The following is a 71,694-nucleotide window of genomic DNA, read 5'->3' as shown; positions in this document are numbered from 1 at the left end:
GAGGAGGAGGAGTGTGGGAAGCCAGGGTGTGGCACGTCAGCCCAAGATGGCGCCCGGGCGCATGCGATGTTGTCAGTATCACACGCCTCATGCATGGTCTGTGATGTAATGCCTCGTGGTTAGGCCAGTACGCCTATGAGGTACCTTCTAGGGAGCATGGGATGGACATGGGCGGAATGGGATTGGTGGATATTTTGAGAACAGGCTTGGCATGGTATATAAGGAAACTGCTGCGGGGAATAAAGAGGAAGTAGCTTTATCAGCAAGTCGGCGTTCGTGTGTTTCTTCCCTAGGCTCTGCTGGTCAGAGCCTTAGGGTCATGACAGAGGAGGAGGTCCATCACTCTTTTTTTTTCCTTTCTTTTATCTTCCCTTCTCTTTTCTTTTTTCTCTGGTACTGAGGATTGAATGCAGGGGCATTCTATCACAGAGCCTTAGGGTCGTGACAGAGGAGGGAAGAAAAAAAGGAGAAGAGGAGGAGGGAGAGGAGAAGAAAATTGAGGAAAGGAGAAGACAGAGGATACAGATATAGTTCCCAATACCACACCACCCTTGGTCCACCTCCTTCGGCTATAGCCCTCTGAACCTGGCTTCATTGTTCTGTGCGTGTGTGTGTGTGTGTGTGTGTGCGCGCGCGCGTGCGCGCACTCACTCAGGTGCATCTAAGTTTCTGCACTCTTTAGATACCTTTAAGTTAAATATCATTACTTTTATATTTTCAACTTTAGAACTATTATTATTTCAGGGGAAAACATGTCTTCTACTCATGAATGTTTTATTGTTTTCTCCCTGGAGTTTCTAAATAGTCCAACATTTTAATAAATTGCTTTTTAATTGTGGATTTTATTTTTATGTTCCAAATAAATTAAAAGTCAAATGCAGAGTTCATTTATTTGTCTTTGGATCTTTCCTTTCATTTTAAAATTCTGACATCTGAGGAAATATTTGTTCTATCTTTGTGAAAAAGTTAAAATAATAATTTAAAACATTATAAAGCTCCAATTTAATACATGTAAATATATTCTGCCACTCATGGTGGCTGTGCTTCAAAAAGGAACAGACTGTTGAGTGGCTACCAGATGATCAGGTCTTTTTCTACAACTATTAAGAAGGTGACAAGTGCCTGTTGTGGTGGTACATGCTTGCAGTCCCAGTACTTGGGCGGCTGAGACAAGAGGATCACAGGCTCAAGGATAGCCTCAGCAAGTAGTGAAACTTTCATCAACCTAGTGAGACCCTGTTTCAAAATAAAACAAAACAAAACAGGGCTGGAGGTGTAGCTCAGAGGTAAAACACCCCTGGGCTTAATCCCCAGTGCCACACACACACAAAAGAAGGGGACAAGCATTTGTCTAGAGTCCCTGATGCCTCTCTTTCTCACATTCTTCATTCAACCCATCAGTCATTCTTTAGAATTTGTCATTTAAACACAGGCTCTGTCCTCTTGCTCCTTCCCATTGCCCTTGCCAGCACCTAGTTCAACTCCCTTTCATCCTTTATCTATACAATGAGAACCTTCTACAGGCTTTCTAGCTTCACCTCATGGCAGCGGATTCTCCGGGCAGCAGCCAGCCTATCTTTTGATAACTTAGAGGACGTCAATTCCAGATCAGGACCCATTACATCCAGAATAACATCCATACTCCTCACATGGCCAAGAAGGCTGACAATGTGCCTGCTGGTCCCTTCTAGTACTACACCATGTTCTTGACTTGCCTTCCTTGAGCCACCCAGGCTAGATAGAGCCACCTCAGGGCCTTGCTGGTTCCTCTGCCCTCCTCAGGCTGCCTCCAGAAGGCCACAGAGGCTGTTTCCTCTTACCTCTCAGGTTGAAGCTTCTTCACAAGGCTGCAGTGGTCCATCACTCTTTTTTTTTTTTTTCCTTTCTTTTATCTTCCCTTCTCTTTTCTTTTTTCTTTGGTACTGAGGATTGAATGCAGGGGCATTCTACCACTGAGCTACACCTTTGGTCCTTTTTATTTTGAAACGGCCTCAACTAAGGTGCTGAGGCTGGTCTGAAACCTGTGGCCCTCCTCACCTGGCCCATCACTCTTTCTACACTGCCACCCCACACCCATTCCTACATATTTTCCACTTCTGTACACTAGGATTCTCTGCAGAGCACCTAATCTGAAAATTTTATGTGTCTCTCTTCCACAGGAAGACAAAGTTTCATGAAAGCAGAAACTTTTTTCTTATCATTGTTGATTCTCCAGCCCGAGATGCTGCCTATCACATAGTATGCTTTTATAAATCTCTTTGAATTTTTCTACTTCTGAATGCAGTATTTTTCTCCATGAGAAACCTTATGAACCCTGTTACCAAAATGAAAAATCTGCTGTGTATACTGAAAAGATAAGGATGAAAGTCTAAAAACGAGATAGTACAACAGGAACAAAATTAGAAAGAATTCTTAGAGATCCCAATCATTTCAGGTTGCATTCGACATAGTACCATATCAATTATGGTACCCAACAACTGTCAGTAACTCCCTGCTCTCTGTAGGTCCCTCTCAAATCTTTTGCAAGAGTTAGTCACTTGAGGGTGCAGTGCCTTAAAGGATAAAGAAAGGACTAGGAGTGCCAGTTCTTTAGCAGACAACAGAAGCCAGAAATACAGGCCTTCTTAAAATTTCACTCCCATGTCTGAACATATGGAATTGGCTTTGTCTCCTCTGCAGTCATGGCCTTTAATACTGCTTTACACACTGAAATCAGAAGCGGACACCTGGTGAGTGCAGCGGCAAGAACTCTGTACTTGAGTCCAGAAGCAAGTGAGGCCTTCAAGTTCTGAACACTCAGTCTCCTTGTGACTTCAGTCAGGTTTCTTATGAACTCATTTACTCATCTATAAAAAGGAGATAAGGTGCTTCCTTCACAGGTTATCATAGGGTGTCTTTGAGGTGTGGTGGAGACTACCCTGCCCAGTGCTTGCCTGAAAGCCTGTGGAGCCCGCCAGTTCCCTCCTGCCCTTCAAACTACATCACAGCTCCTTTCCTTTCATCCACCTAGCACTCACAATAACCTGGCATGCCACAGGTGCTTTTCGAACAACAGTATGTAAGCTTTTAAGCTTTGTTTTTTGAGCCTCACATAATGAAATGAGTTGTCTAATCAGCCAGAGATGAAGTTTTCTCTGGCTATCAAAAGCCTTAGTTTTGAAGATGTGGCCTTCACTACATTTTATTCTCAGTGCATCACTAAAATGACAAGCTGCTTTCCTCAGAATGTATCAGGAATTCTGTTTCTTAGCAACACCCCTCCCACAGGCAATAAAAGACAGAACATAATTCCCTTTGGGCATTAGGAATCTGCTCATAGTACTGAAAATGTGGCCAATTTTCTCTTAGATGAAGAATTAGAATTCAATTCTCCACCTTTGAAAGACAATACAATTGAGAGCCTTCAGAGCAAAGCTTTTGAAAAAAAGCCTAACACATTTCACATTCCAGGGATTGTTCTTTCAAGGATTACTTTTAAAGATATTACAGAATTTTAAGGCATTCAGTTTCATGCCCTTGCTTGTCATGTTTCAAGATTAAGAATGAAGGTTTTCTAATTCTAAGCTCTTTCCTCCTACTACCTACTCAGTTCATCTTTCAAGAAAGTATTTCAACTTGTTTTTAATACCAGCTGTACTCTTTATAATTCAGATTTCAGAAAATAAAAATTTTATATTTTTGATCAAGTATAAAATAAGTTCATTGCAGATATAAAGCTCACTTAAAGGTTAAAATCCAAATAAATCTAAGATTAAAAATATTTTAATTATCCATTTTTCTCACCAAATAATAAGTTACTCATTTATTAAGACATTTTTATTTGCCAGGTGCTCTACTTACTCTTAAAATGACTTAGTCCTCACAAAAATCTTTTGAGATAAATATTAATACTAACCCTCAAATTAGAGCTTAGAAAGATTAATTAATTAGCTCAAGGTTGCACAGTTAGTAGAGACCCATGCAATTAAGTATATATTATCTTTATTCTGTGATACTTTAATTTCTTCCTAATTTTTCTTTTGTGTGTGTTTGACTTATCACTGCCTTTAACCTTATTTGTTGAGTCCAACTGAATGAATAAACAAAATCACACGTAACTTTACATTTCCAGAAAACGTGATGTTCAGTAGTTGCTCAAGGGAACTTAAACACATCCAAAATTAATAACCTTTTAACAATTTTATTGTATGTTGCAAAGGTATGTTGAATAAATTCAATGCACCAAAAAAAAAAAAAAAAAAAAAAGCCAATGAATGAGCTTTGAGCTATTTTCTGCACAAAAGCCAAACAGTTTTTTCGGCTGTTTGATAATCAGGGCAACGGGACTGCACCTTATCTTGATCTGCAATTCTGCCATGCCCTCTGGGTAACTAGGAGACCAGCAAGCAAAACAAATGCTGTCATGATTATTTAAAGTATGTTCCCATCTGATAGATCTAATTTTTTCTTAGACATCTGACACTCAAATGGCTTGCATTTTCTATGACTAAAAAGTCTTGCCATCATAATTTAATAAGGCACTCCTTAACATTAACATAAGCCCTCCAGCAAATATACTATTTGTTATGCTCAACAAAATGATGGATAAATATATGAAAAAATTAAGTACACAGTAGAGTTTGAAAGAAAACTCTTCAAGCTTCAGAAATGAAAAGAGAAACTCAAAGCTAGACTGTACATTAGCTGAGGACCAACATCTGTGGGGAAACATGTCCATCAGGCTAGGGGCAGGGGGCCAGCACCTGCAGGAGACATCTCCCTGAGTCTGTTAGACAAGGAGTCAGAACTGAAATCCATGCATAATGTCAGGGACTTGAAGAAACTATTCATTAGAAGCCTTAGGCTTCTAGTCCAGGGTAGCAGCAGGGAACCATTTTCTGCCCATTACACTGGGGTGGTTAAAAACAAAATGCTCCCATGAATAACTGAAACTTCAAGCCTGTACTTTGCATAAAATCCAAATTAATTCCGCCCTTTTCATATAAGATACTTCAGCTGCTGGGCGTGGTGGCACATGCTTGTAATCTGCTTGGGAGGCGGAGACAGGAGGATTGCGCAGGTTCGGAGCCAGCCTCACTGGTTTGAGACCCTGTTTCCAAATAAAAAAATATAAAATAGGTCTGAGAGTGTAGCCCAGAGGTAGAAGGGCTTCCAGGAACTCCAGTACTATCGAAAAAAAAAACTTAAGTTGAAAATTTAATATAAAAAAACTAATTCTGGAACCCCTGGGGCCCTGGTTCCTCTATAGAGATATTCCCAAAGCTCTGGATATGGGTTTTCACCAGAATAAATAACAACTGCTGAACACAGCTACAAATGTAAAATGACAACTGACAAGAGGAAAGGAGCCAACTTGGAATGAGCAGTTTCACTAAAGGGATTAGTATCCTAAGAACTTGAAATAGAACAACTAAAGGGGTTGGTGAAGTGAGGGTATTTAAAGCAATAGATTTGTAGGAACTGAAAAAGAAAAAAGAATAACTAAATTGAAAAAAAATAGAACTTTAGAAATAAAAATATAGAGCCGGGCATGGTGGTACATGCTTACAATCCCAGTACTTGGGAGGCCGAGATAGGAGGGTTCATGGTCAGCCTCAGCTCCGTAGTGAGGTATTCTGCAACTTAATGAGAACCTGTTTCAAAATAAAGAATAAAAATTAGGCCTGGGGATAGCCAGGTATGGTGGCACCTGCTCGTCATCCCAGCGCTTGGGAGGCTGAGACAGGATGATCGCACAGGTTCAAAGCCAGCTTCAGCTACTTACTGAGGCTGTCAGTAACTGAGACCCTGTTTCCAAATAAAGCATAAAATAGGTCTGGGAGTATAGCCTGGAGGTAGAAAGCCTCTGGGTTCCATAGCACAGATAACAACAAATGAAGTATAGTACACCTTAGAGATTTAGAGTATCTTGAGGGCATACTAAAACTTTGCATTAGCAGGTTAAGTTCCAGCAGTCTGTCCTCCCCACAATATTCTTACCTGTCTATAAAGTAGTAGTTGGGGCCTAACAAAAAGCCAATCCATTCATACAACACACCATGAGGTGTTACAAGGGGTACTAGCAATTCTCATGCTTTAGCCTTCAGCATTAAGGTGTTTCATTATTTAAATATGCACAATTAGCCAGGTGTGGTGATGCACGCTTGTAATCCCAGTACTTGGGAGGCTGAGACAAGAGGATGGCTGTTTGAGGACAGCCTCTGCTACTTAGTGAGGCCCTCCACTATTTAGTGAGATCCTGTTTCAAATACTAAAAAGTAGGGCTGGGAGTGTAGCTCGGAGGTAAAATGCCCCTGGGTTCAATCTCCAGTGCCAGAAAAACAAAAGCAAAAAGCACAATTAAAAGAAATATTCTTCCCTAACCTCTTTCCTACTCTTCAAGATACTTAAGTGGCACTTTATTTTTAAAGCCTTACTTATTAATGCCAGAAACACAAATTTCATCAACTGAAAATTTTTGTCTTGGTAATCACTACTTCTAGATTTTTCTTTAAAAAGGCTAGAAAATCAGTAAAAGTGGTAAAAAGATGCTCATTAGATTTTTTTTTTGAAAATCAGCTCAGGAAAAACAATTTTAAATGCAACAAATTTCTACTTCAACTAATGCATTTCTTATTTCCTGGTTTTTGCTGAAGGTGAGCTGCAGCTGGCTCAGAATCTTTTATCTTCCAGACGACACTTGCTTAAATGCTTGTAGAGCCTATTTAAAAACTCCAAAGAAGGCTCAGGAGCCAGGAATGGGGGCACACACCTGTAATTCCATTTGGGAGACTGAGATAGGAGGATTGAAAGTTTGAGAACAGCCTCAGCAACTTAGTGAGACCCTGTTTCAAAAAACTAGAAAGGGCTGTGGTGTAGTTTGGAGGCAGAATACCTGTGTGTTCAATCTCCAGTAACTCCAAAAATTATTTGCAAAGATCAAAGAAAAATCATGGAATTTGAGTGTATTATGACAATTAACTTTATATTTTAATACTATCTTCCAAAAAGAACAGGGCTCTAAAGAAATGGCACTTTATTATTTTACAGTTAGAATTACACATATCAAGCATATTAGGTAAGTCAACTATAATGATATAATCATATGAAGCCGTAACTTTATGACAAAATAATATTTACAGTAATTCCAGTATTTGGGAGGCTGATGCAGGCAAATTGCCTCAGCAACTTAAGGAAATTCCCAGAAACCTAGCAAGATTGTTTCAAAACAAAAAATAGAAACGGCTGGGGTATATGTAGCTCAGAGATAAAACATCTCTGGGTTCAATCCTCAGTAACATAAAAACAAAACCACCACCACCAAACCAAACCAAAGAGCCTTTAACAATAAACATGCAATAAGGTTAAAATGGCACCCAGGATACCAATTATTTCTTTTAAGTCCCTAAGTCACAAATTTCTCAACAAAGACCATTCTATCCCATAGTACAGATATGAAAAAGATGAAGTATAGTATGCTTTAGAGATTTAGAATATTTTGGGGGCATACTAAGACTTTTGTGGTTCAGATCCTTAAAAGCATTCTTTTCCTCATAAATTTGGCAAGATTTCTTTGAAATATGGGTGACAGTGGTGGGAACAAATATGGATGAATGTTTAAAAGGATGCTATTAAAAAAGGATGACAAAGCCTATACCTGTCATAAATAAGGTGATGTCAATGACTCCCAAAACTGTGCATTTCAATTCATGTTTAGAATTAAGAAATTATAGCCAACACATCTTCTGAATCAATTATAACTTTTTAATTAGGATACTCAGGCATAAGGCAAGAAAAGACTAAGCAGATTTTATAATTTTAAACTGATAGAAATATATTAAAATATATAAAACCTAACTATATATGTGTCTAATACCAAACCTATTAAAAATAATTTTAAAATAATTAAAATAATTAGAATAAAAAATTTTAAAAAATACATTTCGCCGGGCGTGGTGGCGCACACTTGTAATCTATGCACTTGGGAGGCAGAGACAGGAGTATCGCGCAGGTTCGAAGCCAGCCGCGCTGGCTTAATAGACCCTGTTTCCACATAAAAAAGTATAAAATAGGTCTGGGAGTGTAGCCCGGAGGTAGAAGCGCTTCCAGGAACCCCAGTACCACCCCCCCAAAAAAAATACATTTCACCAGCCTTCTTTTTGTTTCTATGTCCTTTCCTAAAATAAAAATTGAAACAAACTATATTTATCACATTTTTTACACAAAAGTATTAATAAAATGCTTTTTCTTAAATTCTATTATCTTAAAAAAAAAAAGTCCAGGAGTTACTATCATACGCTTTGAGACAACACCTATCAAGTATTGAGTTAATAAAAACACACTTAAATTTGGTGCAAATTTACTTTTATTAAACCATACAATGAATGCTGTGGCATTTCATTTTCCATTGTGTGACAATTTATTGGCTGGCATCTGAATACAGTACTTCTTTTGAAAAATACACAATGGTAACTAACAAAAGGGAGAGAAACTAGTTTAGTGATACACAAGGGCAAAAAAGAAAAAAAGAAAAAGGATGTTTTAAGCAATAGTGTTGCTGTTACAGTGTATGAGTATCTTTATCATTAATTCTTAGAAAATTAATTATAAGATTTACTATACCTGTAAATTCATCTAGGATTTTTTCTGGGCAATAATAATTTAAAGAGCTACTTTTCCAAATAAACAATTTTCCAAATTCGGTTAATGGGGGTCTCTAAAATACTAGATTAAGGTAGTCACTTTACAATTGAATGCTCACTTAATTTCAAAATCATAAAGGTCATCACATTAGCATTGCTTCTCTGGGCAGATGCTTGTCAGATTTAAGGGTAAGAAAACTTTTAAAATCTCTAATCCATTTGTCTTTAGAAAGACTGGTAACTGAGTAAAATGACCTTTTGCAGAAATGATCAAACAGCATGACATCTACAATTTGAGAAGTCCCCAACACAGCATTTTTGTGGAAATGTAATCATTAAAACTTAAACAATTCCAAAACTTAAAACAATTGCAGCTAACATCACCATGCTATTGTTTAGTCTGAGTCAAATGAGTACAATTAGCTCATTAAGTACTAAATTTGTTTATCTGTGGTTAAAAAATAGCACAAATATAAGAATTGTATTTTATTTAGTTTCACAATTTTCAGAATACTTTCTGACAAAGGCCTTAACAGTATCTGAGGTCATGTTTATGAAAAACTTCCTCCAAAATAAAATCATGGACAATTTTGAGTTATTAAACTAATCGATTTTTTAAAAGCTCCCACCACAGGTACTTGTGCAAAGGATAGAGAAGGGAAAATTGTATTCTAATTGAAATAAGGCATTGCAGTTATCAAGGCTGAGAACTAGTTCTAAGTTATCTATTTTTAGTGGTGGAAAAATGCTATTTAAAGAAATCCTTATTTTATTCTGGAGTTGCACAATTCAAGTTTATCTTTAAAGCAGTGTTAGATGTGCCTTGCTCTAAGAATATGTGAGCCCCACCCCAGTACCCCCTAAAAAGGGGAAATATAAATCACTTAAAAACCCAAATGCCATCTTTCACTCCTAAACTGAGATCAACTAATGTTGATTTACTATACTGGAAAATTTTTCTTTTTAAAAAAGCAGCTCATGCATATAATCTTATACCACAAAGTTAGAAGCAGATGCTTTCAAAATATTTATGTTTGGTATTTCTAGAATATCTGTCTAAATCACAAATTATTCTTAGCATGTATATGGCAGCTGAAATGTTTCATTAAATTTGTCCATACTAGTAAGATAGTAAAACCTTATCATCAAAGGTTTGGAGAACGCCTAACAATACTAAATCCATTTTCTCCAAAGTGAAGTTAAATTTAACAACCAGTAAACCAAGTAAGAATCTTTTTTAAAATATCAAACCTCAATTATGTAATCAACTCTAATTTCTTTTATTTACTATTCTTCATTACAAGTTTTTACTGAATAAAGATGAAGATAAACTTAATGTGACTGTTTGCAATGATGACTCTTTAAATAGTATTACATCAGTCTTCAGAATAAAACATCAACCCAAAATTCAAGAGAGTGACCCCAGTTTATTTAAACTCACATGTAAATTTAATTTTTCTCAAATCAAAAGAGCTTGTTATTCAGAATAATTTCATTTAAGACATTTGCAGGGCAAATATGCCATCATAAATCTTATTCTGAATAAAAACAAAGTGCTGAATGATAATTACCTGAATCTTTTTTTAGTACTTTTCACTTATTTAAGTTAAAAGAGCCCTTTTTGTGGCATAAGCAAATCTCAAAGAATGAAAAAAAAAAAAAAAAAAACAGAAGGGGAGGATATGGGAGGAAGAAAGGGAGGGAAGGAAGGAAGGCTGAGTTAACTTTCAGTAAGGGAATAGGAAGCACTGCATCTTTTTGTGTTTAACTAGGGTGACAAATAACTGAGAACAAAGTAATTCATGCAAGTTATCTTTAAAGGTATACATAAGCTTGAAGAAAGAAAGAACACTATTACTGACCTTGATACTACAGCAGTAAATAGCGTATTAAAATACCTTAATTGTTCTAGATGTCTAGATCTGGCTTGACAAGCATCATGCCACTGACATGCTTTAGCTCCTTTTCTAACTAAAAATGATTTGCAGGTCAATGACTGAATATTCCAAAGTGACTTGTTAAGCTGTGTGATAAAACTTTGAAGTTAAATTTAAGCAAATTGTCAACACCTAATCACACCATCGGCACAAGCAGGACAACGCTGGAGCAGCATGAAAGGTGGGTCACTTTAGAGTCTTTCTTTTACTGCATGATATTATTAAGATGATAGACCTAAATTTCAACTGGGTTAATGAGTTAGAATAGATTTGTTTCCCAAATTTAGCACACAAAAATTTTGGTGGATTAGAGAAAGAAACCTCAGACATGAAGGAAAGGAAGGAAAAAAAAACAAAAAAGTTTAAGCTGGATAGCTAACCTGTACCTCTAGAGACTGCCATGCTACAAGAGTACTTTCATAAAATGAACCTTGTAACAAACTTAAGAAAACAGTGTTTTGAGTTGAAGTTGACCAACTGCTGCATAGAAAATATGCTAACATACAACAGTCAAGTTTAAGCCTGTGCATAGAGAAGATAAAGCACTTATGGTAGCTGCAAATGGTAACAAGTCCATAAGGTTTGTACTTTGTATGACCTAGAGTGGGTCCATAAGAGGGAAAACTGTAGTAGAAATGGCTAGGAAAAAATAAAGTGGAAATGGGGAGAAGCGTAGAGAAGCAGCAGGAAAAAGCCTTCAACTGTATAAAATTTGCAAACCAATAAAGTATAAAGACACAACTGAAAAAGTTAACTGTCCCAACACCCAAGAGCAAACAAAACCAGAATGGATTAAGCCTTTGGTGGACAATTTTAGAAATTTGAATATGACAATACATTTCTCAATAATTCACAAACAATATATTATATAGTATATTTATATTAAATACTGAGAAAATGATTCTGTAACTTTGATGCTTATAATGCTTTAGCCAATGAGAGCACAATGATATCAAGCTAAATGAATGCTGGTGTTAACACAACAGTGCTCATATGAAACAACTGTTAACATTTCGTGCTTCAACAGTGTTAAAATAGTCAAATTATCATCTGTGAAGTGAAACAAAGGTCTCTAGCTTCTCTGGGATGTGCCCTTTATAATATATTCTATGATTCACGATGACACGAGCAGCCAGACACTGCAATGTGGTATGATTTATGGGCTGGATCAAATTTCTAGCTATTTCCTTCTCATCCAGCAAGTCACTGGCAGTTTGTTTGTGCAAGTTTGTGGCATCAAAATGTGCACCTGATTTAATAAGAAGATTCATAATATCGGGATGGTTGTTCAGAGCAGCGATATGTAGGGGGCTGTTGTCATCGGAGTCTCTGACGTTCACATCAGCACCACATTCTATCAGTATCGCAGTAACTTGCAGAGATGGAAATTTACAAACAGGGTATCTCCCCACACATGTAGTATTCTTGTCCACAGCCAGATGAAGAGGGCTGAAGTTATTCTTTCCCCTTGGATGCAGCTTAAGAAACCTGTAGATAGTCTGCTTTTTGAAGTGGTCCTGTTCTAGAGTACAAGGAACTTTTTCTAACAAGCAAATTAAGTGCAAAATGATGGAAAGAGCCTTATTTAATTGTAATGGGTCAGCTGGACATTGAGTTTGTTTGATAGCTCGCTCTATTTCAAGGACGCTTTTGCACAGTATGCCCATAAGATCATCAAATGTAACAGTAGTACCCAGTAGGCCTTTAGCCCTATCCTGTAGCATAAAGGAGAAGAGTTCTGCAAAAGAAAGTAAACTGCTGGCAGTCATTGGGCTTAAGGGGTCCAAATTGTTCTGCTGCATATCCAAAGCATACTTCCATAGGTTGATGCATCGCTTGAAATTTCCAGAGTCTGCATAAACAGCGCCTCTGTATCTAATATAGTAAGAGGTATCAGGATGAGAAGGACCAAGAATACGTTCTCTAATTAATAATGCCTGCATCCTCATCTCATCAGGATCAGCAATAAGACCTTCTAGCTCTTCTGCACTATTTACCTCCTTGGCATAATCGTAAGCCATTATTAGTGTCTGTGGTACTGGTTTACTAATTATGTTAGTTCTATCACTGTACCTCATGTTCATTGCCTTTTTCCAGTATTTCAAAGCCCCAAGGAGATCTCTTTTTTTGTCTACAAATGTAGCTCCCAGAAGCTCTAGTGCATTGATACGTTCTGTCTTGCTGGTCTGTGCATGGTGTGTCAGAAAATCCACAATATTTGTGTGACCCGTCACACTTGCTGAGAGAAGGGGAGTCATTCCATAACCATCCTTTTCCATCTTGGCACAATACATAAGAAGCATCTTCATGATGTCCAAACTTCCAGATTCTGCACAATCATGCAAGGCAGTATTACCTTAAAGAGAGGATAACAAAAAGAAACAATTTGAGAGATGAGGATATAATGTACTACACATATGTACTTTAGAACTAAAGAAAAGAAGGCAACTCTAAGCTGTCTCTAAGTAACAGATACTTTAATTAGATTATGAAGGAGAAAACAATTATCCTCAGTACTTAAAACTAGAGTCTGATATACATACAGCAGCAGCTGAAGAAAATACTTGTTAACTATTGAAAACTTGATCCATGGTTTCTTGGTCTTTTTCATTTTAATGTTTTCACTATTGTATTCTATGTAATGTAATACAATGTAATGTATTCTATGACTAAAAACAGATGAAATAGAATTAACCAGTTATTCTTAGTTTTTATGAGTCACTTAATTTTCTGTATCAAATTTCACATTTGCAAATAATGAACCTATTTATTTATTTATTTATTTATTTATTTATTTATTTAGTGGTACTGGGATGGAACCCAGAGGCATTCTACCTCCAAGCTACTCTCCCAGCCCTATTTTTTATTCTTTATTTGAAACAGTATCTCAGAGTTGCAAAGGCCTCACTAAGTACCTGAGGCTATCTGCAAACTGATCCTCCTGTCTTTCAAATGCCGGTACCAGCACGCCCGGCTAGCTGAAATTCTTTATTAAAAAAAGATCCCATAAGAAAAATAAGTCCACTAAAATCTGAAAAATATGTGGGTGGTTCAGTATGAACTTTAAAAGGAGACATCTGAAGTGTCCTTTCATAATAGATTATTTCCATTGTAATTTAATTTTTAAACATTCTTTTTAGATGTACGAAATGTTCTAACTCTGTCCCATTCTTCCCACACATAAATTAAAACTGACAACAGGCACTGGCATGTTGGGGAAAGCCTGGATGAAGTATATTAAGACATTATAAACATCAGGCATTTTTAGCTAAATAAGTTTAATGATAAACATTTTCCTAATTATCAGAGGAAAAATTATCATTCAGACCTTTGATATTTACATAGAATCTTTACAGAAAATTTCAACAGTGAGTCACTTTAGCCTTGTCTGTATAAAAGAATTAACATAACAGGCAGAGACTTCCATTATTAGACTTACTTGCAAGGCTGGCTGGCATCTGAGAACTTGTAAACAGTTCTCTGCACTGATATAAAACTTTCACTAAATGATAAAGGTGGCTCACTACATCCTCTGTACCCATAATGCATGTTTAAAACTTGGTTTCCTTCCACAGCCTGAAATTTTGAGTGTTAGGCAAAGGTTGCCTATATGACCAGCCCTCAATAAAAGCCCAGTGGCTAAGTCTGTCATGGGTATCCCATGAGACTTCATGTGTGTTCTCATGGATGAGGAAGTATATGCTTCTTGTGACCCTTCTGAGAGGGAGAGTATAAGAAAGCCTATATACATAACCAAATTGTGATAATCCTACATATGAGTACAATTGTACAGCAAGTCACCTCCAAATATAAGAGATGGTCTGGGGGACCCCAGATATACAACATGCATACCAAGAAGTGGTTTAAACCTGAATACTTCAAATAACAAACCCACTTTTTATTTAAATTAGAAAAAAATTATACATTAGGACTTATCTTTTCATAAGTTTATCCTGTTTAGTCTACCATGATATCCACAAGAACTACTTAATTATTCTGGATTTGTTTATTTTTACCCAAAATTTCAACAAATTATTCTGGATTTGTTTATTCTTACCCAAAATTTCAACAATCAAAATGAAATAATTTCTGATAAAATGTTTTAATAATGTGGAAAGTAACCAAGCATTAAAAACTGACTAGTCCCTTGTTTAAAACAATTTATATAAAATATGACTACCACACCAAATAAAATTTTAAAACTATTTTGGGTTGAGAATCCCTACTATTTCCATGTTTCCAAGACATAGACAATATAAATAAAAAAAAATCTTAACAACAACAAAAAAAGGCTTAGTTGGCATTCTTCTCTATTTAGCATAACATAAAATAATGAGGAAGAATGCAGCAAGTCAGGGTTTTTTGTTTTTTGATTGTTTGTTTGTGTTTGATGGTACTGGGTATGGAACCCAGGGGCCTTCTACCTCTGGGCTACACTCCCAGACCTATTTTTTAAATATTTTATTTGGAAACAGGGTCTCACTTAGTTGCTGCGAGCCTTACTAAGTAGCTGAGGCTGGCTTTAAACCTGCACGATCCTCCTGTCTCAGCCTCCCAAGCAGATATGTGTGGGGGATTACAAGCATGTGTCACCACGCCTGGCTAAAGGTCAGTATTTATTTATTTATTTATTTATTTATTTATTTATTTATTTAGGTGGTACTGGGGTTCCTGGAAAGCCTTATACCTCTGGGCTACACTCCCAGACCTATTTTATATTTTTTATTTGGAAACAGGATCTCTTAAGCCAGCGAGGCTGGCTTCGAACCAGAGTGATCCTCCTGTCTCTGCCTCCCAAGCACGAGGATTACAAACGTGCACACCACACCCGGCTAAAAGTCAGTTTTTAAATTAACAAAATTTCTGTATTCCTGAATTTATTTAAAAAATGCAGAATCTTCAAATGTATACTTTGAATACGATATCATATAGAAAAATAATGTGACTAAAAAAAAGAGTGAGGAAGACTTTTACAGCCAGTAACGGTAAGGTAAACACTCTCCAATTAAGAACAAGATGAAAAAATGTAGCTTTAAGATTTTCACTGGTATAATTTAAGAGACAACAGAGGACAATACAGAGGGGAAGAAAACTATGAATTAAAAACAGACAAGCCATCACAGGAAATGAAATAGAAATTAATAAAATAACTCAGGATCACCAGTACATATAATCAAAATGTTGCAATATAAATACTACTTAGAGGAAGATGTTATAATAGGACTCAAATCACTTTTTACATTTATTTATGTAATGGTTGGTAAATCCAATCAAAAATAATAAAGCCGGGTGTGGTGGTGCATGCTTGTAATCCCAGCATTTGGAAGGCAAAGCTCAGCTACTTAGTGAGGCTCTTTGCAACTCAATGAGACCCTGTTTCAAAATAAAGAATAAAAAAAATAGGGCTGGGGGTGTAGTTTGGAGGTAGAATGCCCCTCGATTCCATCCCCAGTACCGCCAAAAACAAAACAAATCAAAACAGAAAACAAGAAGCCAGAACACACACACACACACACACACACACACACACACACACACACACACACGAAATAAAAAGCTGACAGAAAAGCCCATCAAGGCATCTGTTAATAAAGTTATCAACACAGATATTTAAATTAACTATGCTTAGCATGTTCAAAATTTTTTGAGAATTCAACAAAAAACTAGAAATTACAGAGTATAATCAAATGAACATCTAAAACTGAAAAACCCAATGGTGGCTTTAAAAGTGGATCATACACAGATGAATACAGAACTAATAAAATAGATAAGTCAGATAAAAATGTATAAAAAATAACGTATGAAAAAGCAGAAGGCTCTAAGAGACGAGGAAACAATTCCCAAAACATCAATATACTTAAAACTAGAATTCTACGGTAAGAAAAGAGACCAAAAATAATAGTTTAAGATGATAAAGTCTACAAATTCTTTTAGTTGATTAAAGATTATAATAGAAATTTAATAAAAGGTTTTACAAACACTAAGATAGATAATAAAAAGAAAAACACACTGAGGTACACCACAGCAAGTGTTGAAAACTAAGGTGATCAAAATATCATATTTTTTACCAGAGAATGGGGGAAATTGCTTGGAAAAGAACAACTAGACCATTAGATCAACAGCAAAGTTCTCATCAAGAACAACAGAAGCCAGGAGACATGGGATGATACTTAAAAGCTGCCAACTTGTAATTCTATACCCACATCATGAAAATTTGTTAAATAAGACCTGTGAGTTATAAAGAAATCTGGTGTGTGTGTGTGTGTGTGTGTGTGTGTGTGTGTGTATGTTACTGGGGGTGGAACCCAGGGGGGCTTTCTACCTCTGGGCTATACTTCCAGACCTATTTTATATTTTATTTGGAAACAGGGTCTAAGCTGCTGAGAGCCTCACTAAGTAGCTGAGGCTGGCTTTGAACCTGTGCAATCCTCCTGTCTCAGCCTCCCAAGTGTGAGGATTACAACTGTGGTCCACCACGCCCGGCCAGAAATCTGTAGTAGCATGGTTATGTGAAATAAAGCTTAGTCTTGGTTGCAAGGATACACGTGGGATATGCTATGAGATACGGATTTTAAATAACAGAAATGTTTCCCTGCCTACCTCGTTTCCCATTGTTTCTGATATGAACAATTCTCTGAATCTAACACAGGGAGTGGCAAAGGCCAGTGTTTTAGGATTTGCAGGTCATACAAGTTCTGTTGTAACCACTGAAACTCTGCCAAGTACAATGAAAGAATCCATACATAATATGTTAAACAAAGACCATGCCCAGCCATTCGAACTTTTTTTTAAACTACTAAAAAGAAAATGTAAAAAGCACTCAGGTGTTTTTCTAAATGAAGATGGTCCTGGGTCAGTGTGCCAACACCTGCTATAACCACCCAATGACATTATCAATACCTCCCTCTCACACACATTCTGTTTTAGCTTTACATGTTTCTCCCAGTGCCACTTCATTTCCACTTCCATGCCTCTGCACTTGATTTTACTATAATGCAACTTTTTCTTAACCTTTTCTTCCTTCAAGTTCCTAGAAATTTCAGCTACTCAAAGAGGCCTTCCTAGTTATATCAATCTGTCATTTTGAAAATGCCTGGTGAATAAATGTACCTTTCACCATGGTAGATATTCAATATTAAAATATACTATTGTAGCATTATAAATACCTTACAGCTTCACAAACAAGGTTCCTACCTAAACTGTGTGTTCCTGAAATGTAATACCTTTTATTATGTTTCTTTTATATCCTGAAAGCAAGTAGCACACTGCTAAAGCTAAGATAGATTCTAAATTTTTAACTCAATACCACAAAAAGTTACTAAAACTTAGCTTCTGAGTACAAAGTAAGTTCAAAACCAAAATCAGAAGTCGTTAATTAACAAGTATATATGTATAACCAGTATATTCCATTCCCTGGAAGGACATAAAGATAAGTTTTTAAGTTACAGCCTGGAGCATTTAAAGTTTGGGGAAAAGAGGCTTAAAATAAAGAAAAGCATAATTTAAAGTGACTGTAATTTTGTCATTTTTCCAACCCTTGTTATATATTATATACTTCTTTTATTTATCTTTTTGTGTGGTACTGGGGATTGAACCCAGGGGTGCTGTACCAGTGAGCTTCATCCCCAGCCCTTTCTAGCATTTTTAGTATTCTTTTTAGCAATGATGTTACATTTTACATTTATATATGGTATTTGTATTCCTAGATAAAGAAAATGTCTCAATGTCTGTTTACAAACTTTACTTTCTTTAATGGTATATCTATGTTTTAGTTTCTGGCGTTAATCTGACTTTCTATATATAAACACTTAATACGATAGCCAGGTGTCTGTTATATTTACTGTAAATATTTTGCTCTATCAGTTGTTTCATTCAAGAGTGTTAGATATTAGATACACTCTTATGTACTAAATATAATTTCCTTGTGAAAACTATTAACACCTAAATATAAAAAATGAGTTATAGCTGGGCAAGTTGGCGCACATTTGTAATCCCCACGCTTGAGAGACTGAGACAGGAGGATTGCACAGGTTTGAAGCCTGCCTCAGCTACTTAGTGAGGCTCTCAGCAACTTAGTGATACCATGTTTCCAAATAAAAAAATATAAAATAGGTCTGGGAGTATAGCCTGGAGGTAGAAAGCCCCTGGGTCCCACCCTCAGTACCTCCAAAAATAAATAAATAAATAGATATTGAGTTACTATATTTTTGTGACTGGTTTATGTCACAAGGAATTAGGACATTTAACTTCTGCTAAGTAACATCACTAATTTATTGGTACATATTGGTACATATACAACAAATGCTAAAGATACAGTACAGGCATTTCCCCTACATTTTAAACCCCTTAAAAAGTTCCCATAATACAGTAATTGCTCTTCCAGATTGATTTTCATCACCACATCATTATCCCTATTATATCTTCTTTTTGTATTCTTAAAGGATGATACAGAAAAATTGAACACAAAGTTCAAATATGTACACAATGGAATTTTGCTCAGCCATAAGGGAGAACAAAATTATAGCATTTACAGTGAAATATCACACAAAAAAATAAGAAATCAAGCCGGGCGTGGTGGCACACGCTTGTAATCCCAGCATTTGCTTGTAATCCCAGCATTCATTTGGGAGGCTGAGACAGGAGGATTGTGGTTCGAGGACAGCCTCAGCAACTTAGTGAGGCACTCTGCAACTCAGTGAGACCCAGTTTCAAAATAAAGAATAAAAAATAGGGCAAGGGGTGTAGCTCGAAGGTTGAATGACCCTGGGTTCCATCCCCAGACCCGCAAAAAAAAAAAAAAAAAAAAAGAAAGAAATCAGATGCTTTTCTTAATGTGCAAAATATTAGGGAGAAATAGGTAACAGGAGGAACTCTACATGAAGAAGGGATCCTAGGATCCTAGGGAGGAGCAATGAAGGTGACATATCTGAGGAGATAAGAGGGAGGATAAGGGAAACTCTTTAAAGCACATGATGTACTTAAACATATCAAAGTCAATCAGGAAGCCAAGCATGGGTAGGTGGGAGGGAAGGGAAGGAGCTAAAGAGTTTGGGTAGGGGCTGATTGGGTGATGTGTGCATGTTTTTCTCCACAAGTTTTTTTTCCCCATTGAGATGTATGACTACAATCCACCAATAAAAATTACTTATTTGGACTTCCGGGAAGATGGCAACCGAGAAAAGCGGGGCTTAAGAGCCCTGCTAACAACCAATCTCCATTACCACAAAATCAGCGCCTTTCATAGCCAGAAAACACCATCACCAGAGAAACAAAAAAATCACCAGGCTCCAGAGAGAAAGCGGACTGAGAAGAGCTCAGAGCCACACAGGAGATACACCGGCCTCACGCCCGAGGATGCGGCAGCAGCGCCATACTGCCGGCGGCAGCGGCAAATTCACCGGACGGCTACAGCAAGCCGAGGTGAGCCGCTGCGGAACAGAGAGGCGGGATTTCTCGCCGCAGGTAAAATCTAAAGCTCCCAGTGGCTGAGCTCAGCACACGCTGCAGGGATTCAGAGTGGAAATCAAAACCAAGAAGAAATAAGCCAGCCTCACGGCCGAGGGCGTGGCAGCGGCGCCATATTGCCACCGGCGACAGCAGCAGAGAATTCACTGAGTCCAGTACAGCTACATCTGCGTACTCAAGAACAGTGAGTCAAATTGCGGGCCACAGAGGAGAAATCCCAGTACTGTACTCCCTGAGACTTGACCCAGTGGGGGAGTGGTGGTGGCAGAGACATCACACCATAGGAGAATGCCCAACCTGGCACCCCCCACAGTCTAAAGCATCCTCTATCGACTCTCTGGGTCGGAGACTCTGTGATACAACCCAGTAAAGGAGTAGTGGGGTCTGAGATACTATAGACTCGAGATCCAGAACACATTAAGTGAAGTCATAGTGACCCAAGGGAAGAACCCAGAGAAGGCACAAACTTCCAAAATCATAGGAAAGAGGAATAATACTAGAGCAATGAATGCCCACAACCCCACAACATCAGAACCCAATAAAACAGAAAATCAGAGATTTCTAGAAGATCAAATCAGGAAAATAACTGTAGAAATAATAGAGGTGCTTCGAAAAGAACTCAGAGAGAGCCAAAAAGAGATAAAGGATGCAATTAATGAAGTAAAGGCCTCAATTCAAAGCACGAACAACCGATTAGACCACATGGAGAACAGAATCTCGCTCTTAGAAGATGATCATTTCAAAAATGAACGCATAGTTTCTAATCTAGGAAAAAATATCCGACAGCAGGAATCTGATATTGAAGAAATATAGGCCCATTTTAAGAGAGCTAACCTAAGAATAATTGGAATAGAGGAGGGAAAAGAAAGTGAAACCAAAGGGATCAACAATCTCTTCAAGGAAGTAATAGCAGAAAATTTTCCAAACATAGAGCAAGAGGTTGATACACAGGTCCAGGAAACTTATAGAACTCCCTTTAGACAGGATCAGAGAAGAGGTTACCCACGCCACATAATTGTCAAAATGACCAATGTGGAAGCCAAGCAGAGAATCTTAAAGGCAACAAAAACAAAGGGCCAAGTGACATTCAGAGGCAAACCAATTAGAATCACTCCAGACTTCCCAAACCAAGTCATGAGAGCCAGAAGGGCTTGGAGTAACATATTCCAAACTCTGAAAGAAAACAACTTCCAGCCAAAAATTTCCTACCCAGCAAAACTTTCTATCAAATTAGATGGGGAAATAAGAAGCTTTCATGACAAATTGAAACTGAAGGAATTTATGTCTTCAAAACCAGCACTAGAGAAAATACTCAAAGAGATCAACTACAAAGAAGAAATAGGTAACACACACCAGAACCAGAGAAATAAGATTTTCCATCCAACAGACAACTAAGATTGGTTATCTGTGGAGATTCATTATTTATGTTAGTCTTTTACCTATCTCTAAATGGTATTGTTTGCCTTTATTGTTAATTTTTAGGATGTCTAGTTGGAATATTAATATACTTTCAGATATAGCATTTGGAAATATTTTATCCCATTCTATTAGTAACTGTTAACTCTGTTTACATCTTCTTTGGATATACAATATTTTTTTTTTTATTTTTTAGGGAGTTTGTATACTCTTCTGTTGCCTGTGCCATTGAAATCATATCCAAGAAATCACTGCCAATTTCAATGTTGTGAGGTTTTATGACCCAGATTTTCTCCTAAAAGTTTATAGTCTTAAGATTTATATTTAGGTCTTTTATCTATTTTGAGTTAATATTTGTATATGGGATTAGGTATGGGTCCAATTTTATTCTTTTCCATGTAATTATTATTTTTCAACAATATTTAAAAGATTATTATTTCCACCACCAAATGTTCGTGGAAACCTTGTCAAAAAAGGGAAGAGTTTAGCTCTAGGCTTGTATTTAACTCCAATGGTTTATATATCTGCCTTTATAACAGTACTACACTGTTTCAATTATTGTAGCTTTATATGGTTTGAAATCAGAAAATATATATCTTCTAGCTTTGTTCTTTTTCAAGATTGTTGTGGGTATCTAGAGTCCATATTCCATATTAGGATAGATTTTTTTTCTGAAAAATAAATATATAAATATATGATAGTTTCACCCAAAAAAAAAAGAAAAGAAAAAAAATATTCTCTGGTAAGAAAGAAAGTAAAAAGAAATATTGAAATGTTATCTTTAAGTCATCAAAAGCTTGGTATCAGACAAATGAAACTTTTATGTGAGATTATCATTTTTAAGTTAGGATAAATTGCTATAATAATAGATGTCAACCACTAAGCCAAACATGGGAGAGAGGGATGGGGAGAGAATGGGGTGGGGATCAGGTGGGGGCTGACTGGGCGATGTGTGCATGTATGTCTACAAAAGTTTGTATCCCACTATGATGTATGAATACAGTGCACCAATAAAAAATTTTTTTAAAAAATTACTTATTTTAAAAAGGCCATCAGGCATCCAAGATCAGATTAGAGTAGAATATTTAGCATTGGGATTTAATAAATTTACCTTCAGCTAAGGTAAAAAGAAAGCAAAGCAGAAAATCTAATTGTATTATACCAGTCTCAAAAAGTTTATATAAATAAAAAAATATTCTGGCTGTAATTTATAAGAAAGAAGTATATGATTTCTCAAAAGACTTACTGATATATGGACATCTCTTTAAAATCAAGATAAGAAACAGCATCAATTATCAATTCAATTAAAGTATTTCTGTGGAAAGCTAAAATATTATGATATAAATATATTAATTTTCAACTATGTAACAATGCTAAAAATCTTGAAAGAATGAAAAGTAGCCATATTCCTTGTTATATATTTGGGATAGTTATCAACCATGGGTAATGCTCATGCACTAAAGCAAAACTATGTTCCTCAAGAAATATTTTAGTATAAATCTTCATTGGTATAAAAAAAAATTTTTTTGGCAGTACTGGGGATTGAACCAAGGGGTATTCTACCTCTGAGCTATACCCCCAGCCCAATTTTTACTTCTTTTTATTTTGAAACAGGGTCTCACTAAGTTGCAGAGGGCCTAAATAACTGAGGCTGTCCCTTAACCAGGATCCTCTAGTCTCAGCCTCCCAAATGCTAGGATTACAAGTATGTGCCATCATGCCTACCTGATGCTATTTTTTTTTTTTTCTTTTGGTGGTACTGGGGTTCCTGGAAACCCTTCTACCTCCGGGCTACACTCCCAGACCTATTTTACATTTTTATTTGGAAACAGGGTCTCTTAAGCCAGCGTGGCTGGCTTCGAACCTTCAGGACCCTCCTGTCTCCACCTCCCAAGCACGGGGATTACAAGCGTGTGCCACCACGCCCAGCAAGCTGATGTTAATTTTAAAGATACTTGTCTTTTTTATTCTTACTTATTTTCTATGTGTGAGGGGATACTAGGGCATTCTACTTCTGAGTTACATACCCAAGTTCTATTTCATTTTTTATTTTGAAACAGGTCTTGCTAAATTGTTTAGATTCGCCTCTCAAGGAATGGGATTATAGGAGTACACCATATGCAGCTAACACCTGTATTTTGATACATAAGAGAGAATCTATGTTCAACTAAATTTTTTTTTCTGGAAGCACAACTAAAACATAACATATTTTAGACAAGAAAGAGTTTTAAGCATAATAATGTTCTATATCCAAACCAGGTGTTTTGATTCTTACTGAATGATAAATAAGGGACTGCAACTGTTATACCAACTAAATCTTTATAAAAGAACTTTAACATTTATAAATATCTCAAGGTAAGATTACTAAAACTCACCAGGATCAGGATTAACTAAATTTCTAAACTACCCAAACATGGGTGACACATTTAAGTGATTTTTCAATAAAACAAAATGAACACAATTTACAAAATGTCTACTGTAATTTAAATTGCTTTTCTAACAGTAAAAACCCAACAGATTTTGTTGTTTGTAAAGTCCTCACACAGTTAACACTTGTATATATGGGTGTATTTAAGTCAAATAAAGCTGTTTTTAAAAGTTTAATGTACAAAAATCACCAAAAAATTACAGTAAAATTGGTAAAACAGACTCAATTGATCTTGGGTGGTTCCAAGTGACATCTACAGTGCTGGTCCATGAAAGTAAAAAATTAGAGGAGAAATCTTATTTTCTGGTGTGCCATAGATTTGCTACTTCAAATATATAAATTTAAGCCGGGCTTGGTGGTGCATGCTTATAAGCCCAGCACTTGGGAGGCTGAAACAGGAGTATCGCACAGGTTCGAAACCAGCCTAAGCTACTTGGTGATGCTCTCAGCAACTTAGTGGGACCCTACTTCCAAACAAAAATATAAAATAGGTTTGGGAGGATAGCCCGGAGTTATAAAGCCCCTGGGTTCCACCCCCAGTACTGCAAATAAATAAATAAATTAATTAATTAAAAAACAAATATATAAGTTTAAGGTTAGTTCACAGCCCTGTTTGACACCATAAAAAAATTAAATTCCATCATTCCTATTTACTCTAAATTTAAATATATGCTGAAACAAAAATAGTCTATTTTTACAACTAGGGTGCTTAAAAGTTGAATTGAAGTAACTCCGTGAACATATTGAAAAGCCTAATGAATAGTATACTTTAAATGGGTGAATAGTAGCCGGGGGTGGTGACACATGCTTGTAATCCCGGAGTATCACAGTTCATGGACAGCCTCAGCTACTTAGTGAGGCACTCCGCAATTTAGTGAGACCTTGTTTCAAAATAAATAATAAAAAAAAGGTGGGGGTGTAGCTCGGAGGTCCCAATGCCCCTGGGTTCCATCCCCAGACCCAACAACCCCCCCCCCAAAAAATGGGTTAATAGTCTGTGAATTATACTTTAAAAGCTTATTTATTTTTTCTTTATTTTTTATTTTTTATTATTTTTTGGGGTGGTGGTGGTACTGGGAGTAGAACCCAGGGGCTTTCTATCTCCAGGCTATACTCCCAGACCTATTTTATATTTTATTTGGAAACAGGGTCTAAGTTGATGAGAGCCTCATGAAGTAGCTGAGGCTGGCTTTGAACCTGTGCAATCCTCCAGGATCAGCCTCCCAAGAGTGGGGATTACAAGCATGCACCACCACGCCTGGCCTTAATTTTTTTTTTTTTTTTTTTTTAGTGCTGAAGACCAAACCTAGGACCCCAAGCTTGGCAAGCACTCTACCACTGACTGAACCACATCCGCAGCCCATTCAATAAGACTTAAAAGATCCACTTAATATCTAAATACTTGAATTTATTTATTTATTTATTTATTTATTTATTTATTTATTTATTTAGTGGTGATAGGGTAGAACCCAGGGGCTTTACTACCTCCGGGCTATATACTCCCAGACCTATTTTTTATACTTTATTTGGAAACAGGATCTCACTAAGTTGCTGAGAGCCTCACCAAGTAGCTGAGACTGGTTTCGAACCTGTGCAATCCTGCTGTATCACCCTCCCAAACACTGGGATTATAAGCATGAGCCACCACACCCGGCAATACTTGTGTTTTTAATAAAGGATATGTTTTGATTATAAGAAGCAGACATTGAAGGATCTTATAACAGATTTGTCTAGAAACACATAAAAATAATTATCTCTCCTCTTCAGCCTGCTTGGCACCAATCCACTTTTGCCTAATTTTGAAGCTGGGCTGAACTGAGTTTAAAAGAGGTGCGTTAGTAAAGATGGAGGCAGGAATATAGTTCAAATATACAACAATGCTGTTCCAAGTATTGTATTCCTGTATAAGTAATTTGTTATGGGTGGTGAGAGGAGTAGAAGGAAAAAATTTATATCAAAGGAGTACCACTCCACTCTGAATGTTTCCCATGTACAGTCTTGTCAAAGGAGATACTTGAGGACAAGAGTTTATAAAGAAGGAAAAAAGCCTAGTCTGGCATCTTGGAACAAAGAGCTGAGGAGGATGTTACTCAGTTTTAGAAGAACCTGGATTCAATCCCCAGTATTACAAAGAAAAAAGACAAATTACAAGATTATTTACCCTTTTTTCATTAATTCTTGTATGAGGCACTGAGATAGAAATATAAAGAAATTTAACAATACCGGTCCTTGAGCTCACAACAAAATTAAATGCTAAAAATATATGTATCCAAATAGCTTTTGAAATGCGTCTTGATATAAAGTAGAATTTTCAAAGTTAAAAGCATTGAAGCTAAGGGATAAGGCCTAAACAACTAGTATCTGTAAAGTGCATCTAAAGATTGAAAACAATATTACAATTCAGACTGCATTATGATTCCTTACCTAGCTATTCTAGTTCACAGACTCACTATTCAATCACAAATAGAGGGGGGAAAAAAAAGAGAGATGTTTTGTTCCAATTTCCATCCATAGAACTGCTTTATTTGTGCCTTTCATTACCTTTCCACCATCTGTAACTTCTACCACATACATGCCTGATATATCAAGAGCATCAATCTCTAGAATGCCAAAGGCTTCCTGAATTTTAAGCCATCAAATTTAATCAACAAAAATCTGATAAACATGAATCTGGTGAGAGGAATACATATACCTAATAGTGAGTGAGTGTGTGTGTGTGTGTGTGTGTGTGTGTGTGAATGCTGCTGCCACTAACTTGGAAAGAGTTTAAGTAACCAGGATTATTTACTCATTCTCACCAACCTCAGTTCAATTCAGCAAAGACTCACGATTCAAACTCTTATCTCCATGGATAGAGAATCACATGAATATTTCCCTGTGTAACTCAATTTATATATCATAGAGCTTAGCTTATCCAACTAGAGTTCCAAGTTTCCCTAAGATTATAGACAAATATGCCAAAAGGTAAAAGAAGTAAAAGAACTAACATGGAACAACTTGAGATTTAGGATCAAAATATTAATGGATTAAAAAATAAATTACTCAAGCATTATTAAATCAAAATAAAATTCCTCCCCTTTTTTACTTTCCTCTGCAAGTAGGTGTTGAGATAGCAAAAAGCTGAGAAGAGTTCTCAAGAAGAAATAGCCGGGCGTGGTGGTGCACACTTGGGAGGGTGAGACAGGAGAATCATAAAGGTTCAAAGCCAGCCTCAGCTACTTAGGGAGGCTCTCAGCAACTTAATGAGACCCTGTTTCCAAATAAAGTATAAAAAATAGGTCTGGGAGTATAGCCTGGAGGTGGAAAAGCCCCTGGATTCCACCCTCAGTACCACAAACACACACACACACACACACAAAAAAAAAAAAAAAAAAAAAAAAATTAGAAGAAACAGCCAGCCAGGCGTGGTGGCACATGCTTGTAATCCCAGTACTTGGGAAGCTGAAACAGGAGGATGGCAGGTTCAAAGCCAGCCTCAGAAACTTAGTGAGATTCTTAGCAACTTAGTAGAGACTGTTTCCAAATAAAATAGGTCTGAGAGTGTAGTCCAGAGGTAGAAGGCCAGCACCATCAAAAATAAATAAATACGTAAGTAAAAACAAAAAACAAAATAAATCACAGAGAACTTTAGTTTTCAGCACTATCAATTTTACTAAAGTACTAAAGTAACCAATCTACCATGGCAACAATCATTATCTTAGTCTAAGTACTCTCAAATAGTACTAAAATACTAAAACAACTTATAATAATAATCACTACCTTGTCCTAAGAATACCAACAGTTTTAATTTATGAGAGTTTATTGAAAATTCTTTTACATTTATAGTGGGGGAAAACAGAATTTTTTAAAAACATTTCCCTTGACTAAAATATATTCAGACCCTAAAAATGCTTAGACAGCTGATAATGTCTTGCCTTTGCTTTGAACCACTACTTCAGTAAGTGAAAGGAGGGGGTGAAACTTTTTTCCTTTAAGTACTGGAGATTCAACTCTGAGCTACACCCCTATTCTCCCCCCCCCCTTAATTTATTTCTTGCTTTGAAATACAATCTCGCTAGGTTGCTGCGAATCTTGCTATATTGCTGAGGCTGGCCTATAACCTGCAGTTCACCTGTCTCAGCCTCCTAAGCACTGGAATTACAGGCATAAGCCAACATGATAGCTGAAAAACATTTTTTTTTTTTTGGGTGGTACTGGAGGTGGTACCAGGGGCTTTTCTACTTCCGGGCTATACTCCCAGACCATAGTCTAAGTTCCTGAGAGCCTCACTAAGTAGCTGAGGCTGGCTTTGAACCTGTGTCATCTTCCTGTCTCAGCCTCCCAAGCACTGGGATTACAAGCATGCACCACCACGCCCAGCTGAATTTTTTTTTAAAAAACTGGCAAATATAGATAACTGTGCAAGTAAGGTGATAGGTATACATGTGGTCCAGTGCATTCTCTTTATTTGTATGTAAGCCCATACAAAAACAGACAAAACAAAACCCTTCCCAAATTAGCTCTTTCTCACATGTCTTTTAATACCATTTCTACTTGTTACATGCCTACACAGACTTCTCTTTTCTGATCCCCTACCAAATTCAACCCATTACCTCTCATGTTTTACGGTTACTATCTTATTTTGTTACTTCACATCTTTATGAATCTACTTATTTCTCAACAAAATGGACCATAAAAGTGCTTGCCATCAGAAGCTTATAATTTTTCCCCTCTGAAATCCAACTCATTTTATTCAACAAGCTCTTACCAATACCCACTATGGACCAGAGATAGTCTTCCTAACACATGGGACAGAAACACCAGCCTTAAACCTTAAAGCCTCACAATGTAGTAGAACTACAGGTAAATGACTCACAATGTAGTAAGTAGAATGCAGTTAAACCTTAGTTATTCCTATGCTTAGAAACTTTTGCTGGCTGTTGCTACATGAAAAATAAAATTAAACTCCTTTACCTATAGAATTCAATGTCCTTTTATAACCTAGCCAGGTGTACTTTGGTCCAGATATGCCTACTTTCCAATTCCTGGACCTTCCAATCATATTTCTTTTCTTTCTTTTTTATGCAGTACTAGGGATGGAACCCAGGGGCATTCTATCTCCAAACTACACCCCCAGCCCTATTTTTTATTCTTTATTTTGAAACAGGGTCTCACTGAGTTGCAAAGGGCCTCACTAAGTAGTTGAGGCTGGCTACGAACCGCAATTCTCCTGTCTCAGCCTCCCAAATGCCACCTCACCTAGCTCCAATCATAATGTACATTTCCTTAAACCTGGAAAATTGTATAAAAACCCCTGCAAATCTGAGCCCCAACAATCATTTTAAGAACCATTTTCTACTTTCTCCACGAAGAATTACAAAGTCCTACAACATATGCCTTTAGTAGTTAACAATTATGATACCCTTTCAACCTCATATCTTCCGAAATTTTCAACATAATGCCTTGCCTACAGAATGCCATGTTAACTGTCTTATTACCAATTTACTTAATTCCCTTGAGTATCTAAAATGATTTACCCATGAGTGAGGACAGAGTGTCTTCTAGACCCAATCTCCTACCCGACCTAGAGAACAAATGTTACTGGTCTGTAGTTCTAAATCAAGCACTTTCAATTCCTGGTAGAATTTGTATGTAAAGGCAGAAATGAAGGATTTAAATAATTAAATAACTTCACTTCAGATCTCCAAAAACCTATTACATATTGCTTATAAACCTCTTTCTCCAATCAAATCTCAAAAGCAGGGAATCAAGTACTGGACACATCTTGTCTTACTCATTGTTGTATATCCTATGTTTAAAGCCTGGCACACTGAGGAACTCAAGAAATGCTCTATCAATTAATGAATGAATTCCACATTAGGTTGAATTAAGTTTAAAATGCTAACAACCTGTTAAAAAGTAACAGAAAGAGGTTAATAATATTTTCATCAGTCAACTGCCTATTAAAAAGTAATGGAATGTAGAAGTCACTGTGTACTTTGTATTTAAGCAGACAAAAACCCAATCTATTGGCTTTTTTTTTCTTATCAGTATTTCCCATTTTCTGGATGGGGGTAAAAATGTGGAGGAAATTCTTCTTACTACTATATTATATAATTCAGTGTCTGTGCCTCATCTCCAAGTGCTCCCAGCTTTTTGATTAGCCTTAAACAAACTCCAAAGAATCAAGTAGAGAAAAATTATTAAAGAATCATATCATCAGATTCTGAGTGGAGGAGGGTGCATAGATACTTGAATTCATAAGTATATATTCATAAAGAATCACTCAGTATAGAAATTAAATGCACCTTGAAAAGATAAAAGTACTGCACATAAAGTGATAAAATCTACATATCAATCTATATAAAATTGAGGCTATCTGAAACAACCTTTGGTATGTAATTGTCTACTCATAGTATGTGTACTTGTTTTATTATTTATTTATTTATTTATTTTGGTGGTACTGGTGTTCCTGGAAGCCCTTCTACATCTGGGCTACACTCCCAGACCTATTTTATACTTTATTTTTGGAAACAGGGTCTCTTAAGCCAGCACGGCTGGCTTCGAACCTCTGCATTCCTCCTGTCTCCGCCTCCCAAGGGCGGGGGGATTACAAGCGTGCCCCACCATGCCCAGCCGTGTACTTGTGTACTTGTTTTAAAAGGTGTACATATTAGATATTGATACTGACTTAAAAATGACTAAATTATCAAATCACTTACCATAGGGGAGCATACATGCACTCATGTATAAAGTTGTATGATGGTGGTAATAAGGGAACATTCTTCTGATATCACTCAAAGGTAACCAAATATTGTTCACACTTTGTCACTTAAAATACAGTTCTCTCATACACTATTTCTTCAGAAATATATACAGCAACTTTGACGAAGGGAATAGTACTCAGTCTCATCTCTCCAATGACATAAGTTTAAAACATACTCCAAATTTGTTTATTAATAATCTAAAATGATGAAACCATCTGATAAAGACCCGAAACAAAAAAATCCTACAAGCCTAAACATGCAGCCATCCCTCTGAACCCTTCTGCTTCTCCTTATTTCAAAGTATTCCTTATTTCAAAGTATTAACATGGCTAAACAGTAGTTTGTTCTCTTAAAACAGCCATTTTTGAAAAGTATAGTGTTAAAAAAATAAGTCATGCTGTCTTTTGATCTAACAACCTACCTCTAAAGATAATTAAGAACAAAAACATCTGTAAGAAAAAATGTTCACAAACATTTTTTATCATATTGAAAAAACAGAAGCAACATAAAACTGTTTAAAGAGCTGTAATTGGCCGGGCGTGGTAGGCAAGTTTGTAATCCCAGGATTCGGGAGGCTGAGATTGGAGGATCGTGGTTAGCGGACAGCCTCAGCTACTTAGTGAGGCCCACCGCAACTTAGTGAGACCCTGTTTCAAAATAAAGAATGAAAAATAGGGCAGGGGGTGTAGCTCGGAGGTCGAATGCCCCTGGGTCCCATCCCCAGACCCGAAAAAAGAAAAAAAAAAAAAAAAAGAGAGCTGTAACTGATAGTAAAAATAACATCAAGGTAAAAAACAGGTTATAAAATAAAACTGCATACATATGTCTGTATGCAAAATTCAGAAATACCTTTGGAATGATTATCGCTGAGAGGGGATTTTATGAGATTTTTACATTTGCTCTAACAAATTTGAGAAAAATCACAATGATCTTGTTTCACTTTTATAATGAACATACTATATTCAGTAAATAATACTCGAAATTAATGTAGTACCCAATAAATGTGTGGTTTAACCTCGCTGAAAGGCAACCCAACACCAAAACAATTATAAACACACATCACTTTAGTTCAGCAATTCCAAACACAGGTATTTATACTGTAGCTATTCTCACACAACCCTACAGACATTTTGTTCCAGAATGTTAACTGCAGCACTGTTAGCACAGTGCAGGATATAAAGCCTAACTGTCCATTAATGGAGAACAGAAAAATTATATGAAATACTGTATAGCCATAAAATACAAATAAGGTGGCTATGTGTGTTGGAGTTGAATAAGATCCAAGATAAATGATAGTTTAAAAATAGAAAAAGTATGTATCAACCAAGAATGAGTTGGAAAGAGGGTAAGTATGCTTACTTACTGTAAAAAACTGTAAAAATAAAAAAGGTTTCCCATGGTTATGGTCTAAAAATCAGGGATAACAAGCCTTATTTTTCATTGTAAACACTGTAAATTTGTATTGTTTGAAAATGTTTTAACATGTACGTATGCTACTTTCACGTTTTAATACCTTTTTAAAATTAGGTAGCAAATTACTTTCTCAGAAATTTAGATTTATTTAAGGAAAACAGATTTAAGACTCAAAATTACATTATCTAAATTGTTGCTTTTAAGTGTTTAAAAAACTCTATAAACTATCGCTTGCTGCTTTTAGCTTACTTCAATAAATAAAAATTGCACACAATTTTAAACCTATGGTCTCCCAAACAAAATCTTTACATTGTTGTTAGTCAACAAATTCTTATTTAACACAGTCCTTGTTTTGCTAAGTATTGAAACAGTTTTTAAAAATCTGTTTGCTATATCTAATAATATTCTACAAAAAAGGATTTTCTACTGACCACAAATAAATGTGGAATCAGGGAACAGATATTCTCCTTTTCCAGTGATATTAATCCTTTCAGGTCAGTTTGGCCTAGACCTCCCTGATAAAAATAACAAATGAAATGCCCATGTAGAACAAACAAGATGATGACTCAGTAAATATATAGTTTCTACTTCGAGTGTGTTCAAAAGAAAAAAAAAAGCTCAAGAAAAAAGTATTACTTCTATAACTACACTCCTAAATAGAGTACATTGGAAATCTACTCAGATCAACTATCACTAACATGCTCTGTACCTTTGGGGAACCAAAATCTCTGAAATTGGTACTCCAAATACAAAAGAGAACATGCTGCTTACCACAGAGGTCTTTTTTTAAAATCACATTTGTTCAATGTATTATCAAATATTAGAGAAACACTCAACAAGGGAACACCGGATTACTTAAAACAGGCCTGTCGATGTTAACTTACACAACACCAATGCTTATAATTATGTATCAAATTTCCTCAAGTGGTAGACACTTAAAAAATTAAAACAAGTTGAACTCACCTTTAACACTTTTTCTATTAACATCTGCCCCCTTTTCAAGTAAATACTGAGCAATCTCTTTATGTCCTTTGTAACACGAAATCATCAAGCATGTATGCCCATGCCGGTTTGACACTTCCAAATCAGCTTTGTGTTCTACAAGGTACTTCACTATTTCCAAATGGCCATCAAAACATGCAGCTCGTAGAGGAGTCGAATTGGTTAGGGTAGTGTTGTTGACAGATGCTCCATGATTTAACAAAGACTGGACCACCTTCAGATGTCCTGCTGCTGAAGCGGCCCATAGAGGGGGGGCCCCCTCAATGGTTTCGCCATCAAAATTGACGGAGCCTCCGACTTCTATGGAAGCACTGCACTGCTCTAGGAGGAATTCCACCATGTCCAGATGCCCATACCTGGCAGCCATCAAGAGTGGTGTGGCCCCATTTGTTTTTTCTGAGATCAAGGAGGAAACCTCCTCTTTGGACTTGCTTGCCAACAACTTGGTGAGAAGCCTGAGTTTCCCATCCCGCGCTGCATTAAACACTGCTGTCTTCAGATCCATTTAGGTCCAGTTGAGAGGCTGTGCTTTATCCTTCAAAGCAAAGCTCCAGCTTAACACTATCGATGTAGGAGAGTTACAGGAATCAAAGTTCAGTGTTAGTCACTGCACCCCAGAACGGATATAAAACCTCGGATAGTATGTTCTGTCCTATTTCCTTCCAACATCTGACCACCAGACCACCACACTAGGGGAAGAAAAAAAAAAAAAAAAAAACAGTAGTTTAGGTTTTCTTAATTTCTATCTGTGAGAAGAAATGGAAAGAAAAGGCCATAATCATAATTTAGGGACTATTCTGTTGCCGCCCAACACCATTAGGTGGGTGAGGAATATACAAAATGGTTTACACAGAACCCAGATGTTTTGGTGGGAGGCCATCTCTAATCCATGTGCAAAAAATTTAAACACTTCACAGGCAACTCGTTTTCTCGCCCCCACCTCTAACCAGCCAAGCTTTGTTCTACTTTGCTTTGCACACGCCCAGGGAGAGTACAACCAAGAGACTGAGGCCGCGCGGGGTGGGGGGTGTCAGAAATGTTCCTGTTTCTTGATCTGCGCAGGAGAGTGGGCCAAGGGCGCGAGGCGGGGAGGCCTCAGAGAGGCAGAAAGCGTTTCGGGCACGAACAAAAAGGTAGGAGACACCAATCCTGGGCCAGCTAACACCAAAACCTTACCCGAAAGGTTCTCTATCCTTTAAAACTACCCAAGGCTCTCGGGAAATCTGGTAGCCACGGACTTCGCCCGCCCCATTTTGCCCCCCCCCCAACCGCGAGTTCCCCAAACCACATCGTCCACGTAACCTCGCGCGAACTCCCAGCCCCGCGGCCGCCGGCGCTACCTGCCCGGCGAGGCCTCCCCGCCGCCGCTCGGGCTCCGCCGCGCCTTCAGCTGGAAGCCGGCGTCCCCGCCGCCCGGGCCGCCCTGCTCCGCCAGCGGCCGTACAGCTCCCCCATGCCCCGCGCCCGGGACTGAGCCGGGCCGCGCCGCTCGCCCCGCCCGCCCTCCAGTCGGCTCGGGCTGCAGCGGCTGCCGCGGCGGAAGGTGTAATGGGCTGCGGGCCGGGGGCCGGACCAGCAGATCACGGCTTCACATCACTGACGCGGCCGCGGCGCCATTGGGCCGGGGGAGGGCGCGGCCGCCGTGAGCAACCGCCTAGAGGCGGGGCGGGCGCCGCGGCCGGGCGGGGGCGGGGCGGGGCTCCGCGGAGGGCGCGCCTGCGCGCGGCGGTGGGGCGGGGCGCCGCCAGAGGGCGGGGCGAGGCCGCGCCAGACTCAGAAGTTACCAAAATCTCGCGGACTCTCGGCCTCTCCTATTTTCTCGCGATGTCTTTGGGAATGATGGGTGGGGGATGGTGGATAAGCGACATGGCTGAGGAGTGCTTGCGGGTTTACTATCCCAAGCGCTAGGGTGCTCCCAGTCTCTTTTCTTTCTTTCTTTCTTTCTTTCTTTCTTTCTTTCTTTCTTTCTTTCTTTCTTTCTTTCTCTTTCTTTCTTTTTTTTCCAGTACCTGGGATGATACCCAGAGGCATTCTACCCCCGAACTACACCTCCAGCTTTATTTTTTAGTCCTTTTTTTATGTTTTTTTTTTTTAAGTTGAAACTTTATTACAAAATTATAAAGCAGAGCTCTGTAACAAAAAAAAAAAATACATATTCGGGCTTAACACCCAAGTCAATCTGAGAATCTTAATATAAGCCACTTGAAGTAACACATTCACATCCAAGAGATTTCAATAAATTTATACAATACATACTGAGCACTAATTTCTGTACAGCAAATTCTTACTAGTTTGGATCCAACTATTCCAACTTACTATGAACCAGTCAGCTGTCTTGAGTCTTCTAAAACAAGTCTCAAATGAAATCTCAGCAATCCCAGCAAAAGCCACGGAATAATTGGAAGAATTAGAAGTTTCCATGATAATTAAGATCAAGGATCCATGAGGGACAAAAGGGAAGATTCAAGGATGAAACAGGTTTTTTACCTGGGTTAAATATTAAGTGGGATGAGATCTTGGAACTCCCAACTCTTATTTGGTGTAATAATAAATATGATAGAAAACAAACCAACCTTGTTTGACACATTCTTTCCCAAGTGGAAACCTTCAAGAGATTTAAAGGCAAGTTCTTCCTTCAAGTAAGTAGATGCCATCAGTTCTGATTCTTAACAGGTTGCTAACCAGGAGTTCGTATACATTTTCAATTCCTGTCTAGAAGGAAGGTGGGAGGTAGGGGAGGTAAGGCCTCAGCAGGGAAAGCAAGTTGTAAAGAGGAAGAGAGCCAACTTCTGCCATGAAGTTATTGCAAGATCTTCACTGAGTTGTATATATACAGATACATCTCAGAATAGGGGCGTAGCTCAACATACCTTGCTAAACTGGTAGGCATTGTAAACTACAGTACTTACTGTTCAGGTCAAAGGTGGAGTCTGCAGGAAAATCTCTGGATTCTCCAACTCCTACAAAGGCTGTGGCCCAGATTAGATCTGGACTTTGTATAATTGAGGTAAGTGGCCCAGGGTTCCACTGACAACTACTTTATGGAAATATGTAATTCCCCTGAAGGTGTTTAGTGGTTATGATGGAGAGGAAGTGTAAGTATGTGTGTACCAACTTAATAGGTCCCCTTAGAGCAGATTCCCAAACTGCAATACCACCTTTGGAGGAAGGGGGGATGCCAGGCTGATCCAGAGGGGTGATAGTAGGTTCAGGTTCAACTGGGGGCATTGAATGAAAATAAAGGGGCAGTGTGAAAGCACCCATGGGGATGCTGAGTAATTTTTTTATGAAAAGGGGGTTCCATCCACCCTCCAGAATCATAATTGTTTCTTCTAGCCTCAGATCTCAGCGGCACAGTGTATATGTGGAGAAGGGCTGTTGAGACCCTCAGGTGTTTAGGATTTGTGCATTTTGTCCATTTGGTAACAGGCACACAGCTTTTCTGATAGCATGTGTATTTTGTTCTTTGTTGGGCTTCTCCAGTGAATTTAAACCTTTCAGCTCCAGTGGTGTAAAGATCCTAAAAAGGCTCAAAAGCATCACCTACTCATTACGTGGGCCCTTGTAAAGGACTTAGAAAATGCTGCTCCCTGACCTGCCCCCAAATCAATAGGGAAAGGAAGTGGAAGTAGGAACTTCCACCTGTCTGTTCATAGGCAGACCCCAGCCTCATTTAATATCTCCCAGCACCTCTTAGTGATCTTACACATATTCTCCAGGAACTTTATGAGAAGTTCTGGCTAGAGCAGGGCAAGGTCCTTTATCTGTCTTGGGTGAGACCAAATTTAAAACCTCAGTGGGAGTGTGGAAAATCCTACCACTGAATGCCTGTAACCCCAGAACTTGGGAGGCTGAGACAGAAGGCTTGTAGGTTCAAGACTAGCCTCAGCAATATAGTGAGACCCTGTTTCAAAACAAAATACAGAGGGCTGGATGTAGCCTAGAGGTAGAACACCTCTGGTTCAATCCCCAGTACGATCTGCCGCTCCCCACGCCCTAGAAAAATCCTCAATGGGAACGAGAGAGTTCCGACCATTGGAAAAGGATCAGAAGCCACACTTTGCAAAAACCACTGCCTCCACCTAGTGCTTCTGCTCTCGTAATCTGGAGGATGCTGCAAGTCAAGCCCCAGCAACAGCAGCAAAGGTGCCTGTGCACAGAGACTGGAGCCTCGAAGCAGCTTAGGAGCCAGATGCTTGGTTTGGTCAGGAGACAGCTTCAAGTCCCAACACGTAAAGGATGTGACTCTTATCAACCTTGAAACTTTTCTGTAGCTTTGTGCTTCATTTCTCACTAGAGCTAAATTTGCCCACCCAAATTCAGCCCTAAAGACAACTATTGGTCTGATAAACATATTTTTGGTCCAAAGAAATAAATGGATTTTAGGCAGTATAGCAAGAGACTTTAAAGGTATTGTTAAAGCACAGAACAGAAACCCTAAGAGACCATAAGTTTAAATTCAAATGTGCTAGGGAGGAAGGGAACCATTTCTAGCAGGACTTCTGATTGATGAAACAGAAGCAACATGTCCAGGGGATGAACAAAGAACAAGAAAAAAGATGAATATGTGTCTAGGTTCTCAGAGGAAGGGAGATATTTCCAAGTTCTGGAAGGTCCTCTGTTCATAGAATACCATCCACACCAAGATTACGGAAACAAGCACTCATCCATCTGATTTGTGCCAGGTCCGGCTGGCCTCAGGGGCTCTGCCAAACAAGAGGCACGCCCCTGCAGCAAGACAGGCATGGCCCAAGATGACACGGGAGCTTTGCTTGCCCTTGTCTTGGGAACACTACAAAATTTCCTGTTAGCCTGCCTTTCTGCAAGCTGACCAACCCTGAGCCCAGACACCCTGGGTAGTATCCCCATAAGGCACTGAAGAAGCTGGTATAAGCCCTCAGGACCGGAAGACGTGCACAGCTCGGATCACATACTGCCGGCAGATGGGACATTCATTCATGCGCTTGCCACACTTGGTACAGGTCACCATGTGGCCACACTCCAGCAGGACACAGTCAATGGGTGAGTCCATGCAGATCTTACACAGGTTCTCCTCTAGGCCAGATGGTGCTGCTCCCCCGTTTTGGTCTTCAGCACCACACACCAGGTGCTGCAGTCCTTTCTGATCCTTGTACAGCCGCGTCACCCTCTCCATCAGCTCCCACTTCTCACAGCAGCCCTTGTAGTTGACGAAGTTGCGAGCTAGAATCTCTTTCAGCTGCCGCACTGTCAGGCCTTCAATGTCCTCCAGGTGGGTCAGGTCGGACAGAGAGGCCCTCCGGCCCGGGACAAAGCTGTCCTCAGAGTCGATGGACTGGGTCTCGTCCTCAGCGGGCACCCTGGCTGTGCTCTCCAGGTGGACAGGCTCCTCCTGCTCCGGAGACACATGGCCATTGGCCTGCTGACTTTCCTGAGCCTGGGCTGCAGGGGCCCGGGGTGCTCGTGCAGGTGAAGCAGGGAGGCTGGCTGAGGTAGGAGGTGCTGTGCTGGTGTGAGGCTGGGTCTGGAAGGCCTGAGGCTCAGGGAAGTCCAGGGACAAGGTGGGGCCACGAGTCCTGTCCTCTGTAGAGATTGCAGGCTGCTGGCCAAGCACCAAAAACACCAGCTCTTCTTTCTCCCGGCACATTTCGGTAGAGATGTCATGGAGGCTGAGGTAGTCCCTCAGGTCCTTCACCTTCATCTTCATGAGCTCCTCCCGCTGAAAGGCAGTGGCCCGGAACCATTGGCAGAGAAGGCAGAGGCGGGGCCCATTCCCCTCTTGGCTCGAACAGGTCATGCAGAAATTTTTCTTACAGTCCAAGCAGGTCTGCTTCCTGGCTGTGTTTGCAAAGTGGGCACCACAGGCCTTGCAGCTTGGTTCCAAGCCTGTTGGAGAAGGGAAGGAGCTGTACCCAGGGTTGGCATAGGCTTGGGTCCTGGCTCCCTGGGCTGGTGGGACTTCCTCAGGCTGTCCATCCAAGCAGAACCAGTTGCAGCAGGTTGCCCACATGATAAAATCTGCCGCGGCCGGCCTGCACCTGGGCGGGCGGGGAGAGCGGATCCGGGCTGCGGGCGCCTTAGGCGGGGACGCCGCGGGCTCCGCCGCGAAGGCGTCTGGGGGGCTGAGGGGCGCCGGGGGTCGGCCGCGACATCCTCACCGGCGGCCCCAGGAAGTCTGCCCCCCACCCATCCTCGGGCGGCCCGGCGCGGCGCTCCCGCCCCTCGCGCGGCCACGCCCCCCGCTCCCTTTTTTTATGTTTGAAACATAAGTTAGCTCAGGCTGTCCTCGAACCGCGATCCTCCAGTCTCTTCCTTCAGAATGCTGGAATTACAAACGTGTGCCACCACACCCGGCCTCAGTCTCTTCCTTTTTCCTCTGGTGGGCCCTGAATATACTGAGCTCTTCATTACACATCAAAGCAGAACTCACACGAAATTTCAAAACAGATTAATTTGAGAGGCTACCAGACATGACTGAATTTTTAAAAGAAATATAGTTTCTGAATATCAAGACTAAGGGGAATGGTAAAACCTAAGAGCAGTATAAAGTTAACAAGATCGAGTTCTTGAATTTTAAATAATAGAACCAAGAAGTGAAAGAAAGCTATAAAGTTCATATGAAGCCAGGCTCTGTGACAAAGCCCTGTAATGCTAGTACTTGAGAGGCTGAGACAGGAGGACTGCAGGTTTGAGACCAACCTCAGCAATTTAACCAGACTTTTAGCAATTTAAGACCCTGTTTCAAAATAAAAAAATTAAACAGAGCTGGGGGTGTGACTCAAAGGTAAAATGCTCCTGGGTTTAATCCCTCTCGCTTCTCCCCCCCACACACACACACACCAAAAAAAGTTCACATGCATGAAAGAAATGGCTACTTCATACAGAGGGAAGTAAACTTCTAGAATTCATGACATTAAGACGTGAAATGCACAGTTTTAAAGTAGTTTTGTAAAACCCTAGTAACAAGAGAGACTCCATGTTTGACCCAGCTGTATTAAAAATTGACCAACATCCTGCCTACCCTATGTTAAATGTACCAAGCATCCTGCTTACCTTATGGTCAACATCCTGGAACACCAAGCCCCACTCCAGACAAAGTAGCAGTTTTGTCAGACAATAACAATGTGCCTCCTCCCTAATTCTGTGCTTGGCTTTCGCCTTCAAAAACCCGCTGGATTGGTGCCTCATGCTTGTAATCCCTGTGCTTGGGAGGCGAAGACAGGAGGATCATGCAGGTTCACATATTTGAAGCCAGGCTCTCTGGCTTAAGAGACCCTGTTTCCAAATAAAAATATAAAGTAGGTCTGGGAGTGTAGCCTGGAGGTAGAAGGGTTCCATCCCCAGTACACCAAAACAAAACAAAACAAAACAAAAAACAAAAAAAAACCTTGTAAATTAAGCTTCTGGTTGCAGCTCTGGACTGAGTAGGTAGCCTGGCTAGTCTGTGCAGCTGCCCCCCCCCCTCCCTCCGGCACGCAGTTATATAAACTGATCTTCAAGTTTGGTTGGTGCTCTTTTTCTCCTTTCCTGCGACATTGGCCTGGGCACAACAGGTTTAAGTAGAGTTCATGTTTAGGGAGTTACACTCAATGAGTTATGAGAAAACAGCTTTTGAAAACAGACCTTCAATTTCTTGAACTCTTTATTGGGGGAAATTTAAACTCATTTAATTCCTCCGTACCACTGGGAAACAGAATATTAGACAGTCTAACCTTCAACAATAGCAGTGTAATCGTTATTCTTATGTTACAAGCCATGCAACACTAAAGACATTTTATTAAAACAACTTCATTTTTGCAATTTGTGTAAGTATTATTCAGGAGTTTATGTGGCTTTACATAATTGAATCATGATTTTCATACAAATAAATATTTTGCTTTTTACCCTTGCCATAATCAACATTTCTCATGTTTTTACAGTCTAATAATCATTTTAAGTGAAGAATAGTTTTTCCCGTAAGTAGTCATTATATACACTCAACAACAGATCCATAAAACTGAAGTTTATGTTGCGGGAATATGTTGCGGGTGGAAATGTGTGCGTGGTGTGTGTGTGGAGAAGTAATCCCCACCACCACCACCACACAGACAGACAAACAGAAAAACCCTGGATTCTTGTCCTAAGCTAAGAATAAGTATTCATCGCTTGGACAGCTGCTGAAGATTTAAAGAAGTTTATTTAAAAAGATAGAAATATAGAGATAGTTACAGCCCTGTGCAGCAGAGGGGAACAGGGGGGCAATTCGAATGAAAATGCCAAAGAACTCCAATTTACTGAGTTTTTATCCTAAGTCCATCAGGTCCCTCTGATTTTTGGAGATCATGTTGCCCCTTATCTCCAACCCCAGCTCTGCTTCTGTTATCTCTCCAGCTGAATTTATGGCCTAAAGGGGGAGGCATCTCTGTCTCCAAACACAGGCTCAGATTTATGGCCTGAGAGGGGGAGGCATCTTTGTCTCCAGACACAGGCTTTTACCTTTCTCCCCCAAAATGTGTTAAATTGTTCTTAGGAATGCAAGGACATGTTAGCTAACCCTGGCTTTCTTAGTAAAGAAGATATATTTTAAAATTGAAAATCTTTCCCAGTACTGACACATTAATATATTTTAAACCCTCTTCCCAATACCAGTACAGTTTAGGTTACTATCACTAAGAAGACATAAAAGAACTGAGTAGCCAAACATGGTGGTACATGCCTGTAATCCCACTACTTGTAAAACTGAGACAAGAGAATCTCAGGTTCTAGGAGAGCCTCAGCAACTTAGGTTCTCAGCAACCTAAGGAGACACTATTTCAAAACAAATAATAAAAAGGAAGGGTTGGGTATATAGCTCAGAGGTATAATGTTCCTGGGTTCATTCCCTAGTTAAAAGATGAGAGAGAGAGAGAGAGAGAGAGAGAGAGAGAGAGAGAGAGAGAGAGAGAGAGAGAGAGAGAGAGAGAGAGAGAGAGAGATAAAGGTATAAAGAACACAATCAGCCATCAATAGAAATTAGAGTGCTGACTGGCTGTTTTATCCCCAGTATATAAGTCACAGTTGTATACTGGTAGGGTATACCTATCAGTGTACAGTGTTCCAACCAAGGCCTATCCTGTGCTGACCTATCTCTTATCTAATTTAGTAAGATGATATCAAAATTTATATCAATTTTAAAACTAAGGTACATATCCTCCATGGGATTGGGGGGGGGCACTTTGGGGATGGAACCCAGGGCTCTCTACCTCTGACTTACACCCCCAGCCCTATTTTATTCTTTTATTTTGAAATAGTACCTCCCTAAATTGTAGAGAACCTCACAAAGTTGAAAAGGCTCTCCTTGAACCTCCAATCCTCCTGTCTCAGCCTCCCAAATATTGGGGTTACAAGTGTGTGCCACCACAACTAGCTTCCATAGGATTTTTAAGGAGTAGGTGGGCATCTAATTTTAAGCCCACCAGTTTCTTAATCTTCATCTTGAACCTATATTCTTTCCTAAAATCCGTTTGCTGATGAAGGAATGCAGAAAAGAAGTCTTGCTGGTTAATTTCCTAACTCTTTCACATAAGCTGTATCTTTCCCAGTTTACAAAAAGAAAGGCAATACCTTTCACTCATTGAGAATCTTAAAATGATGCATTACTTTGGCATGAGGTTTTTACCTCAGGTATTTACCAATTTAAAATGTTGAGTGTATTGAGAAAGTGTATACATTTAATAGCTGAGTAACAAATTCTCTTGCAGGTGAGATGATTTCCAAATAATTGCTTTCAACAAAATATGACCTAAAGATCACTGAGTTTGTAAATTGGAAGGAGTTTGAAGAATTGAGTAACAATGATAGAAAAACAAAATTCTTATAGACCTAGCTACATATTAATGTGAAACATTTTCTCAGAATCTATAAAAATGAAAAATTAAGAAAATAAGACATTGTTTCTTAATACTGACATATTCTAATAAGAAGTAGAACTTAGCAATAAATTCACTAGTTGTAAAAAATCACATTTGATAATTATAAAAATTTGTAATATATTTTGTGTTATTTTGAATGCTTGGTTACTACTAAGAAATATAATGAAGCCTCAACCTAGAAAAAATATTTCAAGTACCTATGTTATTTCAGTCATAGGAAATTTAAATTTCTTAAATTTTAATTTGAGTGTATTTATTGCAGAGAGATACAATAGTATAATTAATAAAGAACATTCAAGCATAAAAATATATTAACTAGGATATGCTCCTGAGCTGGGGATATGGAATGAAATTATAAGTATGGAGAGAAAAATAAATTATGTAAAATATCCTATAAGTAGAGCTTACTCATGTTTTTACATGGTTGATGGAAGGCACGAATGGTTTGGATTCATTTATGGGTGTACCTGTTTTACTTCGAAAATGTTAATTTTTACAGTATATGGGAAATTAGATTATTTTTAATTAATTGAAAGTTGTTTTTAAAATATAACAGCTTTTTTAATGATTAAACAGAAGGCTTCAGAAACCTGGTTTTAATTTCTTTTACATCTGTTTTATTCTTTTCATTTTTTGCCTTGGAATATGTCTTTAGAAGCTGGATTATAAAACATCTCTCTGGATTCGTGTGTGTGTGTGTGTGTGTGTGTGTGTGTGTGTGTGTGTGTGTTGTCATATTCCTGGAGACCAATCTGCTGTAGCCCAAGGAAGGGAGTGTCAATTCACCAAAATCTCTCCCCACTTGATGGTAGATTTTTAAAAGATTCTTACTAGCTTATTATGTGTAAAATGGTGCAACAATTTCACAAATTCGCCTAGCCACTCTTGATTTTTTTGATCCATGTAGTCTCCCATAATTGGTAAGGTATTTCTTCTATACTTTTCCTTCTTAGGACTTCCAAATGTTTAGTTCTTATCAGTCTATGTTTAACCCAGAAACCTCAGTGAAATAGTCTGTTTGAATTGTTTTGGCAAATTTTGTTAACTTGTTCTAATTATAATTGAGAAAAGCCAGAATTAATTTAAAAACTACTAAAGTTTATAGTAATTGCCTGGGAAACAGTTAAATTTAGGAAAGTATGGAAGGAACCAACTTTTCTGCTTTCAAGAAATTGACAATCTGTGAGAGATTTGTAGCTATAAACAACTTAGAGCAAAATATACATATGAATAACAGTGAGATCTAGAGGCTAACTCTGCTAAACTCTGCTTGGGTAAGTTTGGGAAGGAGGTGCTGGTTAAACTGAATCTTAAGAAGTAGTGTGAAGAGCTGGGCATGGTGGCACATGCATATAATCCCAACATTTGGGAAGCTGAGACAAATGGGGCTGGGGGTGTAGCTCAGAGATAGCATGTCCCTGGATTCCATCCCCAGTACAGCAAAGAAAGAAAAAGAGAAAGAAAGAGAGAAAGGAAGAAAGAAAGAAAGAAAGAAAGAAAGAAAGAAAGAAAGAAAGAAAGAAAGAAAGAAAGAAAGAAAGAGGAAAGAAAAAAAAAAAAGGAAAAAAGAAGTAATGGGAGTCACCCAGACAAGAGGCAGCATGAAAGGGGGAAACAGTGTTCAGGGAGCTGAGAGAAGCCATAAAATGGCTGCTTATTCTTACCAGCTTCCTCTTCACTGAGTAGAGAGAGTGGTACCCTAAACTACCTTTTGAATATACAAAAGAGCCCATTCTCCTCCTTCGAAGTGCATCCTAAGACACCATTTCTCATTTCCGCAGCTTGACCATAATTCACATCATCTCAATGCTCTCTCACAGGTTTCAGGAGAGCAATTAAATGAAAGTTATCTACTTACAGCAAGAATACTTTCCTGGGGCACTAGCCCTTTTAAAAGGAAACTTGTGGCCTAAAGGAAACTTGTGGCCCTAAAGGAAACTTTTTTTTTTTTTTTTTTTTTTTGCAAATGGAAACCCAGATGCATACTACCTCTGAGCTATGCCCCCAGCCCTGTCCTTTTTTGTGTTTTTTTTTTTAAACAGGGTCTCACTGAATTGCAAAGGGCCTCACTAAGTAGCTGAGGTTGTCTGCACACCAGGATCCTCCTGTCTCAGCCTCCCGAATGCTGGGATTATAAGCGTGAGCCACCATACCTGGCTCCCAAATGAATCTTAAAATTGTAGAAATGTGCAGAGCAGCATTCTTTCAGCAAGGAGATTCCCAGGTTCCCTGATATATTTTGTTGTAATCTCTACTTCCCTGAATAATGCAAGATAAAGAACAGAATTTCAGCCAGGCGTGGGATTGCACACTTATAATCCCAACATTCGGGAGGCTGAGACAAAAATCGTTGTTCGGACAGCCTCAGCTACTTAGTGAGGCCCTTTGCAACGTAGTGAGAACCTGTTTCAAAATAAAGAATAAAAATAGGGCAGGGGGTGTAGCCCAGAGGTCAAATGTCCCTGGGTTCCATCCCTAGACTCACCAAAAAAAGAAAAGAACAGCAATTTGGTCAGCAAATCCTGATAAAATTCTATAGGCACAGTTTCCTCCTTTGGCAGGATCATGTCATTTTACTCACTACCTTAGTACAAGCAGAAATCTTGCATAGTGGTAAATGTATCTGTTTCTTTCCTTTGTTATCTTGTTTCTTGAATTTCTCAGGACTCTGGCTCTAGATCTCTAGGAGTAATAGATGAGAAAGAATCCCACCCAGTCCTTCTAAAGTTTGTCCAGGCTTTCTAGCATAGAAGCTCAAGTTTCCTGGAGAGATGAGGATACTGTTGGTAACTTGGTAGGCAAGCATCTCTTGTAAGGATTCTTTATAGCCTAAAGGAGTCTCCTGAGAGTGAGACAGATGAAGGATACCAGAGTCATCCCAGGTCTGAGCCTACTCTCAGTGGTGGGCTCTGCTCAGCACTGAGCAGCTGAGGATGATCCCTGGGTGTTGATGACCTCAGCTGCAGCTTCAGTTTCAATCCTTCCTCCTGACCTAATCTCTTTCATGACCGTGACTGGCTGCTAATGCCTGCATGAGCCCATCCAGGTAGCCAGGAATAGATCCAGCCTCACCAGTAATTTCTTGCCATTAGCTCCAGGCTGCCTAATAAGTTGAGAAATTATCCATCCTCAATATTGGCTCATCCTATCTCATTTTAATAATTTATTGTATAGTATGACTGATCATTTTTCTTCCAAATTCTTTAAAAATCACATCTAGGTCATCATGAACAAACCTAATCAGTTTTACCTGGCCCTCATAAAATAAAAAATCTGCCTCCACTTGCTGCACCAGAGCAGAATGGGCGTTTTCATTATCATTACTTAGAATAAGGTCCACAGATCTTAAGTATAGAAAATATTTAGGAAATATTTTAAAAATGAAGATTCCTGGGATAAACTCTCAGAAATTTACATTTACTAATATAATGCCTAGTATAATGTACATTTTTAACAAATCCTACAGATGATTCCTATGTCTTCTAAATTTGAGACCCATGATATTCTAGGTCCTTGTCCTCCAACTTTCTAAAGAGAAGATGCCATCAAATGTGTGATCCCTGTCACTTGTCTGGCTGCTGTGGGTCCTGGCCATGTTTTCTCATCATTAAAGTAGTACCTGAAGCCAGGCGTGGTGACACACGCTTGTAATCCCAGCATTAGGGAGGCTGAGACTAGAGGATCGTGGTTCACAGACAGCCTCAGCTGCTTAGTGAGGCCCTCTGCAACTTAGTGAGATACTGTTTCAAAAATAAAGAATAAAAAATAAGGTACGGGCTGTAGCTCGGAGGTCAAATGCCCCTGGGTTTCATCCCCAAACCTGCAAAAAAATAAAATTAAAATAAAGTAATACTTGCTCAGTAGGACATGTTGGACAGAAGCCCAGGACTGCTATAGACCTCATTATCCCAGGCCTTGGGATATATGTCTTTATGACTAATGGACTGCTTTACCCACGTGAATGCTTATCAATGAGTTTATTAACCTGAGTTTATTATCAATGAGTTTATTAACATGAGTTTATTTACCTGATTTACAGCCTGAGGGGCCACACCCTAAGTGAGACAGTTTGGTCTTGAGTTCTCTATCATTGGTCAGACTGATGTCAGATGGAGCCTGGTTGTCATCACCCAGCCCAAAGTTGCCAAAGACCAGCTCTGGCCAATTCAGGGGTTCTGAAAGGTGGGTGAGAAGTTGGTGACTTGAGGAAATGAGAGACAGCTGTTTTCAAATGGCGTGACTGCCATTCGGAGTCAATGCTTTACTTTTATATGCTTTTACATGGAAGTATTTGGTATTAACTCTTAGCAAAACATGTTTTCATTGCACCTGGGTACAAACAACTTCTGGCAAAACATATATTGGTGGTGGTACTGGGGTTCCTGGAAGCCCTTCTACCTCCGGGCTACACTCCCAGACCTATTTTATATTTTTGAAACAGGGTCTCTTACGCCAGCGCGGCTAGCTTCGAACCTGTGCGATCCTCCTGTCTCTGCCTCCCAAGCGCGGGGATTATAAGCATGCACCACCACGCCTGGCCAAAACATATTTTTATACAAATTTCTCAACAGACACCTGCCCCGATGAGCTCATAATATCATGGTTGGAAAAACACCCAAAACTATCCAAACTAATGTCATACAATTCATTCTGGTTGTCTAGCCCCCCAAATCAATTCTATTTAATATTAACCTAAATACAATGTAATTCTGCATAGCTGCAGAGCACGTTCACACCCAAGGTTAAACTGAAAGTACAAGTGGCTTTTCCATTAAAAAGAACACAAAGATTATAAAAGATCTTTAAAGGGCATAAGGCATTTTACTTTTATATTTTATATCTTAAAATACAAAGCGTACAATTTATTTTCTTGAGTTATTTTTATCTTTGGTCAAAAAACACCAAAAATGGTGGCCTTGTCTGGCCAATCTCTTCGTCACTCATAATAAACTTTAAACTTACTCTTAACTACTAAATGCTATACTTGCTATTTTTACTTCTAAAACTACTCATTTTATCTGCTATTTTAACCACTAGATATTCTATTACCTTATTCTAACCTAACCACCAAATCCACACTAAACTTACTCTAACATACAATGTCTACACCTATTTTTTTATACCTATTATATTATTAACTAAGAAAATTCTTTTGTGCTTTAGTGAGCATGCACCAAGGAGGTCCCTGCCTGCCCAGCCTTTCCATAAGTCGATTTTCATGCTAAAACCCATTTTCCTTTAACCCTTACTATCCATACTCCATCCTATATTATTCCTATAAAGGGTGAGGGGGGGGGGTATGTACTGATTAGCTCTGGCTCCCTGAAGTGGCAACCATGGACGCTCTTCAATCATATAAGCTGGCCTAATTAATTTTGCAGGCATCACATCAGGCTTTTCCTCAAAAGACTCAGCATCTATAAAAAACTAATTGTTTCAGTTTCTACTAGCCAGATTCTTATTATTTGGGACTTTATAAATTTCTAAGAAATTCCCAGGTTTCTTAATACCCTTTTCCCTTCAGATGCAAAGAATAGCATGTCTCATTGAGACCACCCAGATCATTTGGCTTGATTAATAATCCAATTAGAACACAGAATACAAAACAGGGTCAATGTGAGTGTATTTGTCGTCCTCCTGCTTTGCAGGAGTCCTCCTCTTACTGAGACCTTGTCAAACAGCTTGAGGGACCCAGGTCTCATCACACAGTCATAGAAACCACTCTCTGTGGAGGAGGAATAGTCAGGTCACTTCTAACCCAGTGTGATCTATCTAGTTTCTGCCTAGAATAGGGAGTCCCTGTTGCCTCCTTTTCCTAGGTCTAGGGCCCTTCCAGATCCTTTCCCAGCTTTGGAGAGAACACTCCAGACACCCAGCAAAGCCCCTATTTTCCAGGCCCTAACCACTTGAATGATCTTCTGATGCATTACTTCTTTTTTTTTTTTTTTCCAGTACTTGGGATGGGACCCAGGGGCATTCTACCTCTGAGCTACACCCTCAGCCCTATTTTTTCATCCTTTATTTTGAAACAGGGTCTTACAGAGTTGCAAAGAGCCTGACTAAGTAGCTGAGGCTGGCCACAAATCATGATCCTCCTGTCTCAGCCTCCCAAATGCTGGGATTACAAGCGTGCGCCACCACACCAGGCTCGCTTTACTTCTTTAATAACTTGCAAAATGAACTTTTCTTTCACAACTTTGCCCCAATTCCAGATTCTAATTCAGAGCTACATATCCACCAATACTAGTCCCACACAGGAGCTCCCTGCCACCTCCTGGGACAATCAGCTTGAAAGCCCTCTTCTCACGATGAGATTGGGATGAATCATGACTACTGACAATTGATTTTCTACCAAGTCATTTTGAAATTCCAGAGCTTCTTCAGAACTCTCCAAGCACTCACAGCTCAGATGCCATCTATCTTCCCAGTCGAACTTCCTCGGCTGCTGGGAATTTGGTGTGATGACTCTACCATGGGGTCACCCTCCTCACTCCCTGCCCCTCTGGGCACCTGAGGGAGGTTAGCTGACTCTGCCTCTCACTTGCCAGGCCCCATTTCACTGCTGACCTCTCTGAAGAGCCCAGAGCTTCAGCACAGGGTCATCACCTCAGACTTTAGCCCCACCTGTTTCTGCTTTCTTTTTCCTGTCATAAACTGGCAGTTCCAACATACTTTATCTCTACTTTAGCACTGAGTTTGATCCTAATGGTATGGACCTTCTTCAGGATTCTTTTTTGTTGTAGCTAACCAAAAATACACCTTCAAATTTCCAGTAACCTGTACAACCATTGGTGGGAGGGGGGAAGGGAAAACGGGGGTGGGGGGGAGAGGGCACCAAGTATAGTTTAAATGTAAACTATTTATGTTCAATAAAAAATGTTAAAAAAACGAAATTAAAAAAAATTTTAATAGTGAAAAAAAATTTTTTTCAGTACTTCTGACTGATAACCTCCTAGCCAACTGTGGCCTGATCATGACTGAGGGTCTTGTGCCTCTTATTCGTTTTCTATCTGTTACGTTTTTAAGGTGGGGTCTCACTATTTTTCTCAGGCTGGTTTCAAACTCATGATTCATCTGCCTCAGCCTCCTGAGCAGTTGGGACTATAGGCCCATACTACCAGGCCTGGATGCAGCTGTGCCTCTGGATAAAGGTGGTTTCCTTCTTGTTTTTCAAATAGTATTATTTTCTGCCACTTGGTTATTAAGTTGGCCTTATGCCAAGTCTTGGTCTCTCTTCCTGCCACATATGTCCAGAGACATCTACTATACTTGCAATCAAATCTTTTCTGTGTATATGTGTGGTACTGGGGATGGAATCAAGGGGTACTGTACCACTGAGCTGCATCCCCAGCCCTATTTTTTTTTTGAGACAGGGTCTCACTAATTTGTTGAGCTGTCCTCAAATTTGTTATCCTCCTACCTTGGCCTCCTGAGTCACTAAAACTATAGGTGTGTACCACCTTCCCAGAACAATCAAATCTTGAGTTATGATCCTAGTAAGAACAGGATGAGCCCCTTAGTGTCAGCTCTGTGAGTTCAGTACTCTTGTGGAATACCTAGAGGAACCATCTTAAGACTGACATTAGTAGTAGCTTTGTGCTGTAGATTCAAGTTTCTCCCCTCAAGATCTATTGAATCCTCAGGAGCAGGTTGGCAGGGGTGTCCTGCATCTGTCCCATTTCAGTACAATTAATTTGTTTGCCATGGTTTGTTTTACTTTAGCTAAACCAGTTTATTATAATTTGTATTTTAACTAATAAGTGTTTTCCCATATCCTTCAGTCAAGCTTCAATTCCTTAGTTGGAGGCACCCAGTCCAAGGACCAAAAACACTTTTCATATTCTAAGTCTCTATTAGTTCCCCTGGTCATTGATCGAGGACAAGCATCTTTTATCCACACATCTATTCATTCAGTGCATATTTATTCCTGATTCTCTTATCCAGTGATGAGCCTGGGAATAGCGTGTATATGAGCAGACCATGTTGTATATGCCCTCCTGGAGCACTGGAAGCACTGTATCTGAGCTGGGTGTCGGATAGGGGAAGAAGGCCTTCCAGAGGCAGTGATGACTGAACAGATGCCTGAAAGGTAAGTAGGTGTATTTCAGAGTTGAAGAGAAAGTATGAAAAAAGTTCCATGGAGAGAGAAATGCTCAGAATCAAAAGAGGGACTGGAAGCTGAAAAACTGAAGGAAATTCCATGTAAATGGAAAGTATCCTGCAAGAGGAGAGTGGTGATAAAGAAAGAGAGTTTTGAAGGAGGCAAACCTTGGAGCATCTTAGGAAGTCATGTTGAATCATATGAACTTGATACTATGGCAATGAAACTTTACTCAGGTAGAAACTAAACCTGAACAAATGGGGCAAGGCTAAGCCTAGCTTCTGCTAACCATGAGGGTGCCAAGTAAAAATCAATTTCTGACTTTATGGATAGCAGGCTAGAAATGAGGCTGAAATCTGGCAAGGTGTCCATAGCTAAGGAGCCCCAAAGGACCAATCTTTTATAGAGCTCAAGATCTGCCTTTTGATTAGTGAGTAAAAAAATAATTAGCCTGTGTTTTATCTCCCTCTCAAAAAGAAAAACAAGCCAGGCATGGTGGCATATGCCTCTAATCCCAGTACTTGGGAGGCTGAGACAGGAGGATCACAGGTTCAGAGCCAGCCTGTACAACTTAGTGAAACCCTCACAACTTAGATACCCTGTTTCAAAATGAAAAACTAAAGTATATCTGGGGGTGTAGCTCAGAGTTTGAATGTTCCTGGGTTCAATATCCAGTACCACAAATTAAATAAAAATTAAAAACAAGACACAAGAACAACAAAGCACACATCCTAAATAATCTACTCAATAGGTTCCCGGCACTACAATCCTGTATTTCTCCTCACTAGTAAAGTACTACCTGATACAATGCTGCTTTATCTAGACATCAAAATAAACCAAAATATTCAGGGTGTGTTTGTTTCAGTGAAATCACTAACCTGAGTCCTTAAGTTAAAACAATGTGAAGTCCCCACTCACTAGTTCTGGGGAAACAGGAAGTTGCTAAAACTTGGATGCAAATTCTAGATCTATAGGGAAAGTAAAATGTTTGAGCAGTGCCTTAGTTCTGTGGCTAGAGAATAGAGAAAAAAGAGACTTCATTTCCAAAGCCTTTTTTTCTGGAAAAATAGGTTAATGGAAATTTGACATTATTTAAAATGTTCTTTGTTCCCAATTTGATTTTGATTTTGTTGGCATATTACTATTGTTTTTGGACTAGTTTATAAGGCTTGGTAGAATTACAGAAGATGAAGGCCTTGCTTTGGTAAAAGATTTGGTAAATCTTCGTTCTCATGAGAATATTAGTCTGAGAGCTAGTCTTCTCAATTCTTTGCACTCTCTCTCTAAGTTGTTCACCTTCCTCTGTGTCCTGGGAAAGCAAGATGGTTAAAACATGCTTTTTATATCTTCCTTTGGTTAACACAATCTTCAGACCCAACTCCATTCTTATCACCAACAGGAAGCTGATGGTGAGGATAATGATGCCATCTTTATTTGTGTATATGGTACTAAGGATGAAACCCAGGGACATCCTACCTCCAAGCTACACCCTCAGCCCGATTTTTTATTCTTTATTTTGAAACAGGGACTCACTGAGTTGCAGAGGGCCTCACTAAGTAGCTGAGGCTGGCTACAAACCTTTGATCTTCCCATGCAGCCTCTTGAGTGCTGGCAATACAAGTATGCACCACCACTCCCAATTACAACATCTTTAACAACTCACCCAAGAAATCCCAACCTATGAGCCCTATCCCCTATGACAGGACTCCATAAGGATGTCCATGTGATATGGCCCAGATGTCAGGACTTAGTCTCTGGTCAGGGTAAATCTGGAATATCTTTGTGCTCACTTGACAGAAGATCTTACAAAGGATCTAAAGATGGCCTTAGTAAGACACATGGGCTGGCTGGCCTGAGCCACACAGGCTCTACTCTGTTATAGTAGAGGTACTTGACCCAATATGTACTTTGTTACCCATTCAGTGAGTTTATTGACCATTTTCTTACATCTCAAGCAAGTGCTGGACTTTAGAGATTTAGTCTTTGCTCACATAGAGGATAATGGACATTCATCGTTTAATGAATTCTAGTATTTCTTCTTTCCCTCTCTACTCTATAAAGTCACCCAGACTTTCCTCTGAGGAGTGCGCCTTTCCTCATTTTGCTTTAGCCTTGGAATTTCAGTGGGGCACATACTATTCCTACCTCTTGGAAGTTGGAGAATAGTAAAGGCCCAAATAGTCTATGCCACTAAGGGTGGTCACGTGACACAGGCCTTCTGGTATGCAATAGTATGTGGATATGAAGTCCAGAAATGCTTCTACAGCCAGACATGGTGGCTCATGCTTGTAATCCCCACCCTTGGGAGGCTGAGACAGGAGGATTGCACAGGTTCAATGCTAGCCTCAGCTACTTAGTGAGGCTCTCAGCAATTTAGTGAATCCCTGTTTCCAAATAAAATATCAAATGGTCTGGAAGTATAGCCCAGAGGTAGAAGTCCTCTGGGATCCACCCCCAGTTCCACCAAAAAAAGAAAAAAAAAGAAAAAAAAAGAAATGCTTCTACAACTTTTTAGTGATGAAGGAACCCCAAGAGAAATAAGCTTCCATAAAAGGTAAACCTAGTTAATAAATTACAGAGACTAAATCAACTACTTCTGAGGTTTACTTTACCTTTGGACTTTTTGGTGACACAATCCAGTAAGTTCCCTTTAGGTTGTAAGAAAATTTGGATTACTCTACCTCTGGACTTTTTGATAACACAATTTAATAAGTTTCCCTTTAGGTTGTAAGAAAATTTAAGTTGAATTTTTCATTTCTTGGAACCTAACTAATTCATGGATTTAAATGTGAAGGCTCAGTAACATTTCTCTTTCTCTAGATAATACGTTCCATGTTCTTTTGAGAGACACTCAGCCTCACTAGACCACAAGTCATCTGCTAATTTATGGACAAGGCCTACATGCCAGAGTTGTTAGTTGTCATCCAATATCCATTCCTTTGTAACATCACCCCCAAGTTTAGCTGGCATACCCTATCTTGCAGGTAGATGTGGCCATGTGGTTAAATTTTAACCAGTGGTATATAAGCAGTCTTGTGTTCAACTTTAGAGAAATGACTTTAAAGGTAGATGTTGTGCCTTTCTCTCTTCCATATATGGCTGAAATATAGACTGATGGCTGGAACTGGAGCAACCATATTGGGATATAAAGTATAATTCATGAACTGAGAAGGAACTAAAGGAGCATGGGTTCCTGGCACTGAGGAGTAACATATGAACTAAAGACTACTTAATTCTGGATTTCTTTACCTAACAGAAATTTTTTTCTACACCTCATTTTTATTTTTGGAAGCAATTTGAGGGCTTTCTGTGCATCTGAAAATAAAAGGAACCTTTCTGCACTTGATTTAAACATAATACATACAAAGATACAAAAAGTAAAATAAATGTTAGAGCCCTCTTTCTTCGAGACTTGGATGTAGTTTAGTGATAAAGCACTTGCCTTATATGTGCCAAGCTCTGGATTTCTAGTACCAAAAGAAAAAAGAAAAGAAAAGAAACATATGCAGTGAATTAAGCACTGGGATGGAGACACTCACTTTTGAGGGCAACAGCTGGAGGCCTGACCTGTTTTTAGGGATCAAGTGGCTGCTATGAGGAAATGACATTTGATGAGAAAGCTAGAGGAGAAACAGTAACTAGGATATGATTGATCAGGGAGGCAGAGTGGTCCTGCTGGAAGTAAATTCTGTTTAAAAGGACTTGTCATGAGGTGATCAAATAACTGAGTGCACTTCTGAAAGTAAAAAAAAAATCAATGTGTATAGAATGTGGAGATACAAAGAGAGATACAGCAAGAGAGAGAGGGAGGAAGAGAGAGAGAGAGAGAGAAGAGAGAGAGAGAGAGAGAGAGAGAGAGAGAGAGAGAGAGAGAGAGAGAGAGAAAATAGAGAGTTGGACCCCAAAAGCCACAGGGTAGAAGTCCATAGCTCTCTATTCTCATGGCATATGCAGACCAGTGATGGGTACAAAGCATGTTTCACATGACAAATAACTCAGAAGGGAATGTAACTGTGATGGTGCCAGGGATGGGAAAGTTTTTTTTTTTTTGGGGGGGGGTCTGGGGATGGAACCTGGGGACATTCGACCTCTGAGCTATACCCCCTGCCCTATTTTTAATCTTTATTTTTAAACTGGGTCTCACTAAGTTGCAGAGGGCCTCACTAAGTAGCTGAGGTTATCTGCAAACCGTGATGCTCCAGTCTCAGCCTCCCAAATGAATGCTGGGATTACAAGCATGCACCACCATGCCCAGCTGGGATGGGAAAGTTTGAAGACCATCCTGGCAACCCTTCTCATGTGAGCACTGACCTCCCAACTGTCCTTTTCTCACTGATCTTGCCTTTCCCTACCTGATTCTCCACTGAGCCATTGAGAGAAAGGTATATATGCCATGCTACTCTTCTAAGTTCAACAGCTTCTCACTATTCCTAGGAAAAAGTTACAAATTTTAATAAGGATCCCAAGGCCCTCCAGGATCTGGCCTTCCTCTGCCACACATCTTTAATTATTACCAATCTTTTCCTTTGTGTTGCTCCATCTGCCATATTGGTATCATGTTCTGCCTCTGTGTCAGCAGCTTGGCTCACATACAACCTGTTCCTGGCCAATGCCTAATTAGCTGCACTGCCTTCAGGATCCCACTTAAAGGGTCTTTGCATCTGCCCCGGCCCCTGAAGACTTAGTTGGACCCCTAGTTTATCATTTTATTCCTGTGTTCCCCAGCATTACCATACCTTCTTTACTGTCTTCAATTCTGTGAGCAACATGGACCTTTTTCTATAACCCAGTGCTGAACCATAGTTGCAGAAACATAGAAAGGAGGCAATAACTATTCATTGAATTTCTTTTATTGTCCTGTGAGCTCTTGGGTAGAGGGAAGAAAAAGTTAGAGAAGCAAGAATTTTTACAACAGCTTCTATGTGCTATTCATGGAGTAAGTTTCTAATCATTGAGAAGAATTGCATGGAGGACTTCCAGGAAGATGGCAACTGAGAAAAGCAGCATTTACGAGTACTGTTAACACTCAATTTCTATCACCACAAAATCAGCACTTTTCATAGCCAGAAAACACTATCAGCAGAGATATAAAAAAATATAAACACAAGGGACAGAGAAAAGGAAGTCTAGAAGAACAACCAGAGGCCAGAAAAGAAACCAGCCTGCATTGTGGAGCCACACTGGCGCCATCATGCCTCACAGCACCAGGCTCCAGAGAGGAAAGGTAAACAAGGAGCTGAAGTGAGCAGCTGTGGATTATTCGGGTATAAGTCAGCAGTTCTTTCAGTGCAAAGAATGTCTAAAACTCTCAGTGGCCAAGCTCATCACACATTCCAGGGACTCAGAATGGAGCTCAAAACCAGAAAAGAAATATGCCAGCCTCACGGCCTATGGCGTGGCAGCAGTGCCATAATGTCAGCAGCAGCAGTGAGTTTGCCACGCCCGCGACAGCCCCAGACCAGCGCGCACAATAACTGTAAGTGAAATTGCGGCCCCGCAGGAGAAATCCCAGCAATGCACCCCCAGGGATTTGCACAGCTTTGATAATATCTCTGGGTCTGAGATTTTGCAGTCCAACCCAGTGAAGGAGTAGTGGTGGCAGAGATATCACACTCTAGTCACAGCTCCCCATGGGAAAACACCCAGCTGGGCACCTCCACTGTCTAATGCAGCCTCGACTAACTCTCTGGGTCTGAGACTTTGCAGTACAACCCAGTACAGGAGTAGTAGCAGCTGAGATTACCACAAACTCCAGATCCAGACACCCTAAGTGAAGTTGTAGTGACCAGGGGAAGAACCCAGAGAAGGCACAAACTTCTGAAATCATGGGAAAGAGGAAAAACAATAGAGCAATGAATGCCCACAACCCCATAATATCAGAACCTGATAGCACAGAAATTCAGAGATCTCCAGAAGATCAAATCAGGAATATAACTGTAGAAATAATACAGAACTTTCTAAAAGAATTTAGAGAGAGTCTAAAAGAACTAAAGGATGAGATCATTGAAGTAAAGGCATCAATTCAAACTATAAACAATCGATCAGACCACATGGAGAATAGAATCTCACTCCTAGAAGATGATCACTCTGAAAACAAATGCATAATTTATAACATAGAAAAATAAATCAGACGGTAGGAATCTGACATTGAAAAAATATGGGCCCATTTTAAGAGAGCTAACCTAAGACTAATCAAAATAGAGGAGGGAAAAGAAGGTGAAAACAAAGGGATCAATAATCTCTTCAAGGAAGTAATAGCAGAACATTTTCCAAACAGAGCAAGAGGTCGATACACAGGTCCAGGAAACTTATAGCACCCCCTTTAGACAGGATCTGAGAAAAGGTTCCCTATGCCATATAATTGTCTGCCAGGGCCCACTCGGCTGGACCGAGATGGCACCCAGGCTTGTTGCCAGCGTAGACTCAAGATGGCGCCTAGGCTTGCAGCCAAGTCACGAGGCTCACGAGGCTGGCGGTGCCCTGAGCCTGCGCAGTGAGCCCTATCAGGCACCCTACGGATGATCAGTGACGCAGCGCCTCGTGCTACCACCAGCCCGCCTATGAGAGGGTTAGAAATGCACATGCCCTAGCTGTGGGAAGCTTGGGGTTGGTGGAGTGATGAGGGAGGGGTTATGAGACTGATATATATTTGCCTGCTGTGTGCAGCAGCAACAGCAGCAGCAGCATTATTATTGAGAAGGAGCATTAAAAGAGGAAGTAGCTTCATCAACAGAGTCGGCATTCATTTGTTTCTTCCCTAGGCTCTGCTGGTCAGAGCCTTAGGGATGCGATAAGTGGCACCGAAACCTGGGAGAGAGAAGAAAAAAAACAACAACAACAAAAAAAAAAACGTAGCAAAAAATTCGCAGGTAAGTGATAAAATAAGATAAGGCTCGCGGATAAGCGAGGGACAGCGCTGTGTAGGTTCGCAGGAATTTGCGACGATAGGTTCGCAGGAATTTGAGACGATATGTTCGCAGGAATTTGCGACAATAGGTTCGCAGGAATTTGCGACGATAGGTTCGCAGAAATTTGCTACGATAGGTTTGTAGGAGTTTGCAACGAAGTAAAATTTATCATGGGGTCTAAGGTTGCTACCATGAAGGTTAAAGAGGCTCTTCGTAACATTTTGTCTAAGGGGGGAGTGAAAGTGAAAGCAGCCACTTTAGAAAATTTTCTTAGCACAGTTAAAACTGTAGCTCCGTGGTTTTTAGAGGAAGGATATGTTAACACTCCTCAGTGGAAATGTCTTGGTCAGGATCTTCTTAAGGCCGATGCCGAAGGGGCTCTCCCACCTGGAACATTGGCTATCTGAAGCTTAATTAAATCATGCCTGACAGACAAAACAGGGAGGTATCATCAAGTTCTGGCTGAAGGCTCTAATGTTTTAGAGGAAGCAAAAGAAGAGATTTCAGGGCAAGGTCAGCAGGCAGACTCTCAGAGGGATGAGGAGTCCTCTGAAAGTGACTCCTCCTATTCCTCCAAGGAGGAACAAGAGATATGGCCTGTTCCACCAGAAAGAGATAAGGAGGAAGAAGCTTTGTTAGAATCTTGGCGTAGATTCCAAATGTCTTATAACAGAAAAAAGAAACATCCTGAACCTTCCGCTCCTCCCCCTCCCTTTCCTAGTCCGCCGCCATATCTTACTGAGAAAGGAAAGTCTGATAGGCAGAAGAGACCTGAGGTTAGTCCGTGGGCGGAGATTTTGCCTACACCAGGAGCATTTCCTGTGTTTCTTGACCAGAATCAGCAAAGGTATCATGAACCATTAGATTGGAAGATTGTTCAAAGATTAAAAGAAGCTGTGTCTACATATGGAGTGCAGGCCTCATTTACCTTGTCACTGGTAGAATCCTTTGAAAGATACTCCGTGACTCCAAATGATTGGATGAATTTGTGCAGGGCTGTACTGTCTGGTGGAGCCTATCTTAATGGGAAGTCAGCCTATATAGAATATTGCTCTGATCAAGCTCGTGTTAATGCTCAGACAGGGCAACCTGCTTGGAATTTGGATATGTTAATGGGACAGGGACCATTTGCTAATAATCAAAATGGGTACCCACAGCAGGTGTATGGGCAAATTAATCAAGCAGCATTAAGGGCATGGAAGATGTTATCAGGGACAGGTAATTTAGGAGCCAGTTTGTCAAAAGTTACTCAAGGACCCAATGAGCCTTTTGTTGATTTTTTATCACGGCTTGTGGAAACAGCTTCTTGGGTTTTCCCTGATGTGGACGCTGCCATGCCATTGATTAAACAGCTAGCTTATGAGCAAGCCAATAAGCCTTGTCAGGATGCAATACGTCCCTATAAAAATAAGGGCCTAGAAATATGGCTCAAGGTATGCAGAGACATAACTGACTCTGTCATACAAGGACAAACCATAGCTGCTGCCATTGTTGCTGGGTTGCAGGGCAAGCCCTACAGTCAAAAGCAGAGAGGCAGTTCAGGGAATTGTTTCTGATGTGGTCAACCAGGACACTTTAAAAGAGATTGTATACAGATTAATTCTGGAGCATCTTCTAGACCAGCCCAGAGGATTCCCAATCTGTGTCCTCGGTGTAGAAAAGGCAATCATTGGGCTGTAGAGTGCAGATCTCGATGGGATGTAGATGGAAAGCCTCTTCCCCCACCACAATCAAGTGCTAGGCCAAAAAACGGGCACAGGGGCCCTGTGCCTCAGGGCCCTCAAATGTATGGGGCAATTCAACAGGAGACAGGGAATGCAGGACCACAGATGAGGCAGGTGCCTCGATTTCAGCAGCCTCTCCCACCATATGGAGAGCAACCCCAGGGAGTGCAGGATTGGACGTCTGTGCCACCGCCCGACTCATATTAACCCCTGAAATGGGAGTTCAAAAGGTAGATTCAGATTTTCATGGACCCCTTCCTTCTAATACTGTAGGACTGCTTCTAGGCCGAAGTTCCACTACCTTATCGGGTCTAGTGGTGCAGCCAGGAGTTATTGACCAGGACTATACAGGCAATGTGAAAATATTAGTTTCTTCCCCTCGTGGGATTTCTGTTATAAATGATGGGGACCGCATTGCTCAGATAATTCTGTTGCCTAGTAAATATTCTCTTTTTCCTAGTCAAAGACAGGCAAGAAAAGATAAGGGCTTTGGTTCTACAGGTCCTCCTGGAGCATGGCTCACTATGGATATGGGGTCATGTCCCATGTGTCAACTCACTATACAGGGAGTCTCTTTTTGGGGTCTCTTGGACTCAGGTGCAGACCGTAGTATCATTAGATTATCTGAATGGCCAAAAGATTGGGGATTACAACAGACAGATCAATTACTTAAGGGGTTAGGATATGCAAATAGTCCAAGCTGCAGTGCTGTTCACCTTAATTGGACAGATCAAGAAGGTCATTCAGGGACATTCCAACCTTTGTTCTGGAGCTTCCTGTATCCTTGTGGGGTTGGGATGTGTTACAACAAATGGGAGTAAAATTGACTACTGAATCTGTATATAGCCCTCAAAGTCAACAACTTATGCATGATGCAGGCTATTCAGGGACAGGTGGGCTTGGCCAATTTGAACAAGGTCTAAAGTCCCCTGTTCCCATGATGGGAAGAAACAATTTTTTTTTTTTTGGTGGTGGTACTGGGGTTCCTGGAAGCCCTTCTACCTCCGGGCTATACTCCCAGACCTATTTTTACATTTTCATTTGGAAACAGGGTCTCCTAAGCCAGCGCGCGCGGCTGGCTTCGAACCTGCGCGATCCTCCTGTCTCTGCCTCCCAAGCGCGGGGATTACAAGCGTGCGCCACCACGCCCGGCAGAAACAATCTTAAAGATAAAAGAGGACTGGGTTTTTCTATGGGGCCACTGAACAATTAAAGATTAAATGGAAAACAGATGTGCCAGTGTGGGTCTCTCAGTGGCCCCTTCCTAAAGAAAAAGTTACAGCAGCCCACGAGCTGGTACAGGAGCAGTTATCGGCAGGACATTTACAGTCCTCCACATCTCCATGGAATACCCCTATTTTTGTTATCAAAAAGAAATCAGGTAAATGGAGATTGTTACATGATCTCCAAGCAGTAAATAATACTATGGAGATCATGGGACCAGTGCAATTGGGGCTACCAGTCATATCAGCCCTCCCTGCCAATTGGCCCACTGTTGTGTTGGACATCAAGGACTGTTTCTTCTCTATCCCACTGCATCCTGCAGATTCCCCTCGATTTGCTTTTACAATACTGTCCATTAACCATCAGCAGGTGGATCAAAGATATGAATGGACAGTGCTACCACAGGGTATGGCTAATAGTCCCATGTTGTGCCAAATATATGTAGATAAAGCCCTACAATTTATTAGGAGAGAATTTGCCTCTTCCATGATTTGTCATTATATGGATGATATTTTATTATGTGCTAAAACCCCAGAAATTTTGGATGAAATGCTTATAAAAACTATACTATGTCTTAAACAATGGAACTTAATTATAGCTCCAGAAAAAATACAACAGGGAAATGTTAAACAATACCTTGGCACCAAATTAGAAGATACTATTATTCGTCCTCTTAAGGTTAGCTTGAGGGTGGACAATTTACAAACTTTAAATGATTTTCAAAAACTTTTAGGGGATATAAATTGGATTCGACCATATTGCAGACTTAGTAATGCTGACCTAAAACCTTTGTTTGAATTGCTAAAAGGGGATTCAGATTTACTTTCTTCGCGATCTTTAACACCTGAGGCGCGAACATGTATTCAACTTGTAGAGGAAAGATTATCTGAAGCACAAGTGGATCGTATAGATTATCAGAAAAAACTACTCTTATGTATTCTTACCACAGATCTCACACCCACTGGAGTGTTGTGGCAAGAGGGTCCCATAATGTGGGTACACCTCCCTCATTCTCCCAAAAAAGTGTTGCCATGGTATCCAGCCTGTGTTGCACAAATAATTATTAAGGCACTAAAGGCAACTCTGACTGCATTTGGGATGCAGCCTGATCTTATCATCACTCCAAATACTAAAGAACAGCTTGCCACTCTAGCTGCCACCAATTCTGACTGGGCTATTGTCCATGTAATGGCCACAGGACAATTCGATAATCATTATCCACAACATCCATGGCTCAGGTTTGTTTTGGCTCATCCTATTATTTTTCCTAAAATCACTCGATCTGCACCGATTGCTGGAGCACCAAATATTTTTACAGATGGATCCAAAGGAGGTGTGGGAGTGATATTCAAAGAGGGCTCAGATCCACAAACTTTTCTTTTTCCCCATTCATCAGCACAGGCAGTAGAGATTTTGACAGTGATTCAAGTATTTATGCTCTATGATTCCACTCCATTCAATTTAATTTCAGATAGCTTATATGTAGTACAGGCACTTAATAGCCTTGAATGTGTAGGACATATTAAGGGACAATCTACTATTCTTTTATTATTGGCTAAGTTACAACAATATATTTGGAACCGAAAATGTTCCTTCTATGCAACTCACATATGAGCTCATTCAGGACTTCCTGGACCGCTTGCTGAAGGCAATGCTATTGCAGATTTTTATACTATAACTGTACTTATTTTTTCAAATGAGGACAAAGTGTTACAGGCTCAAGAATTTCACAATAAATTTCATGTAAATTCCCAAACGCTGAGACTAAAATTTAAAATCACTAAAGAACAAGCTCGACGCATTGTATTGCAATGCAAAAATTGTTTGACATTATTGCCACAGCCTACTACAGGGGTAAATCCTCAAGGTCTGCGACCTCTTCACCTATGGCAAATGGATGTCACGCATGTTCTTGAATTTGGCTTTCTTAAATATGTACATGTTTCCGTGGATACATGTTCGGAAGTCATCTTTGCCTCTGCTCATACTGGAGAAAAGGCCCAACATGTAATTTCCCATTGTTTGCAGGCTTTTGCTGCCTGGGGCATCCCTCACCAAATTAAAACTGATAATGGTCCTGCTTATGTTTCTCAGAGATTTTCTCATTTTTGTGCCCAAATGGCTATACACTTAAATCATGGATTACCATATAATCCACAGGGCCAAGGCATAGTAGAACGAGCCCATGCCACTATTAAGTCTGCTTTAATAAAACAAAAAGGGGGAATAGGGGCTCAATGGAGCACAGCAAAAGATAAACTATATCTTATATTATTTATTCTAAATTTTTTAACGTTGGATGCCAATGGACGAATGGCAGCGGAAAGACATTACAGGCCTCATGAGCGCTATGCAGGGCAAGCAATGTGGAAAGATATTCTTACAGGAGCATGGAATGGTCCGGATCCAGTGCTAACGTGGGGTCGAGGGTCGGTGTGTGTTTTCCCACAGGACAAAGACTCGCCGATTTGGGTTCCTGAAAGATTGGTGCACCATGTACAGGAGCCAATGGAAGATGCCAAGCAACAAATGGATATTGCTAACTCTGTTGGTAATGTTTTACATTGGAATGGGTGAAAAAGATCTTTAGGGAATTATTTCTGCTTTCCCTCTTCCTTTACCTGTGTCCACCATTGCCACCTTTCTAATAGTTCTTTGGTTAATGATAGTCTAGGTTGTTTTATTGATACCTGTTTTCTAACTTTCTCCTGGAATGCTTCTATGCACGCTTGGGCAGTAGCAATGCGAGTGAATGTAAATTCCCTTCCAGTTTTGCTGAAACGAGAAAAGAGAGACTTTGGAATTTCTGCTCTTATTGCTGTAATTGTGGCCTCTGTGGCCACGGCAGTTACAGCTGCTGCCGCTTTGGCGACATCTATAAATACTGCAGCCACTATGAATGCTCTATCTTCACATGTGGCTACTGCCATGGCTCAGCAAGCTCAAATAAATGGACAACTTAAAGCTGGCATATTAATGATAAAGAGTAGACCTGTTACAAGAACAGGTTGACATTCTGGGGCAAATGGCCATGGTACCATGTATTCATAAATTATCTGGGTTATGTATAACGTATGTGCAGTATCAAAATTTCTCCCATGCAGGCAATTTGTCTCATCAATTAAGCAAGATGCTTCTAGTAACTTGGAGCCATGAATTTGAACACACCATGATTGAGCTTCGAGCATCTATCGTTGCAATTAATTCTACCCGCGTAGAAGTCGCCACAGTACAACAATGGATGGACTTGATACATGGAACATTGGGTTTCTTAAAAGATTGGGGTGGCATGGCATTCTGGGCATTCTTGCTGATGGTAGCATGCTGTTTCCTGGTTGGATATATCAGGCAAACTCGACAACACACACTGCAACAACAGCGCATATTGGTGCAAGCTATGGCAGCCCTTGATGTTGGCTCATCTCCTCAGGTTTGTCTCAATATGCTGAATCGGTAGTCAAAGACGGGTAAGATCGTCCCCGGGATCATATCAACCTAAGACAGGGAAACAATCATGCTATTGTTCTCCCAAAGACGGGTAAGAATGATCCTTGAGGGTCGACAACCTAAGACAGGCACGATCCCGAGCCCTATTTTTAATAAAACAAAAAGAGGGAGATGTTGGGGCCCACTTGGCTGGACTGAGATGGCACCCAGGCTTGTTGCCAGCGTGGACTCAAGATGGCGCCTAGGCTTGCAGCCAAGTCACGAGGCTCACGAGGCTGGCGGTGCCCTGAGCCTGCGCAGTGAGCCCTATCAGGCGCCCTACGGATGATCAGTGACGCAGCGCCTCATGCTACCACCAGCCTGCCTATGAGAGGGTTAGAAATGCGCATGCCCTAGCTGTGGGAAGCTTGGGGTTGGTGGAGTGATGAGGGAGGGGTTATGAGACTGATATATATTTGCCTGCTGTGCGCAGCAGCAGCAGCAGCAGCAGCAGCAGCATTATTGAGAAGGAGCATTAAAAGAGGAAGTAGCTTCATCAACAGAGTCGGCGTTCATTTGTTTCTTCCCTAGGCTCTGCTGGTCAGAGCCTTAGGGATGCAATAATTGTCAAAATTACCAATGTAGAAGCCAAGCAGAGAATCTTAAAGGCAACAAAAACAAAAGGCCAAATGACATTCAGAGGCAAACCAATTAGAATCACTCCAGACATCCCAACCAAGTCATGAAAGCCAGAAGGGCTTGGAGTAACATATTCCAAACTCTGAAAGAAAACAACTTTCAGCCAAAAATTTCCTACCCAGCAAAATGATCAAATTAGATGGGGAAAAAAGAAGCTTCCATGACAAACAGAAACTGAAGGATTTTATGTCTTCAAACCCAGCGCTAGAGAAAATGCTCAAAGAGATTAACTACAAAGAAGAAATAGGTAATACACACCAGAACCAGAGAAATAAGATTTTCCATCTAGCGGACAACTAAGCAAAGAAGAATAAACAGTAAGTATTTCAATCAGAAATAAAATCTTAACATGTTAGGAATTAAAAATTACCTCTCAGTAATCACACTGAATGTAAATAGCTTCAATTCCTCAATAAAAAGACATAACGTGGCAAACTAGATTTAAAACCAGAATCCATCCATCTGCTGCTTACAAGAAACACACCTTACAAGTAAAAATAGTAACAAACTCAAGGTAAAGGGCTGGAGCAAGGTAATTCATGTTAAGTAGCCATCCTAACAAAAGTAAAGTAGTATGTCACTATAGTTTTTGTTTGTATTTCCTTAATGATTAGTTATATTATGATAATGATGACTGATATTCATGTGTTTATTGTTCATATAAAAATCTTTGGAGATTCATTATCTATTTTAGTCTTTTACCTATTTCTAAATTGTATTGTTTGCTTTTATTGTTGCTAATTTTTAGGATATCTATTTGGAATATTAATATGCCTTCAGATATAGCATTTGGAAATATATTATCCCATTCTATCAGTAACTTTTAATTCTGTTTACATTGTTTTTGGATGTACAATATTTTTCTATTTTTTATGAAGTTTGTTTAATTTGTTGCTGTGCCTTTGGGATCATATCCAAGAAATCACTGCCAATTTTAATGTTGTGAAGTTTTATGACCCTGGTTTTTTTCTAAAAGTTTATAGCCTTAAGATTTACATTTAGATCTTTTATCTATTTTGAGTTAATATTTGTATATGGTGTTAGGTAAGGGCCCAATTTTATTCTTTTTTATGTAGTTATATTTTTCAACAATATTTAGTGAAAAGATTATTATGTTCTTCACCAAATGTTCTTGGAAACCTTGTCAAAAATAACATGACTATATATGGAAGAAAAAAAAACATATCAAAGTTAATCAGGAAACCAAGCATGGGAAGGTGGGAGGGAGAGGGAAGGGTTGGGGTTTGGGCAGGGGCTGATTGGGTGATGTGTGCATGTATATCTCCACAAGGTTTTAATCCCATTAAGATGTATGACTACAATGCCTCAATACAAATTTATTAAGAAAAAAAAAGAAAAAACAAGAATTGCATGAGAAAAGAATTTTGAGAATAAATTCTTCTGAAAAGAAGACGTAGAAAATCTCTAGAAGGCCTTCCAATAGTAAAATCTTGCCTTCTCCTTATCTCCAGGCTTGTGTACCTGCAACATTGTTATAATTTTATGAATACTTCGTTTACATAATTAGCACATCAAAGCAGGGCAGGTGGTTTGAATTCCCAGTATTTTGGAAATTGAGGAGGATCACAGTTTATAGATAGCCTCAGCTACTTAGTGAAGGCTTTTTTTTTTTTTTTTTTTTTGCGGGTTTGGGGCTGGAACTCAGGGGCATTTGACCTCCAAGCTACACCCCCTGCCCTATTTTTTATTCTTTTTTTTTTTTTGAAATAGGGTCTCACTAAGTTGCACAGGGCCTCACTAAGTAGCTGAGGCTGTCCATGAAACGCAATTCTTCAGTCTCAGCCTCCAGAATTCTGGGATTACAAGCATGTGCCATCACGCTGGGCTTTAGTGAGGCCTTTTGGAACTCAGTGAGACCCTGTTTCAAAATAAAGAATAAAAAAATACAGCTGGGGGTGGAGCTCAGAGATAGAATGCCCCTGGGTTCCATCCTCGGTACTGCAAAAAATAATAATTATTATTATTATATAACTATTATTATTGTTATTATTAGCACAGTCTGGTTGGGCAACAGACATCAACAGGCCATCTTAAATAATGAGTAAACTGTGAGAATGTATCCAGAGTGCTACAAGCACCTCTTACTAATCGTCCTTGGAAAATAACAACCTCTCAGTCTCTTTGACTTTAAAATGGGGCTGAAAGTTCCTACTACCAGAGAAATAAATGAGATAATGTTAATAAAGCACACAGCACAGTGTCTTACACACTCTAGGCACTTATTAAATTATCTAAAAGTTAGTGATTATCCATTAAATTATCTAGTAAAACCAGAATCCAGAGTTCTTGCTCTCTCTCTCTCTCTCTCTCTCTCTCTCTCTCTCTCTCTCTTTCTCTCTCTCTCTCAGCTGGCTAAATCTGTGTGGTTTTTCTGCCACATACTGAATTTTCACATAGCTCTATTCACTATGGTAATTGTAACAATAACCCATTATAATCTTTGCCCTTTTTCACAGGAGACATTGAACAAGAAATGATGACTATATCAGCACAAACCCATGACTGCCACTCAGAAAATGCATCAGAGAACACTCTGTGCTGGCAGTATGCCAGGACCATTTTTTTTATATGTGACTAACAAAAATGTCCACATTATCACCATAATTTCTTCCCTATACGTTTCTCACTTCTATCCACTAGTCCATTTTCTATTCTATTGCAAATGTTATCTCTGGTGTGCTGTTCCAACAATATTAACCCCTATTTAGAAACCTCAAAGCTTCCTTCTGAATCAGAATCAAATGCATAATCATGTTCTAGGCATTAAGTCCTAGGTGGTCTCATTTTTGTTTCTTTTTTCTTTTCTTTCTCTCTTTCTCTCTCTCTCTCTTTCTTTCTTTCTTTCTTTTTTTGGTACTGGAGATGGAATCTAGGGATATTCTATCTCTGAGCTACCTCCCAGCTCCCCCCTTTTGTTTGTTTGTTTCTTTTTCTTTTGCAACAAGGTCTTGCTAAATTGCTGAAGCTAACCTCAAACCTATAATCCTCCTGTCTCAATCTCCCAAGTACTTGGGTTACAGGTAATCTCCTTCTTTCTTAATCCTTTGCTTTCTTCATATTTCATCATCATGATAATTAGCTATCAGATCATCATTACCAATGAATGCTCCTTACTTCTAGCAATCATCATTTATAAGACTTTTGCTAGCTGGGTGTGGTGACATATGCTTGTAATCCTAGCACTTGGGAGGCTGAGATGGCAAGATTGCAGGTTTGTGGCCAGCTTCAGCTACTTAGTGAGGGCTGTTACAACTTAGTGAGAACCTTTTTCAAAATAAAGAATATAAAATAGGGCTGGAGGTGAAGCTTGGAGGTAGAATGCCTCCAAGGCCCAATCCCCTATACCAAAAAAAAAAGAAAGAAAGAAAGAAAGAAAGAAAGAAAGAAAGAAAGAAAGAAAGAAGAAAGAAAGAAAGAAAAAAAAAACCTCTGCTAAGGAGATGGTAAGGGACTTTATAGACATTTGAGTTATATTGTGTTTATCACTATTTCATGTGCCCCTATGTATCTATTATGAATTCCTTAAGATTTCTAAAATGTATATACATTTTAGAAATCTTATACATTTGCTATACAAAAAGTCAAATCTTTTCTATAATAGACAGAATTCTAAGAATGACCTTTTGTAGCCCCCACCCACAGAGTGTAACCAAGAACCTATGTGGGAAAAGCAAAAAGAATTAAGCAGAGAATTAAGGAGAATTACTGTATTCCCAAGCTTTGAAGCCTGATGGAGTTGCCCAGCTAGATGTTCAAACTGCTTTGGATAGCTAACTTCCCTGTACATTCTTTCTGAACTGAAATGCCTGCCACTAATCCTATTCCTGCCCCACCACTGTTTCTTGGGGGGGGGGTGGCAGGCAACTTGTCTGTATATTTTCATAGGTCCATGAATAGAGGCAAATCTTGGCCACAATGAATTATACCCAAAAGCCTAATTAGTACCTGATTTAGATGATATCATTTTGGACATTTGAGTTGATACTTAGATAAGATTTTGGACTTTTAAGTATGATATAAAGGGAAAAGACTTGTGAACCTTTGGTGAAGGAGCATGTTATTTTACATGTGGGATAGATGTGGATCTTTGGGGCTAGGGGATAGACAATAGTAGTCGAAATTATACCCCAGTAACTCTCAAATTTTATAAAATTGTCTCCCCTTCAAGTGTGGGTGGTACCTGTGAATATGATATTGCTTCTATGATTATTTTATATTATATGTCAAAAGGAAAATTATCAACTAGACCTACCTAGTCTAACTGAATGAGCCCTTTAAAACCAGAGTTTCCTCTGGCTGATGACAACAGAAGTCAGAGGGATTCAAGGCATAAGGAGGAGATTCTTCTGCTGGCTAGGGGGTCCACAGTCATAAATTTACATATTTACTTTTTCATAGAGTAATATTTGTTTTGTTTTTGTGTTGTTGGGTATTGAACCCAGGGGCATTCTACAAGCAAGATACATCCCCAGTCCTATTTTATTTTGTTTTGGAAATAGGGTCTTGATAAGTTGCTGAGGCTGATCTCAAATCTGTGATCTTCCTGTCTCAGCCTCCCAAGTATTACAGGCATATGCTAGCACAACCAGCTCACAGATTAATAGCTTTTAAAGTGTGATTCCCATATCAGCTGTATGAGCTGCACCTGGGAACTTGTAAATGCAAATTCTTGAGCTTCATTTGAGACCTAAAAAGTCAGAAACTCTTGGAGTTAATACTTATAAATTTGTTTAATGCACCATCTTCGTCATTTAGATGTATAATAAAGTTTGAGAATCACAGTGATAGTATTTTCACACTTAACTCACTGATGAGCATCTTGAGATCTACAGAATCACACTGTTAGCAGAGACCCAGCTTCCTCTTTTGCCACACAAAAGCTTCTCCAGCAGGACATGTGGCCTCTAAATGCCTGTCTTGCCCATCCTGGGCATGTCAAAAAGCAGGTTACTGCTGAGCTGCATGTATGCATATAAAGTCAAGACTATAAATTAAATTATAAATTCAAGACTATAAATTAAAAATATATCACAGATTATTACTAAAGGAACAAGTTCAAGTGGAATATGATCCTGATCCTGAACAGAAAGGGGAAAAATCCATAATAATTTAGAAAGGGAAAAAATCCATAATACTTTAGAATGTACTATAGTCAGGTACAAACAAAGAAAAGCCAAAAAAGGGAAAGAGCGCTACGATGACACATGTGAACTCTTTTACAGGAAAGACAAACCAGTTCTAGAACACAGATATTTCTACAGATTTTCTGAATAAGAAAATGTTCCTTCTATAAAAATGAAATAAAATATTCTAAGGTGGAGTTACAAATATTAGGGGTATTGTGTGAGAGAGATAAAGAGTTTTGTACCTATTAGGGTCAGTTCTTGAACACCTAGTCCTTTTATCCTTCAAGTACTTACAGTCCTTAATTATTTTTTCAGAAATGGTATTCACTAAAATGTTTTTGTTAAATGTCTCTGACTTTTTCTATATGGCTTATTTTCCAGTTTGTATTCTAGCATCTAATTGTAGCTTTTATCACTATTCCTATACCTGTATTTATGGTTAAAATATTTTTTGAACTGATGCTCATTTATGACTTTTTTTTCTTTGCTTGAGGTTTTTTTAATTTAATTTTTATTTTTTTTAAAGTGGAACATATTGAGAGTGTTGTACATTTACATTGTGCTTCATGCCCTTCCCCCTCCCTTTTCCTCCCCCCAAATAGAGAGTGTCCAGGTTAATTGTGTTGTATTTATGCTATTACAAATATTTGTATGTAGCTCCTCCATTGAACAACCTCAGCTTTCTTCATCTCCTATCCTTCCGCTCAAGCTTTGCTGAGATTTCCCCTTCATCATCTGGAATCCCTCTGGTATTACCACTACTCCCTAGCTTGAACATATTAGAAAAAACATATGTCCCTTCTCTTTATGTGCTTGACTAGTATCACTTAACATAATGTTCTCTAGTTCCTTCCATCTTCTTGCAAATGCTATTATTTTATTTTTCTTTAGAGCTGAATCAAATTCCATTGTGTGTATTTCCCATAATTTTGCAATCCACTCATCTCTTGATGGAGATATAGGTTGGTTCCATATTTTGGCTATTACAAACTGTGCTGCTATGAACATGGGTATACATATGTTAACATAGTTCTCTGATTTCAACCCCTTTGGAAAGATACCCAGGAGTGGTATAGCCAGATCAAATGGTGGATCTATTCCCAGTTTTCTAAGGAATCTCCATACTGATTTCCATAGTGGCTGAACTACTTTGCACTCCCACCAACAGTGTAAAAGAGTTCCTCTTTCCCCACATCCTTGCAAGCAATTGTTGTTGTTTGATTTCTTTATGTTTGCCACTCTGATTGGGGTTAGATGAAATCTCAGTGTAGTTTTGATTTGCATCTCCCTGATAGCTAGTGATGTTGAACATTTTTTCATGTATCTATTGGCCATTTGTATCTCTTCTTTTGTGAAATGTCTATTCATTTCAGTTGCCCATTTCTTGTTTGGATTGTTTGTTTTGCTAGTGTAGAGTCTTTTGAGCTCTTTGTATATTCTGGATATTGGCCCCCTATCAAAGTGGTGGCTGGTAAAGAATCTTCTCCCATTCTGTAGGCTTCCTCTTTAGGTTCCTGATGGTTTCCTTTGATGAGAAGAAACTTTTTAGTTTGAAGAGATCCCACTTA

General features: G+C 39.4%; 2 protein-coding genes across 2 annotated transcripts; both read right to left on the bottom strand.

Annotated features, from left to right (window-relative positions):
• Positions 1-11,604: 11,604 nt before the first annotated feature.
• Positions 11,605-33,533, bottom strand: FEM1C (fem-1 homolog C; the record flags this gene model as incomplete). Its single annotated transcript, XM_080699511.1, has 2 exons — positions 11,605-12,914; positions 32,990-33,533. 2 exons carry the CDS (start codon positions 33,531-33,533, stop codon positions 11,605-11,607), a joined length of 1,854 nt encoding a protein of 617 aa, XP_080555637.1.
• Positions 33,534-37,925: 4,392 nt separating this feature from the next.
• On the bottom strand, positions 37,926-39,130 carry LOC308265619 (E3 ubiquitin-protein ligase rififylin-like; the record flags this gene model as incomplete). The annotated part of the gene is made up of 1 exon (XM_080699410.1): positions 37,926-39,130. The coding sequence occupies exon 1, from the start codon at positions 39,015-39,017 to the stop codon at positions 37,926-37,928; it is 1,092 nt and encodes a 363-aa protein (XP_080555536.1). The 5' UTR covers positions 39,018-39,130.
• Positions 39,131-71,694: the final 32,564 nt, after the last annotated feature.

Source organism: Muscardinus avellanarius (assembly GCF_963383645.1).
Source record: "Muscardinus avellanarius genome assembly, chromosome: 7".
In the NCBI taxonomy this organism is placed as follows: Eukaryota; Metazoa; Chordata; class Mammalia; order Rodentia; family Gliridae; genus Muscardinus; species Muscardinus avellanarius.
The sequence above is the reverse complement of the archived record's forward strand: the minus strand, read 5'-3'. Positions and strand labels throughout refer to the sequence as shown.